This window comes from Anopheles arabiensis, chromosome X (genome assembly GCF_016920715.1).
Source record: "Anopheles arabiensis isolate DONGOLA chromosome X, AaraD3, whole genome shotgun sequence".
Taxonomy (NCBI): Eukaryota; Metazoa; Arthropoda; class Insecta; order Diptera; family Culicidae; genus Anopheles; species Anopheles arabiensis.
The window spans coordinates 23,509,284-23,581,372 of NC_053519.1; the positions used below are offsets into that span (position 1 = coordinate 23,509,284).

At 38.2% G+C, this 72,089-nt stretch overlaps 2 protein-coding genes and 1 long non-coding RNA gene across 4 annotated transcripts in view; 1 reads left to right on the forward strand and 2 right to left on the reverse strand.

Annotated features, from left to right (window-relative positions):
* Positions 1-40,951: 40,951 nt before the first annotated feature.
* On the reverse strand, positions 40,952-42,031 carry LOC120906225 (uncharacterized transmembrane protein DDB_G0289901-like). The gene has a single exon (XM_040317739.1). The coding sequence runs from the start codon at positions 42,029-42,031 to the stop codon at positions 40,952-40,954; it is 1,080 nt and encodes a 359-aa protein (XP_040173673.1).
* Positions 42,032-49,992: 7,961 nt separating this feature from the next.
* LOC120905770 (cytochrome P450 4g15) lies at positions 49,993-60,447 on the reverse strand. Of its 2 annotated transcripts, none has more exons than XM_040316875.1 (6): positions 60,317-60,447; positions 59,653-60,235; positions 58,557-58,754; positions 57,794-57,976; positions 50,808-51,725; positions 49,993-50,707 (listed from the first exon to the last, which is right to left on the reverse strand). In XM_040316875.1, the coding sequence occupies exons 2-6, from the start codon at positions 59,870-59,872 to the stop codon at positions 50,529-50,531; spliced, it is 1,698 nt and encodes a 565-aa protein (XP_040172809.1). In that variant the 5' UTR covers positions 59,873-60,235; positions 60,317-60,447; the 3' UTR covers positions 49,993-50,528. The 2 variants fall into 2 exon arrangements, with proteins under 2 accessions (XP_040172809.1, XP_040172810.1); XM_040316876.1 differs by having other exon boundaries at positions 59,653-60,223; positions 60,317-60,418.
* A 2,618-nt stretch (positions 60,448-63,065) lies between these two features.
* LOC120906729 overlaps positions 63,066-72,089 on the forward strand; it is a 12,423-nt gene continuing 3,399 nt past the window's right edge. The window contains exon 1 of the long non-coding RNA XR_005740147.1: positions 63,066-63,139. This is a non-coding gene — a long non-coding RNA (uncharacterized LOC120906729). The remainder of the gene's footprint in view (positions 63,140-72,089) is intronic.

The window sequence follows — 72,089 nt, forward strand, 5'->3', positions numbered from 1 at the left end:
TCTAAATTTTCTCCCGTAAAGATAATTGTGAAATTTCTTCACTCCGAATACAACAGCTAGCGCTTCTCTTTGGACTTGAGCGTAATTCTTTTGGGCTTCTGATAGTGACGCTGACGCAAACATAATTGGCTTTTCCTCGTTATTAATAACATGCGACAAAATTGCACCTATTCCATATGGACTTGCATCGACTTGCAAAACTAACGGTTTTTCGGGGTCATATGTAACTATCATTCTGTTTTCACATAGCAATATTTTCGACTTTTCAAACGCTTCTTGACATGATTTAGTCCATTCAAACTTTTTCGCTTTTCGCAACAATTGATAAAAAGGGTATAATGTGGTTGATCCATTTGGAAGGAATCTATGGTAATCATTCAGTAATCCCAAGTATGCTTGAAGTTGACTTATGTTACTCGGTACTGGTGCTTTTACAATAGCTTCTACTTTGGATTCAATTGGGTGTATTCCATTACTCGTTATAGTGTGACCCAAATATTCTATACGTGACACATAAAAAACTGACTTATTCGCATTAATCTTTACGTTATGACTGTTCAATTTTTCCATTACTTCATATCAATTCGTTTAGCATTCTTCCGCATTTTTCCCTTCGACAATAATATCATCTATATATGCCAATCCTTTCGTATTCCTTAATATTTGATCTATTATACTTTGAAAGATCGCTGGGGCTGTATGGATTCCAAATGGCATACGTGTTTAAATGAACAATCCTTTGGATGTATTAATCGTGCATATTTGTTTCGCAGACTCGGACAATTTGACTTGCAAATATGCACCTGATAAATCGATTTTACAAAATAATTTCCAATCAGAAATTTTAGCAAATATATCCTCAATTTTTGGAAGTGGATAATGTTCCATCGACAAATACTTATTCAGCGTTGCTTTTCCATCTAGACATAGCCTAACAGAACCATTTTCTTTTTCCACTATTACCACAGGACTCGCCCATTCGGAATACTTTGTTGGCACTAACACACCTTCTTCGACCATTTTGTTCAACTCTTCTTCGACTTTCCTTTGTAATGTGAAGGGAACGGAATAGGCTTTATGAAAAATTGGACAATAATCCTCTTTCAATACTAAATTTGCCTCAAATCCCTTAATTAACTCATTTGACACATTAATAGTACACGGAAATTTTTTCTGTAACTCAGCCAGCACATTTGATTCTACACTTTTTAACTCGAATGCTTTTCTCCAATCCGGGAAAAAACATCTAACCAATTTCTTCCTAGCAGTGGCGTAGCACTTCTTTCCGATCGAATTATTATTAGTTCTAATTCAAATAATTTAGCGCACCTCGCTATTTCCACTTTTACACACATTTTTCCCATTGGCTTTATCGCTTGCCCTGACGCTGAGAAAAAGGATTCCTCGGTTGGTAGTATTTGTACATCGTTGAACATTTTAGTATATGTTTCTTCCGAAATTACACTAACACACGCACCGCAATCTATCTCAAACTCTAATTGCTTACTATTACAAGCAAGACGGACCATCTGAGGATTTTGACCTTTATCGCAATCTACTTTCCGTAGCTGACCTCTACTAGCGTTACTCATATGTTTTTTTGCAAACCGACACTTAGACGAAACGTGTCCCATTTTTCCACACACGTAACACTTCCACGCTTTTGCTGGACAAGTTGCAGGATTGTGCGCACGACCACAACGATGACACTCCGCACTTGTCTTTTGCTCCTGGCTGCTTCGACGATACACATACTCTCGTTCCAACTGCTTGCTCTGCTGCTGTACAGGCGTTTTACGCACGCTCGCTACCGCATGCATCTCTTTCTCCACCATCGCTGCGTTCTGCTGATGCGCCGCTTCCCACGAACGCGCTATATCACACGCATCCGCAAATTTCACTCTCGATTCTCTCAGCAACCGCGTCCGTAGCTCATGGTCTCGGATTCCAGCAACAAACTGATCCCTTAGCGCATCCGGTAAAAACGATCCATAATCGCACGATTGCGCTTTCGCTTTAAGGCTGATAATGTAGTCGTTTATCGACTGATCCGATGACTGTTTCAGCTTGCGAAACTGGTAGCGCTCCGACACGATATTCTCCACTGGTGTGAAATATTCACTTAAGGCATTAACTAAATCCTTATACGACTTTTCTCGTGGATCATCCGGTGAACAAATCTTTACTGCGGCTGAATACAATGACGCTCCCGCCATTGTCACCATGATCGGCACTTTCTTCTCTTCGGACACATCGTTGACCAAGAAAAACATTTCAAGCCGACTAGTGTACTCCTTAAAACATTCTCCCAAGACGTAGGGCTCAATGTTTCCCATAGTATTCATTTTTAACACTTCGACTTTTACTACGGGCTTGTTTAAAACAGGCTTGACTTTATCCTCGTCACCAATTTGTGACATCTATACGTACAGTATCGGACAGAAGTGTTTCTCGGACTAGTGTTTTCAACGCAGCATGCACCCGTTGGGACAGGTTTATGTGTGGTTTGTGTGTTTGTGTGTGTGTATGTGTGTGTGTTCATGTGTTTGTGTGTGTGTGTGTGTGTGTGTGTGTGTGTGTGTGTGTGTGTGTGTGTGTGTGTGTGTGTGTGTGTGTGTGTGTGTGTGTGTGTGTGTGTGTGTGTGTGTGTGTGTGTGTGTGTGTGTGTGTGTGTGTGTGTGTGTGTGTGTGTGTGTGTGTGTGTGTGTGTGTGTGTGTGTGTGTGTGTGTGTGTGTGTGTGTGTGTGTGTGTGTATTGGTGTGTGTGTGTTTGTTTCACAAGTAGGTCGTTTCGGATAGTTTTGTTAGTAGTTTTTTGTGTTTTGGGTTTGGTTTTTGATGTAACAAGCAGGACCACTGCCCTCGCGATCAGTGTTTTTTCGATATAATAACAATTTTACGGTCTTCTTCCGCCGTGGTCTTCTGCAGACGTCCGGTTGACTTGCGCGTTTCGGTTGTCCAAGCGCGTTCCGGTTGTCTAAGCACGTTTCGGTTGTCCGAAGTTTGCCACAAAAGTGCTCGATCGTTCCATTACGAACTCGATCGTTTTGCGCTTAATGTCAGCAGCCGCCATTCGCTTTATCATATGGCGCTGATAATCGGTACAATGTTTACCTCGACCCATTGTTACTAACATTGCTTGCTTGGACCGTCAAGAAAGGGGTGGTTAAAAACTTGGACACGCTTGATCCCGTGCTCTGCCTGCATTCTACTTCTATACGCGATGAATTACATCGTTGTCGAGCAGCGAAAACATCGCATGGATAAAAACTATCAACGAGTACGCGAGTAAGCGTCTTCCCTTCAAAATCCAGAACAGAATACTGCCGCGCTCATGAAACAAAACGCCCATTGAAAAGAACACCTGCGCACCAGCTCAATGCACGCACCAAGTTTTCCATGCGCACACAAGGTTCAACGCAGAGATGCACGCATGCCTTTCAATGGCGTGCACTGGCGAAACACCTGTGAGGGAATGCCGAGTTCATTGCTATTGAGCGCGTGTCCATTTCGCACCGGTGTCGCATGCACATTCATGAAACAGCACACCTGCGTTTTCGACCGAGGAACAAGCGCTGCAGTCGATGCAAACTTTAGTTTTTATCCAAGTGTAAACGCACGATGTTTCACATGATAACAAACATTATGAGAATACTTTAAACGCAATATGACATCATGGCAAACTACGTTTTTTAGACACAACCCGCGCATTTGCAAATACACATAAAAAAGCACACTCTCTTTCTGCTACTACTACTACTACTACTACTACTACTACCACTACTACTACTACTACTACTACTACTACTACTACTACTACTACTACTACACACACACACATACACACACACACACACAAACACAAACAAACACACAAACCACACATAAACCTGTCCCAACGGGTGCATGCTGCGTTGAAAACACCAGGGTTCTATCTTTCTGTCCGATACTGCACACCTGCGCTACGCGCTATGATACAGGTGCTGAGTAAGAAAACGGTCGCAAGCGAGCCATCGATGTTACTCCACGCGCGGAGTCAGGTTCCAACGGGAACTCCACTGGAAACAGGTTCCCACACCAGGTGTGGTGTCGTATGTTCAGACGGACCGAGGCAATATGATCATCATAAACGTGGATGACAACGTGACTGGCAAACCTGGCAGCACCGAAAACAACAGCCTAGCTTAATAGCACCGAATGCAGAAGTTAGCTTTAGTCTTAGTTTAGCAGTTCGCAAATAAAGATCCCCAGTAATATTTTTTTTAAACTTACTCCGGGCTATCGTAAACATAATTATATATTTCCTCTCCAGTATGGCTTCATGCTCAAAATATCCACCGTTACAAACCTCATGGGTCTATTATCTGTTATATATCCTGCTCTTTCATCCTCAAGCCAAATTTACGCCATATATACCGATATGAAAGCAGCTTTTGATAGCATACCAATTAATCTCCTGTTAGCTAAGCTTAAGAAACTTGGCTTCGGAGGTTACCTTTTAGATTGGCTCGGATCTTACTTTTCTGGCCGTTCCTACAAAGTACGTGTCTGCGATAGTTTCACCGAAACATTCGTAAGTCTCTCTGGCGTACCTCAAAGAAGCATGTTAAGTCTTTTGTTTTTTTTTTGTGCTGTTTGTCAACGATTGTGTATCTGTGTTCCCTCAAAATAACTGTCTCCTCTACGCCGATGATGTAAAAATCTTTTTACCTGTTGCCTCATCTCATGATTTTCTGATTGTTATGGCCTCAATGGTCTCCGTTTATTCAAAAATTCTCTGTCATACAGTTTGGTAATTTTGTATCGTTTGGTCGTTCATCCTACAAAGTCCTCTGGAACTATTACATTTGTGGCTCTCAACTTGCTCGCGTCTCATCCTTGAAAGTTCTCGGTGTATGGTTGGACGAAAAATTGCTGTTTTATGTACATGTCGAATTCGTCCTAAAAAAGCCAACAAAGCTCTTGGATTAATCCTTCGTTTAGCACCCGAGATAAGAGATCCAATGTGCCTTAAGTCCTTGTACTGCTGTTGGATCCGTCCCACTCTTGAATACGCTGCATTCGTATGGTCTTCACCCGGTATCACTGCCATGGCAAGGCTAGAGAAAGTCTAGCGCAAATTTACCAGCATTGCCATTCGTCGCTTCCTTCCTGTCGTCTATTCTTCCATATCATGTTCGTTGTCGCCTGCTGAGTTTGGAACCTATCCAAGTCAGACATTCTATCATCCAGTCCCTTTTTGTTGCCAATCTTCTCTCCTCTGATCTTGATTCCCCATCTCTCTTGTCGCGTTTACCCCTTTATGTTCCGTCTCAATCCTTACGCCCCAGAGCTCTCCTCTACCTTGAATTTCGCCGAACCCGTTATGGCTGTTTCGAAAGCAACTTATTTTTACCGGTAGTCTATAGTAAATTAAATGACACGTTTTATAAAATTTGGTTGTGACAATAAGCTATAAAGAACGTGTCTTTTTTATTCCGATAACTATAGAAAAAGGGCGATGGCGTACCTCACACCTGTACTTATACCCTTCGCACTATAACCGTCTTTGCTTCGGCTTCGTGTCGCGATCGCGCGAGTCGACCTGCGAGTCGATGTTGGCCCATGCAGCAGAAAGCGTTAGGGCATTATTACACTATAATATTCTCCCCATCAGTGATAGAATCTCGTTTCACTCATGTTCCCGCGATGCTTTCTATACCTCTTTATCCTATCCCTCACAATCCTTTGCTGAGATTACAGACGCTCCAAAATTCCATTTGCGGTTTGTACTGTAGCTCGTCGTACTTGTCCGTCCCCAGAAATTTTTACTGCCAACACACGTCCCTTTGGCCAGCTGTTGCGTGGCAAGTTGGCGTCCACGATAAGGACGATGTCCCCTTCCTTTATTGGCCGGACTGGTTGAAACCACTTCGAGCGGCGCGTTAGAGTAGGTAGATAGTCTGCGACCCATCTCTTCCAGAAGACGTCAGCGTTACGTTGCGCCGTCCTCCACATTGATGATACTGCTGCTGGTGAATCTTCGAAAGGGGCGAGGGGCTTCGTACCGTCAGAGCTGCCCAGAAGAAGGTAGTTCGGCATTATGGGCATATCTATCTCATCGTTGAGGGGAACGTATGTTAACGGCCTTGAGTTAACAATCATCTCCACTTCGGATAACGTAGATTGCAGCACTTCATCCGATGGGAGCCGTGGAAGGTTGAACTCGTTCAAGACTCGTTTAACGGATCGCACAAGCCGTTCCCAACATCCGCCAAAGTGAGGAGCAGCGGGAGGATTAAACGTCCACCTAAAAGTTGAACTGGAGAACTGAAGTATTAGTTCGTCTACGTTTACCTTCGATATATCCTCCTTCAGCTCCCTTGATGCTCCGACGAAATTTGTTCCACGATCACTGATGATTTCCCTTGGTGAACCACGTCTCGCCACGAATCGACGTATCGCCAGGATGCAAGAGGACGTGTTAAGCGAATGCGCTACCTCTAGGTGAATGGCACGGGTTGTCAAGCACGTGAAGATAGCTCCCCATCGCTTTTCCGTCCGACGTCCCACTACCACGTACATTGGTCCGAAATAATCCAGGCCCGTATACGTAAAGGCCCGTTGTCCGACCGCTGTACGACATTTAGGTATGCTTCCCATCATCGGTGGATTCGGCGCAGCTTTGGAGTTTTTGCAATGCTGACAAGAATTCCTAACCCTGTTGTACTCCGCCAACACTCGCGGGATGTAGTATCTTGCGCGAACCTCGTTGACGACCGTGCGGTGGTTACAGTGACGGTATTTCACATGATATGCGTGCAGGATTAGTTCGGTAACGTGATGTCGTCTTGGCAAGATAATAGGCCTGCGTAACGCTTCGTTTGCTAGTGAGCATTTATCCAAACGCCCTCGCATCCTAATTAAACCATGCTCGTCCAGTTCTGGTGACAATTTATAAAGGGAGCTATCTTTCTTCAGCGGTCTCCGTAGCCCTTCTTCTAGTTCAGTTCGTTGGTTGAGCGACTTCATTTCGTCTGGGAACGCTTCTAGTTGAACTTGCATGATTATGAAGCATTCAGATGCAGCTAGCTCTTCCTGCGACAACGGCCCCCGTGTAGGCGGTAATCCAGATATCCGGTGTCGAGCGTTGTTGATGAATCGTACCACATACCCTATCGATCGTACGAGTCTCGTTCACCTGGAAAATCTAGCAAACGTTATTGTAGGTTGTGTGACAACGTGATGAAGTACACAACGCCGTAGTTCTTCCGATATGCCTGTCGATACGGGATTTTCTGCTGGCCACTCATCCTCGGATTTCCATATGAAGCTGGGTCCACGAAACCATGTACTAGATGGACTCATATCGGGAATTTTCTGCCACTTCGTTCCTTCGTCTGCAACGTTTGTTTTGGTGGAAAGACATCTCCATTCGTTGACGTCCGTCTTTTCCAGAAGCTCGCTTACCCGAAAAGCTACAAACGGGTTGTACTTCCGATGGTCTGATTTTAGCCAGCTTATCACATTTCTCGAGTCCGTCCAGAACACCCTTTGTCCGATCTTTAGCCGATGTGAAGCTGCAATGCTCGTGGCTAGTCGGGCGCCAATCACAGCGGCTTGAAGCTCTAGCCGAGGAATCGACAGGAACTTCAGCGGAGCGACGCGCGTTTTCGATCCGATCAAGGCGCACTCGATCACGTTGTCCTCCTCGAAACGGAAATATGCCACAGCTGCCATCCCGTATTCACTGGCATCGCAGAAAACATGCAATTGTATGTTTGGAGTTGCGGCGGACGTTGTCAGGCGATAGCAGCGTGGAACCATGACGGACTGAATTGTTGGTAAAACGTGGATCCATTTTCGCCATATCTCCGCACAACCTACATCGATCGGTTGATCCCAGCTGTAGCCTGAGCGCCAGATCTCCTGCAGTAAAATCTTTATAAACATTAAGAAGTTTCCAATGAGGCCAAGAGGATCATATATTAGCATTACGCAATACTTCGCGTTTCGTTGGAATTCTCGCACCGAACAAGAGGCTTTCATCATGTTTAATGTTGAGGCGGAATGTAAAGGCGTCCTTAGTGGTTTCCCACCACATGCCTAAAACCTTTTCTGCTGAAGATGACTCTAGATCCATGCCTTTACTTTATTCGTTGTTAACTCCCCACCGTAGCTGCTCTAAAACTTCCTTCGAATTCGAAACCCAGTTCCTAATCTCGAACCCTCCCTGTGCATGGATATACCGAACATCCTTAGCCAGCTGTGCTGCTTCTTCACTTGTGTCTACGCTGGCAAGCATGTCGTCCACGTAATGCTCGTGCTTTATGCACTCAGCTGCTCGCGGGAACTGCTGGCTAAACCTGTCAGCATTAATATTTTTAACATAATGAGCAGTACCTGGTGAGCACGTTGCGCCGAACGTCATGACTGTTACTGCATACGTGGAGGGTTCTGCATGCTGCGTTTCGTCTTCGCCCCAGAAGAATAGTTGGCTGCGCTGGTCTTCAATTTTCTTATTCACTTCAAAAAACATCTCACGGATGTTGCCTGCCACAGCTACACGATACTCTCGGAATTTATACAAGACGCCAATCAATCCTGAGAGCTGATCCGGTCCTGAGAGTAGAAAAGAGTTAAGGCGGATGCCATGTACTTTTGCAGCTGCATCGAACACCATGCCACAATGGGCATTTGCCGGGATGAAATTCAAAAAATCAACTTTGTAATAGCGCAATTCCAAATAATAGGTTTTAATACTAAGGGTAAAACTAAGAAAAATACCAAACATGAGCTCTTTATCTGTTCTGGTTATCTAGAAAACACCTCTCAAAGTCGAGATTTGTTAAAAAAACGCAGAAAAATCTTCACTTTTTTGGAAAACTTTAAACCTTTGTAACTTTTTCAAATATGAACCGATTTTGATAAATTTAGACATTTTATAAAGGATATTTAGTCAGCTTTATAAACACATGAAAAATTTTGAGCTGAGTTAATTTTATGCAAAAATATACGATAATAACTGAAGAAACCTCCTGAAAATTTTCATAATTTTAATTTTTGACTTGATGCCATTATAAAAGTGGCGTAGAGTGGCGTTGTCTCATATATGTCACATCATAGTGTAATATATATACTATCAATCTGTGAAGAAATATTCTGCAAAAGTTTGCGAACGCGAATTTTATTGAAGTTTTTTCACATCAACTTTTTCTAAAAACAGACACATGCGTAACTAGGCGGCTCCATAGATGCCTAGTGTAGCATATTTCGTGTATTCTACAAAAATATATTCTACGTGCTTTTGATCAACTTTCATTTCAATTACGAAGCTGTGTATCTTAGTTTCAGCTCATGTACTTATCTTATATGTAAATTTCTATTCTAACCTAACTTTATCATTAAATATAATGAAGCAAATCAGAACCAAATACCTTTTGTTCCTACTGCAGATTATAGAAGGATATAAGGAAAGTAATTCTTAAATTATACGCATAACAGGAAAACGTTATGAATGCAGTAGCATCTATTGGCATTTTAGGAGAAGAAACTCCCAAAACTCATGACAAACTAAATATAAGGATAGAGGGGAGATGCTACAAAGAATATTTTGCAAGAAAGAAAATGCATCCAGAAGGACATTATGTATAATGAGCTGTATTCCTCTGATTCGTTAACCAGTTCAATATCAGTAGCTACACGCACTAAAACAAAGACAGGGTTTAACTTTACAAATGACGTAAATACTTAGTCTGTTGCTATCGTGCAATTTTGATTTTTTCAGATAGTTGTAAAACCAAGAAGGATTTTAGTTTTATTACCCCTTCTGAAGGCAGTACAGCACTTGGAAAGGTATTGGATGAATATTCAAAGACAAACAATATGTGCTGCTTTTCATTACGAATTTGGGATGTACTTTATTTCAATGCACCTGCTCTATCTAATTATTTAAATGCCTTTATTCTTGTCTTTAGAAAAGTGAACTAGACGTCAGGAGCTTGTAATAGCATCCACCTAAGTTGTGTATGTAAATTTTTAATATTTGTACTACCTGTGAGTAAAAGTGACGAGAATTAGCTACAATTGTCCAATACAAAGCAGAAAAAATTATCTTATTCAAAATTATTATGTTTTGTTTAGATATTATTATTATTATTATTTATTTAATCTTCATTATGGAACATTACAGTATATTTTAAAATGGTTTATACTATTAGCAACAAATAATACAAGAAAAAACACACAAAATAATAAAACTAAGCAAAAATCCCTTAAAACACTATTTTATGTAGCGCCACCTGGTGGTATGGATGCGAACTACAAATAAAATGTTATTTACTATCATAATACTTGACTACAAACGATAAAAACTAACAATTTCTGCAAAAATAATTCTATCCCGCAATTTGTTCTAAACTGCCCATTGTGCATGCGGAGTTTACCCGGCTTGTTTGTATTAAAGACCGGAAATATTGGCAAGTACCAGTCCCGTGGCCCATGTTCTGCTATCTCGTTTTCTTCTAAGCGTCGAATGTATCCCTTTCTCTCATAGTCTCTCATTTTTTCCGTAATGGCTTCTGCTAATGCCGTGTCCTTTCGCATTTTCTTTTTCAGGCACTCATAACGACGGAGAGCCATTTGTTTGTTACAAGGCAACCGAATATTGTCGTATTTCCAAAGAAGCCCTGTCCTATATCTCCCGGACTCATGTTTAGTCTCTTTTGATAATATTTGAATTGCCCTGGTATCGTCAGCGGACATCAGCTTATGAGACTGACCTTCGATCCCCAGAGACTCTATAGCAAAGTGTCTCTTTACGGCTTTGGCCAGAGCATCGTCGCCGGATTCTTCGCAATCACATATGTGAAAACAGTGTTTGCTGTCACCCTTCGATAAAGAGGCGATTGAACAAGGACCATAAATCGTCCAGCCAAGTCTGGTTTTTAATGCTATAGGCTCGTCATTACTTCCCTTTTTAGTTCTTAACGGCGTTCCCAGTTTACTGTTATCCGTGCCGATGAGTATACGAGGCGCTTGGTTATAGTACGTGCTAAAGGGAACGCCCCGAAAGTGACCATAATTCGCTATGAGCTGCTTGGCGGACACTGATTGTACGGGAAGGGACAAATTGTACAGAGTGTGAGCCTTCAGTATATCATATGTCACTGCCCCTTCGTGTATGCCGGAGATACGCAGTGATACTCTTAACGATCTTGTCTCATTTCTAGTTGTGTTTCCCGTCCATTTTAGACAAAGGGGACTGGGAGTGCCTTCAATATCAAGTTCCTCTATCAACGAATGATCAATAATCGTTGATGATGATCCGTTGTCTATAAACGCGAAAGTACGGATCGTTTTATTTGGGCCATGAAGAATAACCGGCAAATACTGGAAGAGTATACCATCGCTCGTACCACAATGCGTAAAGCAATGCCCTTGATTTAATGCGATCGCTGGTATGGCCTCACCTGCTTCATGTAATAGGGGATGGTGCATTTCATCACACCCTTCTCTTCCACACTCCTTCTTAACATAGCAGCCATTTTTATGAAATTTTAAACATTTTCGGCACAACTCTTGTCACTTTACGAAAGCTCGCCTATCAGTAGGGGTTAGATCTAGGAAGCGAAAGCATTCACCAAGACTTCTGCAAGAACCACGACACATTAAGCATAGCCGTTCCGTTGTTACTTCGTTCCCGGGAGAGGTTTCATGAAGATTCATATACGCGCGTGTCCTTCTCGGCGGTTGTGATCGGCTGGTACTTTCGCGGTTAATATAGTCGGAATCAGTAGTAAGACTCACCTCTAGTTTGGCACCTGCACCTACTTCTGCAATCCACTTACCGAACTCCATCAGTGTAACTTCGGGGAGCCGCAGTGTGTACCGCCCCCATTCCAGGCGAGACGTCGGTGGGAGCTTCGCCGACAGTTCCTTCAGCAAAGCCACATTGCACTGGTAATCGCGTAGACCGGAAACACGAATGGCAGCACACATTTTCCGCACTGCTGACCCGAACGCTGCCATCGCCTCGAGCTTCTCAATTCTGGGAGCAGGCATTTTCCTCACCTTTTCGATCATGCTGTCAACGATCAGTTCCGGCCTTCCAAATTCGGTCTCGAGCACACCTAACGTTTCCTCCAAGCTATTGGGGAGCAGCAGCAGGTCTTCCACAGCCTCCAGCGCAGGTCCACGTAGCGCCCTTTGCAACCGTAGCAAATTTTCCTCTTCAGTAAAGTCACATGCAGCAGAAGATCGCTTGAAGTGCGCGTAAAATATTGGCCATTCCGTAACGGTTCCAGAAAATATCGGTAGATCGTTTCCGATAGCTTGACGTGCATTTCCATGGCTTTGGTTCAACGCTGTATTTCTGAGACCACTGTTTAAGGATGTTGACACGCGACTTGGACCACCATTTTGTACATCGGTTGACTCAAGATGGTGTCGTCTGGGATGATGATTTTCGCGATCCTTTGTAAAGGAGTTTTCCACCGCACGCCGCCACACCACGTATTCTTGTTCCTGCGCCGCTCGTTGGTCACACATCCACGTCGGATCGTAGTGCGGGGGAAAACTCCCACGGCTTCCCGTTGGTGTAAAGGGGGGGCTGACTGGATCGAGGGTACCCGATGCCGCCGCCATCGCGTTGCGCCCCAGTCGCCATACCGACACGGTCCGTATCGGCCAGCCACGCTACTGCCTTCTCCGCCTGGTTCGGTATGCACGCATCTTGTAGAGCAAATTGCCGCGTGATTTCGAGCTCACGCTCCTCAAACTCAAGCTCCTTACGTGCCTTCTCTGTTTCAAACTGGAGCCGGTCGAGCTCACGCCTTCTCATCTGGGGTCGATGACACGCCCACCTTTACTGGTGCAGCGTTCTTTGTCTCGCTGCTCCGTACTGTCGATCTCGTCGACGGTCCAGCTTGAGGCTGCTGCAGGTCAATGATCTGCTCGTGGTGGTCTTCTATTGCCGAACTGTCGCTCATCGGCGGTCCCGCTAAAGACTCCTGCTGATCAACAATCCGCTCGCGGGGGTCTTCTACTGTCGACCTGTCGTTTAACATTTTCACTTTGCACTTATTTAATGTTCGCGTCACTTCCACACCGTCTTACGCCACGCTCCGGAGATTTACTTAACGTTCCCTAATTACGCTTCACTCCCGAGACTAACCCAACGTTTTGCGGTGACTTACTAAAGCGATTAACACGAGTGATAATGTGAATATATAATGTACGGACGCGGTAGAAGATTCCCTAACACACTGGGATACACGTTCTTTATAGAATGTTGCGAAAGCAACTTATTTTTACCGGTAGTCTACAGACGTCCCCCGAGTTACGACCCCCTCGAGTTACGACGATTCGCAGATCCGACGATTTTGATTTTGACAGTTAAAAGTTGTCATTGACAAGAAATTGATTTTTTTTTGAATATCTGGGCTACACACACATTTCCAAAGATCCCACAACTACCCTATCTTGAATATCTATGTCGTGTAAACGGCTTTTGGATGGAAATTAATACATTATCGTACATTATTTTTAATAAAATATACTATTTCATAGATTCCGACTCTTCAATTTCGGTTATAAACTTTATATTCACAGATATTCGACATACGACTATTTCAACTTACGCCTTGCTTTAGGACATTTTTTCGGTCCCAAATACAGTCGTATCTCGGGGGACACCTGTATAGTAAATTAAATGACACGTTTTATAAAATTTGGTTGTGACAATAAGCTATAAAGAACGTGTCTTTTTTATTCCGATAACTATAGAAAAAGGGCGATGGCGTACCTCACACCTGTACTTATACCATTCGCACTATAACCGTCTTCGCTTCGGCTTCGTGTCGCGATCGCGCTGTAGCATAGGTTCGACACCCGACACTATTAGACTTAGCAAATTAGAATTAGATTAGAATAGCAAAGACACAATTATTAGTATAACATCCGCTATAATAATCTGCAGTAAATTCATAACATCCTAGACACAAACCGCACTAATGATAGAATGAAATAGCATGATAAGTGGCGTGATCGTATTCACCAACACACTCAAAAGAAATAGTTTTTACAAGTATAAAATTTTAGATTAAACATTATCAGAACATAAATTACTGTAATTAAATGCACACAAATATTAGACATAAAAGTGCAATATGTTCTAATCCGAACCAACTAGATAAATAGGGAAAATTTAATAGAGTTCATCCAATTGCGCAGTAGGATAATACACATGGAAGGACGATGTTACCTAATGTACGCAAAAAGTCACGTACGCATAATGCGATAGATAGAGCAGGCTAATAAATTGTAATCATGCATAACGGAGCGGATAAGCTAAATATGCCCATAAGCGCAATGTAATTATTTCGTATAAAAGGAAGCTCGCGCGTAGCTAGAAGAGAGTTGTTGTATCAGTAAAATCACGCAGTCCAGTCCGCCGCGCAAAATTTAGTTCGCAAATCAATAGAAGCCAACCACGCTATTAAGTTTAAGTAAAGTGGCAAAAATAAAGTGAGTTTATATAAAAGTGCAAATACAATCCGTCTTTAGTCAGGAACGGCACTAAGTGATGACAAGTTCACTACATGGCGACCGTGACACAGAGCCAAAGCAAAGGAATACGAACAAAACACTGAAGTAAGCATAACGAAAGGCTGCAGGTTATAAAAATCCCGTTGGCCACGGTATGTAAACACTATGGTAAAATTTATATTTTGAAAACAAAAATACCATAGCGCGAAAAACGGACGAAGGTATGTATCGCAACAATCGCGAGTGCAAATTCGTCGTAAACACTATTATGCACAATACATATACACTAAGCTCACAAACACTAAAGTATTCGGCATAGATGTACGTTTAGATCACATTACACTTATAAACACAAAAGCCGATACGCGTCGTAAAGTGAGATGCAATAATGTGCAGTGACACCAATACAAATTAGTTCCGTGATACAACAACTGTGAAAAAACTCACCCGAAACTGCATGAATATCCCGAAACATCACCAATACAGTGCTAAAAATGAAATCAAATGTGAATTAAAAGCAACGACAATTACACATGCAGTGACACATAAATACCGAACCGGAATACTAATCAGAATAGTGCACAAGAAAGTGTGAAACTAAGTGCGCTAAGTGAAACCGAACTGAACAATCCCATAATCGCAGCAGCAGCAGCACTTCCACAACGAACAACACGAGGAAAGTGTTAAGAACGATAGAACGCGAGCAACAATATGCGAGGAAGCAGTCAACGACGCCATCGCAGTATACACATCGAGCAGCTGTTAAGCTACACATCGTGCATACCGTAGGACACGCAAACGATAAGTTTCGTTAAGTCAGGTATTGTAAAATTAACACTATGGGATATAATTATGTTTACGATAGCCCGGAGTAAGTTTTAAAAAAATATTACTGGGGATCTTTATTTGCGAACTGCTAAACTAAGACTAAAGCTAACTTCTGGATTCGGTACTATTTAGCTAGGCTGGTGTTTTCGGTGCTGCCAGGTTTGCCGGTCACGTTGTCGTCCACGTTTATGATGATCATGTTGCCTCGGTCCGTCTGAACATACGACACCACACCTGGTCGTGGGAACCTGCTTCCAGTGGAGTTCCCGTTGGAACCTGACTCCGCGCGTGGAGTAACATCGATGGCTCGCTTGCGACCGTTTTCTTACTCAGCACCTGTATCATAGCGCGTAGCGCATGTGTACATAACTCCTCCCTCCTTAAACGTCGAGCGTCCTCGACTTACCGACGTTTGCAGTGGGATGATGTTGTGAATAGCTTCGGTAGACATTTTCTTCTCTGCATGCTTGGTTTTGTGTTTGTAGATGCAAAATGCAGTTATAAGAAAGCCTGTTAGAACAACAATTAATATTCCTCCTGCAATTGTATGCGTGCGTAAGCGGAGTGTTATTGTATGGAGTTGATGTATGTAACTAATATGCATTGTGTGCAGATCTTGTATACTTGGCTTGTTTAGAGTTATTTCTGTTTTGCTGCCAGTTAAGGGTAGGAAGTATTCTTCTTCGTCTAACACATCAATATGCGCAGTAAATGTGCTATTTAAGATTTTTACGGTGCAATTGCCGGTTTCAATTAGTGTGGGTACTGCTATTATTTGGCTGTTTGAACGTGAATCAATGACTGACACGCCAAAGGTGGTATCGATTAGAATGACTCCTGGTTTCATTTCTCGTATTATCGTATGCTCGGAGCTCGTGGTGGTGGTACATTTAGATGGATGATTTCTGATGATATTTGAGATACACTCGTCGTTTAGCGGTTGTGGGTTGTTGCAAATCGTGCACTCTTCGTTAACATTGAAAATGGTGTTTTTATGCTTGGTTACAAATTTTACATCCGTCTATTCTTCTATGTCTTCTACAGTTGTACAATGTTATCAATGTTCAGGATAAGATTAACTTGTTCTATTTCAGTTTTTACGATTATTCATTTGATCTGATCTGATCTTTCATCTGATTATTCCTTTGATTTTCGATTTTTTTTTAGAGTTTGTGTAATTTTGTTCACTGATTTTTCTATTTCGGAATTAATTCTAACTTGAGCGTTAATGTTGGATATAGTTTTGTTTTCTGAATGTTCTAAATTCTGAATGTTCTAAGTGTTTTCTGATCTGCGGTTTCCTGCATTTATTATGCCTCTCTTTTGTTTTCTAGGTCTTATATTTCCTCATTTTTTTTTTTATAAGCTGATAGGATTTTATAGTCTAAGGTGTCCTTAAGATGGTTGGTTAGGCTAATATTATTGGCTAAATTCTGAATATAGTTAAGGTTAGTCTCTATAAATTGTTACTGTAATAAGTTTTGAATTTGTTAAAACTATTATGAGGAAATGAATCATTCCAAATTTCATTTTTAGTTTTTTATAGTATTCAGCTGTGATTTCCGTAAGGATGCGAAAGAACTTAAATGGTATGTTAGGTTTTTCGTTTCCTTTTCAATTTTGATTTATGAATTTTTCTTCCATTTCGGTCTAAAATATTTGTAACTAGGTTATCGAAAACTTTCGTTTCACGATACCTTTCTTCGTGTTTTAAATTATTTCTTTTCCTTTCGAAGATAGTGTCATTGTCTTTGAATAGTTCTGGTTCTTCTCGTGTTTTGTTTAATTATTCTATGTATTTGGATTTTTTTTCTTTTTGTTTTGTGGCATACACTCTATAAAGTTCCTCTTTTTGTTTAATTCTTTCTTGAAGGTCCTCAGGGATAGGATCTTCGTTTTTGAAGCCGAAAAATAGTTCTTTAGGGGATATGTTTGTTTGAGAGTGTATAGAATCATTGTAAATTGAGACTGCCAAATTAATTTTTGAAGTAGTTGATAGATTTTTGTAGAATCTCGTAGTGAGATTATGTTGTGCAATTCTCTTATTGTTCTATGGACAATTTCAATTGTTCCATTTGAAGAGGATTGACCAACACTTGTATAATGGAATTCTACATTATTTTCTTCAAGAAATTGTTTGATTGTGGTGGATTTAAACGAACATTCTTGGTCCATCACAAGCAAACAAGGTCTTCCAACGTTAGCGAAGAATTGAGTTAGTGCTTTTAGTATATGTATAGCGTTTCTTGATTGTAAAGGAATCGCCATGGTTAATCTTGAGAACTTATCGCAAAGGGTTAGAAAATGTTTATCACTAATTATAAAGATGTCCATATGAACGATTTCCAAAGGTTTTTAGGAGTGGCAGTAATTTGATATTTTTGTTTATATGGGCGTCTTTCATATTTAGCTTTTTGACATATTTTGCAAATGTTAATAAATTTAGTAATTTTAGTTTTCATGTTTGGAAAATAATATTTTCTAGAAATATGTAGTTTGGTCTCAATAATTCCTCTATGGTTTGCATTATGTTGTCGTTCAATAATCAAATCCTGGTCAATTTCATCATCTACATCTTCTAAAATTGTTTTTGTCCAAAATAGTTTGATCGATTTTGCGCGAGAGAAATAGTTTTTGTAGATAATTTGTAAGTTTTGTAAGATTTTTTCACTGCAACAAATGCCAGTAACACATTTGGGAGATGCATATTCTTTGATTATGTTGATCAACATAGCTGGTCCAAAAAGGGGTGTTTTTATTGTTATTCTATGATAATTTCCGAAAAGTGTAATTGCTTCTGGAGAATCGTTATTATTTTCTTCTAGTATTATTTGATTTCTAAATTCATTTAGTGGTTTTTCAGTTGCTAGGATGAATTCGTCATCATTAGTATCTGCTGAGTGTTGCGTCATAGTGTCAGTATTGTTAGAGGCAGTATTTGCATTTAATTCGGATGTTAAAGCAGGGTTTTCCGTTATGCGGGATAGTGCATCTGCATTTCCATTAAGAGTACCTTTTTATACTTAATTTCAAATTCGAATTCTTCCAAGGCCAGTTTCCAATGAAGAAGTCTTCTATTTAAATCATTTTTCTGTCTTAGCCAAACAAGAGGTTTGTGGTCAGTTCTTATTTCAAAAACTGTTCCGAAAATGTACGGTCGGAAATGCTTGGTTGCCCAAACAATGGCGAGTAGCTCTTTTTCGGTAGCTGAATAGTTGCACTCTGTTTCGTTAAGCGTTCTAGAAGCGTAAGCGATTGGGTGTCCTTACCATCTTCGAATTTTTGTGAAAGTACAGCGCCAAGGGCGAAGTCACTTGCGTCTGTTTCTAAAATGAATTTTCTGCTAAAATCAGGATATTTTAAAATTGGATCAGTAGTGAGCATTTGTTTACAATCATTGAAACAATTTATAAATTCGTCATTATGTGTTGTTGGCACGATATAGACCACATGCGTTCTAGACAGAAGTAATGTTTGTAAACATCGATCTGTCAACAGCAGATCGACCTAACTCCCACTTTACCCGTCAGATGGCGTACTAAATACATAGAAAGGGACGACAGGGTTAGCTTGTGCGACAACTAGTTCTCCCAGAATAGGACCAATCAGGAAGCGGTTCAACTAGGGTCAAGTTCGCACAGCTGATCGAGAACAGGGCGCCATCGCTAAACGCAAAATTAGTTGCAAATTAGATCACGGAAAGAAAGCACCAATTTTAAAACTGCTTGAAATTTGCTTGAAATCTGCGTGAATAAACAACAGTTTGTAAAATTATCTTTACCGTTTGCGACTCACTTAATCGAGTGCTAACCACGTAGCAACATGTGTTATTTTAGAACCTTTCTTAAGACATTTTGTGAGGGGTTTGGTCAGTTTTGAAAAATCTTTTATGAATTTTCTGTAATAACCAAGGATTCCTAAGAAGCCTTTAATGTGGGTTGTTGTTTTTGGTATGGGCCAATGCAATATTTTTTCTATTTTGTTTGGATTGGGTTTGATGCCATCTTGCGTTACGATGTGTCCTAAGAATTCACACTCTTTTCTTAAAAATTCACATTTGTCTAATTGAACCTTTAAATTTGATTCAATTAATTTTTTCAACACTTTACTCAAATTGTCCAAATGTTGTTGGAGTGATTTACCAAAAATAATAATATCATCTAGATATACGAGACAGTTTCTTCCTACAAGGTCACCTAAAATATTATTCATGGCCCGTTGAAAAGTAGCAGGTGCGTTTTTCAAGCCAAAGGGCATTCGTATAAACTCGAAGTGTCCTTTTCTGTGCTAAAAGCTGTTTTTGGTCTGTCCTTTTATCAACTTCAATTTGATGAAAGCCGGATTTTAAATCAAGTGTAGTGAAGTACATGCTTCTACCTAACTTGTCCAAAATTTCTTCTATATTGGGAATAGGGTATCGATCATCGATCGTTTTTTCATTCAATTTTCTATAGTCAACCACGATGCGCCATTTCTCCTTTCCACTTGCATCTGATTTTTTAGGGACTATCCAGATTGGGGATGTCCATGGGGATATAGAATGTTGGATAATACCGTCAGCAATCATTTCTTCGATTTGCCTATTCACTTCTGCTTTATGAATATTGGGGTATCTATAAGTTTTTGTATGAATGGGTATGTCGTCTTTAGTTTTTATTCGATGTCTAATAGCAGTGGTGCATGAAAGTTTTTCTTTTTCTTGATGGATAATGCCTAGATTTTGTTTAAGAATTTCGAAAAGTTTATGTTTTTCTTCTTTGTTTAAATGATCGGTGCGAATTAAATTTTCGAGATTTGCTATGTAATTTTGCGGATGATCATTATATGGGTGTGTGCTCATGTGATTTATTTCGATCATTTTGTCTAATTCATATGTTTTTGCTGGTTTAGTCCAATGAAATGTTAATGTGTCGCCGTAATTCCTGGCAAGAACTTTAGCATATCCTTGTTTTGCTTTATAAACGCCTGAAGGAATTATTGCATCTTTTATTTGAATGTCTTTTGGAAGAAAATTGTTTCCTTTTGTTTGAGAAACAGGAAGCTTTATAATTTGAGAATTATTAGCATTTAATGTAATTGAAGGGGGTTCTAATGTTCTTATTTCTAAGTCGATTGTACGATCGGGTAGAATAAGTTTATGATTTTTTGTATCAATTAGTGTTTCCATATCGGTTCCGAGTATTCCGTCAAAATAATTATGACATTTGAAAAGGTAAAATTTTAATTTTTTATCTAGAATGGTTATGAATGTGCATTCTTGTGATTTGAACTTACCATTTTTATTTTTTATGGTGATTGTTTCGCATTTCATTCTTTGAGTTAGTGGAACTAATTCTGGATTTAAAAAGTTTTTGTTCGCTCCGCTGTCTACTAAAAGTTTGATGTTTGAACCATTTAATTTTGTTATGTAAAAGGGTAGTCCGTTAATTGCGTTTAACTCGGTGGGTTTAAATTTGCAGTAATTTGAAAATTTACATCTTCTTCATTATCGGTTTCTTCGTCTGAATCGGATTCTTCTGATATTGTTTTTCCGTCATCTTCTTCGGCTGTATGCGAGAAAATTTTGTTTCTCATATTGGACCGTAAGGATTGATCGACGTCCATGGGAACAATTTTTGTACGATCTGAAGATGGTTTCATGTTATTGAATGGTCTATTTTCAAGGTGTTTAGGTTGTGAAAATTTATTATCCCTTTTTACATTTTTGTCGACACTAGGATGTTTTTCGAACCCATTATTGGTGTTTGATTTGGTTCTTTCAGCGTTTTGGAATCTGCATAGAAAGGCATAAGCTTCCATTCCAAGTCTTCTGGTTGCGCGGTTTGTGCATATCCAAAATATGTTTTGCTCAGACCATTTATGAACGCAGCGAGGCATTCTTGTTCTAAAAACAGGTTAATTGCCTCCCAATGTGAAGCGTATACCGTATTCTGTCTTGCTACTGATTTCATATTGATCAAAATTTCTTTTGTTTTTCTATAGTGAAGGCTCAAAGATTCGTTTTGTTTTAGGTTCCACAATTGTGTTTGATACGTTGCGATGTTGTTTCGATCGCCATAAACGTTCTGCAAAATATCTGCGACTTCATCAAAAGTAGTAGGGTTTCCGTTCACACAAATAGTGTCACGTGCTTTGCCCTCTATCTTATTAATTACGGTCTGTTCGTAGACACTGAATATTTCTGGTGCCACATTGTTTTTGAAGAGGTCTAGAGTTTTTTAACTGTTGTTAACCAACCGATTAACTGTTTTTGTTTCCGTCGAATCCGGGAATGACCCTAATTGGATCCGGGATACGAAAATAGTCAGCACTGCGACTCGAGGTCGTTGGCTGTTGTTGTTGTTGGAAGCGTTGTAAATTATCATTTTCCGCTTGGAGTGTGTTAACGCGTTCCTCTAACAAGCGCATAGATTCAATCAATGCGTGTATATTTTGTTCCATTTTCACTGGTATTTTCTTGTCCCTAGTGAATTTCAAAGAACGAACTTTTGGGAAAGGGGTATATTTTGGCATTCAATGATAAAAATTGTTTGTTGCCTACCGCCTTTTTATTATAAGAGTGGGGGAACTTATGCTTTAGGATGTAATTCACCTTTTTTTATCCACGTGTCGGGAAATTAGGGTTTTCCGTTACCTGTCCTTTGCTTTGTCCTTCCTTTTCTTCTTCGGTCGATCGTTGTCCACGGGTTGGGTCAGCGATTGTCCTTCCTTTTCTTCCTTGGTCGCTCGTTGTCCACGGATTGGGTCAGCGATTGTCCTTCCTTTTCTTTTTTGGTCACTCGTTGTCCACGGGTTGGGTCAGCGATTGTCCTGCGTTGATTAGTTTACCCAGTAATGCTGGCTGGGGAGTCTTGCCGCTAGCTTTTGTTCGAATGTTCTCTTCCAATTCTAAATAGTTGAAACCAACCGTTCGTGCACTTGTTCTTACACTTTATGAAATAATGAAATTCACGCGATCGTCACGAGTCAACCACGGATCGGGCGATGGAGCAAAGTCCGGGCGATACACAGATTTATTTCCGTTATTTCATTGCACTGTACTTGAACACTTGTCACTGAACGTGAATTGGGCCTAGCCGACTGCGCCAATTATGTTTACAATAGCCCGGAGTAAGTTTTAAAAAAATATTACTAGGGATCTTTATTTGCGAACTGCTAAACTAAGACTAAAGCTAACTTCTGGATTCGGTACTATTTAGCTAGGCTGGTGTTTTCGGTGCTGCCAGGTTTGCCGGTCACGTTGTCGTCCACGTTTATGATGATCATGTTGCCTCGGTCCATCTGAACATACGACACCACACCTGGTCGTGGGAACCTGCTTCCAGTGGAGTTCCCGTTGGAACCTGACTCCGCGCGTGGAGTAACATCGATGGCTCGCTTGCGACCGTTTTCTTACTCAGCACCTGTATCATAGCGCGTAGCGCATGTGTACATAACTATATATATATGAATATTCAGTAAAAAAAAAAAATATATATATATATATATATATATATATATATATATATATATATATATATATATATATATATATATATATATATATATATATATATATATATATAAATTTATAAAAAAAAAAGTAAATAAAAAAATAATAATAAAAAAATAGGAACAATTATAGTTTTTGCGAAATAATTTTATTGGACTTAAACGTTAATTAATTATGTTATTTATTATGATTGTCGTTATTATTTAATGGATCGAATGTAATGAGTAAGTAAAAGGATAAATTATTCCAGTTAAGGTTAATACAACATAAATTAGAGTATTTACCAAAGAATTTTAGAGTTTGTACTGTAAGTAAATATAAAATTTTGGCTTGAGAACTATTAACATCCATACAATCGGATTTGATAGAGCTCGGAGAAGCCATAAGTGAAGAGTATTTAAACAAAATTAACAGTGAAACCAACGAATGCTTTTCAGCGATTGAGTTTCGCATAAACAATTACCAAATGACAAACGATTCCCAAACAGAAAAAATGGCGCATTTCGATATCAAAATTGCAACATCTCTTGTTCAAACATATGATGGATCAAAAGAGAATCTTGACATTTTCATAGATTCTGTAAACTTACTTAAAGAGATTACTCCAAATGATCAAAAGGTAATGCTGGTAAAATTTATCAAAACACGAATAACAGGGAAAGCCAGAATAGGATTACCACGAGATCTGGACAACATCGATGAAATTCTAGAAAATATAAAAGTAAGATGTGAAGAAAAAACAAATCCCGAAAAAGTCATCAACCAATTAAAAACTATCCAAGCAAGACAAACCACTAAAATTTGTGAAGAGGTCGAAATCTTAACTAGCAAATTAAAAGGACTTTATCTAGAACAAAAATTCCCGAAGAAGTAGCAAACAAAATGGCTGTTAAAGTTGGAGTTGACACACTTAAAGAAAAAATTTCCAACTCTGAAACAAAAATCCTACTTAAAGTCGGACAATACCCAACAATTACAGCAGCTACACAAAAGGTATTAGAAAATGAAATCGAAAACAATAATTCAAATCAAGTTTAAGCCTTTAATAGAAACCAAAATTTTTCCACAAATAATTTCAAAAGATTTCCTAACAGCAAAACAAATAATTATAATAGATATAACTCGAACCCAAACTTCCAAAACAGAACTAACAGGAGGTATTATGAAAGTCCAAATTCAAATAGAACGAACCCAAATACATATACCCCAAATAGAAAAAGAGATAGACATTTCTATAGGAACCCTACACAATATAATCAATTTGGAAGACAAAATACACAGCCCAATAACTTCTCAAATCAACAAGCTCGTAGAATATTTACTACTGAAGCTGAAGAAGAAGAGGAACAGAATAATTTTTTAGGCCAAGCCCGGCAGGAATAGAACAGCTGCCGGTAATGACATTGAATTTATCTGCCAATAATTCAACTACAATTAAAGTAGAAAAAGCTGCAAATAAGTATAGTTCATTATTTATAGACACAGGAGCAGCAGTTTCATTATTTAAAATAGGAAAAATTAGATCTCAGCATGAGATAGATAGCAATAACAAAGTTAGACTTACAGGAATTACTAATAACTCTTTAATTACCTATGGTACAATTAGTTCAAATTTAATATTTAACAACGCAACAGTAAGTCATAAATTTCACTTGATTCCAGATATTATAGAAATAGAAGCCGATGGAATTTTAGGAAGAGATTTCTTTACAAAATATAAATGTAAGATAGATTATGAATATTATTTGTTAAATTTTGATATCAATGGAATCTCAATATCTCATCCTATAGAAGACAATTCACTCTTAATTCCAGCAAGAAGTGAAATTATTCATAAAATAGATTTAAAGAATTTAAAAAAAGATTCAGTAGTTCATGCACAGGAAATAACAACAGGAATATTTTGCGCTTATACAATAGTTTCCAAGAATAATCCATGTATAAAATTTATTAATACTACTGAAAAAGATACTATTATTAACACGAAATTTTTCAAACCTACAATAGAGCCAATTAATAACTTTGAAATTTATAAAGTAGCAGAAACTAAAACAAATATGCATAGAGTTAAAGAAATATTAAGCAAAATCAATTTAAAAAATTATCCAGATATTATTAGTCAAGAAATAAGTAAACTAGTAAATAAATTTTATGATTTATTTTGTTTAAATGAAGACCCAATTACAACTAATAATTTTTATAAGCAAACAATTACTCATAAAGACAATATTCCTACATATATACCCAACTATAAACAAATCCATTCGCAAAGCAAAGAAATAGATCAGCAAGTAAAAAAGATGTTAGAAAATAATATAATAGAAAACTCCGTTTCCCCTTACAATTCACCAATTCTGCTTGTCCCCAAGAAAACAGGAAACGATAAGAAATGGAGATTAGTAGTCGATTTTAGGCAATTGAACAAAAAGATATTACCAGATAAGTTTCCACTTCCGAGAATAGACACAATATTAGACCAATTAGGAAATGCAAAATATTTCAGAAATATTTCACAAGACTGCCTTTTGGACTAAACATAAGTCCTAACAGTTTTCAGCGTATGATGGCAATAGCAATGACTGGCCTCACACCTGAAATAGCATTCATTTATATAGATGATATTATAGTAATAGGAAGCTCAATGAAAAATCATATAGAAAATCTTACACAAGTATTTAATAGATTACGATACTACAATCTTAAATTGAACCCAGAGAAGTGCAAATTCTTTAAATCAGATGTTACATATCTTGGACACAAAATAACGGACCAGGGAATATACCCTGATGAAACCAAATTCGAAACAATAAGAAAGTTTCCTATACCAACTAACGCAGACGAAGTTAGAAGATTCGTAGCTTTCTGTAATTACTACAGAAAGTTTATACAAAACTTTGCAAAAATTGCAAAGCCACTAAATGATTTATTAAAGAAAGGCACACTTTTTGAATGGAAAAAGGAACAACAAACAGCATTTGATTCATTAAAGGAGCATCTGCTATCTCCAACCATTCTTAAATACCCAGACTTTAGCAAAGATTTTATTATAACTACAGACGCATCAAACTTTGCGTGCGGAGCAGTTCTCTCCCAAATCACAAATGGGCAAGATTTTCCTATTGCATTCGCAAGTAAAACTTTTACTAAAGGCGAAAAGAATAAGAGTATAATAGAAAAAGAATTAGTAGCTATACACTGGGCAGTAAATCATTTTAAACCATATGTTTATGGACGGAAATTTACAATCAGAACAGACCATAGACCACTGGTTTATCTCTTTGGAATGAAAAATCCAACGTCAAAATTAACCAGAATTAGACTAGATCTGGAAGAATTTGATTTCACAATACAATTCGTAGCTGGAAAAAGTAATGTTGCAGCAGACGCATTATCACGAATCGTGTACAATTCAGATGAGTTGAAAGAATTGATCCCAAAAACTAAAGAGGAGGATATTAAAAGCATTAAAAACAATTCAATTATGGTAGTTAACACAAGAGCAATGGTAAAGGCGCAAAAGAAAGTAAAGGATACACCAACAGCTGGAAGAAATAAAGAAGAAGTAACTAATCAAGTATTTTGAAAGACAGATAGACCGTCAGAAGTTAATAAGATTTTGAAAATTAAGTCAGAAGTTAAAAGAAATGGAATATAAATCAAAGTATGTAGTCACAACTATAATAAGCAACTTGGAAAAAGGGTTATCCATCTTAACAATTCTAAAGGCCAAAATGGAAGTCAAGAAATAGAACTTGCTCTTCTAGATATATGCCAAATTGCTAAGAAATTTAACCGAGACAAGTTAGCAATATCAGTTGAGGACAAATTATTCGAATATTACTCTCAATTAACCATAAAGGAAATAGTAGACACAGCAATTTTCGGTTACGAGATAATTTTGTTTGATCCACCTAAATGGATATCAAGTGAGAAAGAAAAGTTGAAAATAATGGAAGAATATCATGCCATACCCACAGGAGGTCATATAGGGCAATACAGATTATATTTAAAAATTCGTGAAAAATTTAAATGGAATAATATGAAGCAAGATATAATAAGTTACGTGCAGAAATGTGAAATATGCAAAGTCAGCAAAGTAAATAAGCACACAAAAGAAAAATCTATAATCACATCAACTCCAGCAAAACCATTTACCATCATATCAATTGACACAGTTGGTCCATTACCCAAAACAATAAATAACAACAGATATGCAATTACGATTCAATGCGACCTATCAAAATATATAGTGATCATTCCAATTGAAAACAAAGAAGCAAACACGATTGCGAGAGCATTGGTTGAACATTTTATCTTGACTTATGGAAGCTTTTTGGAGCTTAGATCAGACCAAGGATTGGAATATAACAATGAGGTGTTAGGTAAAATAGCCCAAATTTTAAAAATAAAACAAACATTTTCAACGCCATATCATCCACAAACAATTGGAGCTCTAGAACGTAATCATAGAAGCTTAAATGAATACCTTAGAGCATTTACTAATGAACATCACGATGATTGGGATGATTGGATAAAATTTTATGAGTTTGTTTATAATACAACACCACATACAGAAACAAAATATTAGTTTTCGGTAGAACAGCAAATCTACCACAAGAAATTTATAAACATACAATCGATCCAGTTTATAATATAGAACAATATTACAATGAAATGAAATTTAAACTACAAAAGTCCAATGAGATTGCACGTAAGAACATAATTATAGAAAAAGAAAAAAGAGAAAAAGAATTAAATCAGCATATAAATCCCATAGATGTAAGCATAGGAGACTTGGTATACTTAAAAAATGAAAATAGAAAAAAATTAGATCCATTGTACTTAGGTCCATTTATAATTACGAATATTAAAGATCCAAATTGTACAATCAAGAATAAGCATACGCAAAAGACTACAACAGTACATAAGAACAGATTAATCAAGAACTAAATGAATAACGCAATTCTTTCGCTCATTCACTCAATCTTACGTTATTCACAAAAACGGGGGAGGTATAGCATAGGTTCGACGCCCGACACTATTAGACTTAGCAAATTAGAATTAGATTAGAATAGCAAAGACACAATTATTAGTATAACATCCGCTATAATAATCTGCAGTAAATTCATTACATCCTAGACACAAACCGCACTAAGGCTAGAATGAAACAGCTAATGATAGAATGAAATAGCATGATAAGTGGCGTGATCGTATTCACCAACACACTCAAAAGAAATAGTTTTTACAAGTATAAAATTTTAGATTAAACATTATCAGAACATAAATTACTGTAATTAAATGCACACAAATATTAGACATAAAAGTGCAATATGTTCTAATCCGAACCAACTAGATAAATAGGGAAAATTTAATAGAGTTCATCCAATTGCGCAGTAGGATAATACACATGGAAGGACGATGTTACCTAATGTACGCAAAAGTCACGTACGCATAATGCGATAGATAGAGCAGGATAATAAATTGTAATCATGCATAACGGAGCGGATAAGCTAAATATGCCCATAAGCGCAATGTAATTATTTCGTATAAAAGGAAGCTCGCGCGTAGCTAGAAGAGAGTTGTTGTATCAGTAAAATCACGCAGTCCAGTCCGCCGCGCAAAATTTAGTTCGCAAATCAATAGAAGCCAACCACGCTATTAAGTTTAAGTAAAGTGGCAAAAATAAAGTGAGTTTATATAAAAGTGCAAATACAATCCGTTTTTAGTCAGGAACGGCACTAAGTGATGACAAGTTCACTACAGCGCGAGTCGACCTGCGAGTCGATGTTGGCCCATGCAGCAGAAAGCGTTAGGGCATTATTACACTATAATGGCCAAAATGACTTACTCCTACGAGCGTTAGCTACCTTCAATGACCACTCCGACCTCTTTGACTACCATATCCCATCCTCCCGTTTCCGCTCCCTCCTTCGCAACACTATCACCCTTCCCACTTCATAATTCGTTAACCCGTACATTCCTTCCTCTCCTTAGTTTTAAAGCAACATAGCGATGATGATGATGATGATGATGATGATGAGTCCCACCTCTTACCCCGATATAGTATTAAGAGGAACGATTGTATCTTATCGATAATTGTGTTGTTGTAAATTAGTAATTAAGCAAATAATCAAATCATAAGGCAAGTAAATATTTCAAGAACGTGGTGGCTACAAAACTTCTTTCTTCTCCTCTTTATGAAGCAGACATGGTCGGTCTCAATACATGGTTTCTGCTTTCGTTTCTCTTGTATAGCCGGTTCAACCTACAACCAACTAATGGCGATAGAGAACCACTTTCAAAACTATCTCACAGCGTACTTTTTCCTTATTCCGTTACTGTACAATTTATGACGATTCACGTTTCGGGTTGCATTGGACCAGACCACTACACCCCCGGAAAGTTATCAAATTATATATATTATTTTTCACGCGCGTGTCTCAATGCTATATCGACTCATTCTTTTCCTTTATTTTTGTTTTTGTGTTAACTTGTTTATTTATTTTAACTTTTTTTAAATTTAATTTTAAAAAGATATATAGAAAGAGATAAAAGCAAAAAAAAAGCTAAAATCATCATCATCATCAAAGCTGGTGATGACAAGGGAGGTTTACACAACAAGTGACTAAAACATTTATTTATCAATTTATATTTCATTAACGCTTTCGCGGATTTCGTCTTTTCTAAATTAATCTACTTCCTTACTATTGTCACGACAGTCATACTTCATACAATAGTGGCCTTGATGTGAGTTGCACACAGTCTCTTAAATTGGGGTATAGTCTCTGCATTACAAACCACTCTGGGCATCATATTAAAAGTTTGTATGCCTTTGAAAAACAAAGAGTTCATTGCTGATGCTGTCTCAACCTTAGGAACTCTCGGATCTGCTGCTCTTCTTGTGTTGTAGTCGTGCACATTTAATCCTCGAATAACCCGATCACAAAGATATTGAGGCAAGTGACTGTTCAGGAGTTTATAAACAAAAATCATTGTTTGGTACATTACCCGCTGTTTCACCGACATCCATTTTAGGGTATCCAGCATAATCAATGACGACGTATACCATCCGCATCCTAGAATAGCTCGCATTGCTCTGTTTTGCAGTTTTTGCATTCTTGTCATTTGTCCTGCATTAGCCATAAAAAGAATTGACGGACAAAAATCCAGATGTGGAGCCATAAGAGACTTGTAAAGCTGTATCTTTGCAAAAACACTTAAGTCTTTTTTTAGTCGACAAATAATCCCGCATTTTTTCGCCATTTTCTTAATGATATTATCAATATGGCTTTTAAATTTCAGTTTTTCATCTATTGTGACTCCAAGATATTTTATTTCTTTAACTCTCTCTATGGCCTCGTCATCAATATTGATCTGTAAGTTAAAGAGGGTCTTGGTACGGGACAGCTCTAACATTTTAGTTTTTTTTGCATTTAATTTCAATTTTTTGTACTTCAACCATTGATCTAGCGAGGCCAGATCCTCATTCAGCTTCGTTGTTGCTTCTTTTACAGAGCTACAAGAGAGAAAGACCACCGTGTCGTCAGCAAAGAGATTAATATCACAAAATTTTAATACATTTTTCATGTCACTTATATACATAATAAACAAAATAGGACCAAGCACACTTCCTTGGGAGACTCCCAATGAGTTTTCAAGAGATTCCGATATTGTGATTTTAAAACGAGTTCTCTGAGTTCTCCCTTCTGAATAATTTTTAAACCAATCAAGTTCTTGTCCCATAATACCGAAGTTTTTTAAGGCATTGATTAACAAAGGTCTCGATATTGTTTCAAAGGCTCTTTTCAAATCTAAAAAGACAGCTAATGTTATATGTTTTTTGTTTAAATTGGTTTTCCACTTCTCAAGTACAAGGTTCAGAGCTGTTTCACAGGAATGAGATTCTCTATATCCTGATTGTTCTGGAACTAATAATTTATTTTCCTTTAAGTATTGAACCAATTGCTCCTTCACCACGAGTTCTAAAATTTTTTCTAGGGTGTTTAGCATATTTATCGGTCTGAACTCTTCTGCAATGATTGTACCATTAATCTTAGGGATGAGAATCACTATTGATTCTTTCCAAGTATTTGGAAATTGTCCCGTAATCAAATAATCGTTAATAATGTTAAGTAACGTGTCCCCTGTGACACTGAGACAATCTCGTATCACTTTACCATTTATATCATCAAGTCCAGAAGCTCCTTTCAATTTGAAACAGATTCTTTGGAGTGTTTGAATATCAATCGGTTGAAAGTGAAATCGTTTTCTTGTTTGCTCCATATTTTTAATTTGCTCTGGTTCATTGCATTGAGGAATGCTTTTATGTATGTCCATAACACTATTGACAAAGTGTTCATTAAACAACCGGGCAATTTCTGATTCATCTTCGATTATCTTGTCATTAAATTGCACCCTACCTGTTTCATTGGAACCTGTTTGCAACCAACTTTTTAACAACTTCCACAATTGTTTGCTTCCATTTTTTATTCATTTATTTTTCGCTCAAAATAATTTCTTTTCGTCATTCTGAGCTCACGTAGGTAGCAATTTCTACGGGTTTTATAAGATAACCAGTCTAACTCTGAATTGGTTTTTAAAAATGTGAAGTAGCGTTTGTCCAAGCGCTGCTTTTTACATTGTAAATCCCCGGTGTACCACTTATGATAATTGTTATTATTTACTACAGCAACATCAATGAGTTTAGCAATACTATTTTTTTATTTTTTAAGCCTTAGTTAATTAATTAAATAAATAATACGAGCAAAAATGTCTCCAGCATTTATTGAACCAAAAACATCGCTTTCCGACATTTTCGATCGCTTTTGGCGGAAAGCCCGCTGTGCAAAGCGACGGAAGAAATCATGCCGTTCGGAAAATTTTATCATGCCTTCCTTTTCCCTCAAACGGCAAATTTGTCAAGCAGCTTGTCGAGCTTCCCGTCCCTGGCTCCGCCTCATGCCCCTCGCCTGAGCGCGCTGCCGAAGGTTTGGATGTGTTGGTGCATCAGACGGCCAATCGCTGTCAGCCGTCGTCCGTGCTTTTTCCCTCCATAGCGCCATCTCTTTCTCGCGTGTGGTCAATGCTCGCGAGCTGTTGTGGCGCCTAAAAATGCCGTTAACAAACATTGCGGCGATGAAGTTGCATTTTCACAAGTCAAACAAAAAAATGGCAATGATTTCAAACACTGCAATATAAAAATGACTAAGGAATCGCTAGTTTACGCAGGAGGGTTTGCTGTGCAACGCGCTGAGCCCTAATTCACATTGACACGTTCAGCCCGGCGCTGATTTTCATCAACTTTCCGTTCCGCATCAAGCATCAAGAACGCAAGTTGATTGTGAAACCAGCATCCTGGAAAGTTTACTGGTAGTCCCTGGTACATGTCATCGTGCTGAACGTGTTAAGCAGTAAGCATAGCACTAAGATTTTGCTTTCGCCTGTTGTGGATTACATAGATATGTTAAGCATCCTGCGCATGGTTGTGAGTGTGCGTGTGTATGCAAAACTGTCGCCGAATGTATGCTCTTCCGGAATGTTATGATCCATAGGTCAAAGAAAGGAAGGTGTTCATGAAAGGCGGAAAGACGAATTGAGGCCCCTGTAAATGGTAACTGATGACCGGGAGGAGGCGGTACTGGCACTGGTACTGGTGTGTGTGTTATTGCGCGGTGCCTTACAAATGTTACTGCGTGGCAGTGATGGGTTACCGGTATCGCATCCACGGCTCGGAATCGCATCCACGGCTCGGAATCGCATCCACGGCTCGGAATCGCTTCCGAGCATTGCTACTCCGGCTCCGATTCCGAAAAATTCAAACCATCGATTCCGTCCGGTGCCGTCGGAGCCGTCTGGAACCGTTGGAGCTGTCCGGAATCGTTGGAGCCGTCGGAGCCTTCCGGAGCCGTCGGAGCCGTTGGAGGCGTCGGAGCCGTTGGAGCCGTGATTTCATTTTTCAAAACAGCTTACGAGTAAAATAAGAGTCTTCTTCATTTATTGCTCTGAATTTTTTTGGTATTTTTTAAAAACAATAAAAAAAAGTTTTTGTGCAAGCTAGGTCCACAATCCCTCATTGGGAATCGGGCGTCATTTAGTCAATCCGTTAGAACTACAATCGGATGGATGTTGGTATCGGTGTTGCCTTGAGTGCCAAAGAAAAACAAGAAGATTTTTCGCCGCCGTACATAACTAGTGAAATAAATTTCGTCACTCGAAGCTGGTACTCACCGCGTTTGTTTCTCAACTGTATAGATAGAGCATTTGAGTTAAGGGAGGTTTTATGGAGTGTGTGTTGGTCGCAAGGATGTTTGAAAGTGTAGCCCATGAGGGAGAAAAAAGAAGAGTAAAGCGTAACTTGCTTCCATTTGGTATCAACCAACATTGCGTCTTTTGATATCGAATTAAGTCAACAAATTTAAGCATTGGTCTTTTGTACATTTAGTTTTAATTTATTTTAATGGCGTAACTATCGATGGGACTGTAGCAAGGTTTCCGTTGATTCTCAAATGAAGTAGTTCGTCTAGTTTTGTCGAGTTTTCGACATATGGCTATCCATATAAAGTTACATCTCTGCAGGCACAATGTATTGTTAAGCCATTATTTTTATGTGATTCTCTTTGTATTTGATAACTTCATCATTATTAACAATTTGCATTTTATTAAATAGCTGCGTGTTTTTTAGTGTCTTTTATTAATACTGGTTCTTCTTCAAATGAATTTTCTGTTTCAATGCACATATATTACAAACATACCGAAAATACTAGTCATATCATTATACCATGTTGTTTTTACATACAGTGGCCGGCAAAAAAAAGTGCCCACTACTTACAATTTAACATTTTTTTACCTTTTTCGTGAAAAATGAAGTAATTATACTGCTTTATTTTTTGAAACATTGTTCGTGGCATGCTTACGAATGTGTAGTATCATAGCATAACGAAAAAGAGAAGTTTGCTAAAATATTTTTTTCCAAAATTTAACAAAATCACTGTGCCAAATTAAGTAAGTAGTAAATAAAGTAGTTATTCATTTCACAGAAAATATTTTTCTGAACAAATATAACACCAAATTTATAATTTATAAGCAATCCTCTCGCATTCTTTACATGTTTGAGGATCTTTGGCGTGTTTTTTCAAAACCCATTTTTTAAAAGATGTATCCTAAAGTATTGATGAAGGATGTTAAAATAGGTATCAGCCATAATAGTACTTTCGATTCACACCAGTTTTTTCGTTACTCCTAAAGATAAACACCCCCTAGCTATCACATTGCCCTATTGCCGGTCTATATAGTACAGTCGTCAACTCGTACGATTTAACAACATGCCCGTCATGGGTTCGATCCCCAAATAGACCGTGCCGCCATACGTAGGACTGACTATCCTGCTATTAGGGGAAACAAATTAGTCACTGAAAGCCAAGCCCACAAGTGGGTACAGGCAGGCCTTGACCGACAACGGTTGTTGAGCCATAGAAAAAAAAAGCTATCACATTGTCATTTTCTCAATTTACTGTCCATTAGATGTGGCGTCCTTCAAGCTCCTCGCCCGATCTACAGCAAGGCTAACAAAGCCAATAGGCTTCGATATGATCAATAACATGAAGGTATATCGTGAGATTGTTGAAAAACTGGTATTTGGACAGATGAGTCCTAATAAGAACTGATGTTCAAAAATATCCAGACGCGATCCAACAAACTGATTTGTATGAAGGGTGCAATGTGATGACCAGGGAGGGGATTTCTATACGAGAAGTGGGGAGCATGGTTTGAATCGACGGTATAATAAGAGCTAATACCTATATAAGCATCCTGTGTGAATTTATCTGTTTTCTGTGAAAAATACGGATTTAGTAAATAAATTAACGTTGCAACAGGAGACTCAAGTTATACATGAAAAATGTTTTGATTTTTGTTCAATCGAATCGAATAAAACTTCTTTAATGACTCTCACTTAGTCTTAATTTTAATCCTATCGAGATTTCGTGTGCAAATTTTGATGCAAGTGTTAGGAAAGGAAAGGATTAGGACAAACAAAATATGTTAACCGTCATGTGTAAAACCGCCTACCCGGGTAAGTCTCGCATCTTTATTCCAAAATAACTTTGGATTTAAATGCCTCAGAAAAGATATTTTCTACCCATGTGCAAAATATAAAAATATCAAAAATGTTTAAATATTTTTTTAAATTATTTAAGTTTATATACCCTTCACATGTAAAATCGCCTACCCGTGTAGGCCATACATTTTGTATGGAAGAATTATGTTTTTCGTGGTTAAAAGTGTAATGAATTACTTGTTAGATTTGAATGAAAATTGTCTTATAGGATCACAATAATGTATTAAAACACATCGTTGTAAAATTAGAATTTTACAAATCTTATCAATATTTTTTTAAATCAAAAATGTGCTGTAACTCCAACAACCCAACCGGCCTTGCCGCATGTTTTGAGAGGATGCTTATGTCTTTTTCTTTTCTTTCAAATGTTGTATTACAGTGTAACAATACTTTGAAAATAACACTGAAAACATCTCTTTTAAAATGATACCAACCACTACAAGCAAACGAAATAGAATTGGCTGAAAGTTAACACACACATTAATGGGTTTTATGGAGCGTACCAATGGCTCCGAAGTTGGCTCGGCACCCACGGCTCCAGAGCCGGTTCCACACCAACAGCTCCGGAGCCGGATCCGCACCAACAGCTCCGGAGCCGGGTCCGCATCAACAGCCCCGGAGCCGGCGACGAATCAATGGCTCCGAAGCCGGCGGTGAATCAACGGCTCCGGACCAACGGCTCTGGACTAACGTTTCAATAGGGACGGCATTGTATGATAGCCTAAAAAATGAATCTATCTTCTCGCAAGTGTAGAAGCTAACACCCGATTTGATTGTGTGATTGTTGAACAATGTTCAACACTTATCGATTTTTTTATAGATTCCTTTCAACATTATATACTCATCTAATTATGGATCTTCCCGATTGAAACTTTATTGAAAATGATTTTTGTTGTGCAATCTGTAAAACCGGCTCCGGAGCCGTTAGTGTGGAGTCGTTGGTGCGAAGTCGGTTCCGGCGCAGCTGGAGTGGAGTCAGCTTTGGAGCCGTGGGTGCGGAGCCGGCTCCATTGGGTTGGAGTGGAGGAGGTTCCGAAGTTGTCTGGAGCCGGTCGGAGCCGGTTTTTAATAAAACATGATGAGCATATTTTATCTTTTGAACTGAACTTTTGAACTTTTTTGTGAACTTTTGATAGAAACGTAAGTAAAACTTAGAAAAAGACTAATCATCCACTTAAAACATGCGGCCTGGCCAGTTATGGTGGTGGAGTTAGAACATATTTTTGATTGAAAAAATCTTGATAGGAGTTTTAAAATTCTAATTTTACTACGATATGTTATTAAATATTATTATGAACCTTTAAGACAGTTTTTATTCAAATTTTAGAAGAAATTCAAAAGATATACTCTTTTAATCACGAAAAACATCATTGTTCCATACAAAATGTATGGGCTACCCGGGTAGACGGTTGTACGATTACGTAAAATGTTTTGGTCGTAAGCAAGACGGTTAAAGCTCTGTAATACTCGTAGGAAGAACCAATGCCAAATATGTGCAAATAAAAACAAAATAAATTATGTCAAAAATCCTCGAACATGTCAATAATTCCAGAGGATTGCATCTTAATTATGATGATGATTGATGTTATATTTGTTCCGAAAATAGTTTTTATAAAATGAATAAAGTGGGCACTTTATTTTGGCACAGTAGTTTTATTCAACTTTGGAAAAAAAAACTCTTGAAGCAAACATTGCATTTTTGTCATACTATGGTACTACTCGTTCTTAAACATGCCACGAATAATGTTTCAAAATATAAAGCAGTACAATTACTTCATTTTTCACGGAAAAGAGTAAAAAATGTTTCATTGTAAGTAGTGGGCATTTTATTTTGTCCTATTGCCGGTCTATATAGTACAGTCGTCAACTCGTACGATTTAACAACATGCCCGTCATGGGTTCGATCCCCAAATAGACCGTGCCGCCATACGTAGGACTGACTATCCTGCTATTAGGGGAAACAAATTAGTCACTGAAAGCCAAGCCCACAAGTGGGTACAGGCAGGCCTTGACCGACAACGGTTGTTGAGCCATAGAAAAAAAAGCTATCACATTGTCATTTTCTCAATTTACTGTCCATTAGATGTGGCGTCCTTCAAGCTCCTCGCCCGATCTACAGCAAGGCTAACAAAGCCAATAGGCTTCGATATGATCAATAACATGAAGGTATATCGTGAGATTGTTGAAAAACTGGTATTTGGACAGATGAGTCCTAATAAGAACTGATGTTCAAAAATATCCAGACGCGATCCAACAAACTGATTTGTATGAAGGGTGCAATGTGATGACCAGGGAGGGGATTTCTATACGAGAAGTGGGGAGCATGGTTTGAATCGACGGTATAATAAGAGCTAATACCTATATAAGCATCCTGTGTGAATTTATCTGTTTTCTGTGAAAAATACGGATTTAGTAAATAAATTAACGTTGCAACAGGAGACTCAAGTTATACATGAAAAATGTTTTGATTTTTGTTCAATCGAATCGAATAAAACTTCTTTAATGACTCTCACTTAGTCTTAATTTTAATCCTATCGAGATTTCGTGTGCAAATTTTGATGCAAGTGTTAGGAAAGGAAAGGATTAGGACAAACAAAATATGTTAACCGTCATGTGTAAAACCGCCTACCCGGGTAAGTCTCGCATCTTTATTCCAAAATAACTTTGGATTTAAATGCCTCAGAAAAGATATTTTCTACCCATGTGCAAAATATAAAAATATCAAAAATGTTTAAATATTTTTTTTAAATTATTTAAGTTTATATACCCTTCACATGTAAAATCGCCTACCCGTGTAGGCCATACATTTTGTATGGAAGAATTATGTTTTTCGTGGTTAAAAGTGTAATGAATTACTTGTTAGATTTGAATGAAAATTGTCTTATAGGATCACAATAATGTATTAAAACACATCGTTGTAAAATTAGAATTTTACAAATCTTATCAATATTTTTTTAAATCAAAAATGTGCTGTAACTCCAACAACCCAACCGGCCTTGCCGCATGTTTTGAGAGGATGCTTATGTCTTTTTCTTTTCTTTCAAATGTTGTATTACAGTGTAACAATACTTTGAAAATAACACTGAAAACATCTCTTTTAAAATGATACCAACCACTACAAGCAAACGAAATAGAATTGGCTGAAAGTTAACACACACATTAATGGGTTTTATGGAGCGTACCAATGGCTCCGAAGTTGGCTCGGCACCCACGGCTCCAGAGCCGGTTCCACACTAACAGCTCCGGAGCCGGATCCGCACCAACAGCTCCGGAGCCGGGTCCGCATCAACAGCCCCGGAGCCGGCGACGAATCAATGGCTCCGAAGCCGGCGGTGAATCAACGGCTCCGGACCAACGGCTCTGGACTAACGTTTCAATAGGGACGGCATTGTATGATAGCCTAAAAAATGAATCTATCTTCTCGCAAGTGTAGAAGCTAACACCCGATTTGATTGTGTGATTGTTGAACAATGTTCAACACTTATCGATTTTTTTTATAGATTCCTTTCAACATTATATACTCATCTAATTATGGATCTTCCCGATTGAAACTTTATTGAAAATGATTTTTGTTGTGTAATCTGTAAAACCGGCTCCGGAGCCGTGAGTGTGGAGTCGTTGGTGCGAAGTCGGTTCCGGCGCAGCTGGAGTGGAGTCAGCTTTGGAGCCGTGGGTGCGGAGCCGGCTCCATTGGGTTGGAGTGGAGGAGGTTCCGAAGTTGTCTGGAGCCGGTCGGAGCCGGTTTTTAATAAAACATGATGAGCATATTTTATCTTTTGAACTGAACTTTTGAACTTTTTTGTGAACTTTTGATAGAAACGTAAGTAAAACTTAGAAAAAGACTAATCATCCACTTAAAACATGCGGCCTGGCCAGTTATGGTGGTGGAGTTAGAACATATTTTTGATTGAAAAAATCTTGATAGGAGTTTTAAAATTCTAATTTTACTACGATATGTTATTAAATATTATTATGAACCTTTAAGACAGTTTTTATTCAAATTTTAGAAGAAATTCAAAAGATATACTCTTTTAATCACGAAAAACATCATTGTTCCATACAAAATGTATGGGCTACCCGGGTAGACGGTTGTACGATTACGTAAAATGTTTTGGTCGTAAGCAAGACGGTTAAAGCTCTGTAATACTCGTAGAAAGAACCAATGCCAAATATGTGCAAATAAAAACAAAATAAATTATGTCAAAAATCCTCGAACATGTCAATAATTCCAGAGGATTGTATCTTAATTATGATGATGATTGATGTTATATTTGTTCCGAAAATAGTTTTTATAAAATGAATAAAGTTGGCACTTTATTTTGGCACAGTGATTTTATTCAACTTTGGAAAAAAAAAAACTCTTGAAGCAAACATTGCATTTTTGTCATACTATGGTACTACTCGTTCTTAAACATGCCACGAACAATGTTTCAAAATATAAAGCATTACAATTACTTCATTTTTCACGGAAAAGAGTAAAAAATGTTAAATTGTAGTAGTGGGCATTTTATATTGTCGGGCTCTATATAAATTTGTGTCCACATGATAGCGCACATGTGCTCGCAAAATGCAAAAATATCAAAATGAGTGACACTTTGTTCTAGAAACGCAATCTTCATTCAGAATACTGGTAGAATTATTTTGAGTACCACAAATATATGACATATGATAATGGTATCAATGAAAACATATTTTTTGCATAGTTTGAAACTCTTTTTAAATCATACTCCTACTAACAAAATCCAAATGCTTTCTCGTTTTGCCCAACAGACCTGCAAACCTGACAGATCGAGAAAGCATGTTGGTTTTGTTGCTATAAATATTTTAGGAAAATACCTTCTCATTTTTTCCAGTCAAATAATTATAAATTCCAGATAATCGATGAAATTTATGCTGCAACAAAAATATATTGGAAACGATTAAAATTTTACAACATTTTTATACAGTCACTGTTGGGCCAATATAATAGCGTTTAAATCAAAATTATCGTTTTTATGCTAAATATTTACACGTTTAGAAATGCTACTGTAACTTTTATTGATTTAAAGAATGGACCCATATCCTTTATTGACTTTGATAAAACTAGGTTGTATCATGCATTATTCTATACAAAATACTACGAACTGCGTGCATATGCGTTACGCGCTCTCCCATCGACACGCATTTGAAAATATATTTGTGTTGTTGTAGCTCACGTTTCTTAATATTTGATAGACATATTCTCAATGCCTTGCTTTAATAGGCAATTAATCCTAATGGTTAAATTTAGCATTTATTCACACATTTGTTTCATGAAATTAGATCTACAGGCTTTTAAAAAGACTTTTACGAATCAAACTGTATGGACATAAACAGGATAATTGTACCAATTTTTATTTACAAGAAGCGATTAATAATAATTAATCGCTTCATAATTAATAACAATTAGATGCCCTCAAACGATAAGATTTTTGACCACAAATCTGTTCCCACATCACTGCCGAAACATATGTTATGTAGAAAGATTCCTTGCAACATTTTCATGCTGGCCTGTTGCAATTGGATGATTTTGCTACTCGCTTCCTTCTTCACGAACCTTGCTCAATTTCCCCATCCACGACAAAAAATATTGCTAGATGGATGATTTTTAGGCAGAAATTGAAATTATCGTCTGAGAGCATCCGTAAAAAGTTTTACATATTGATTATCATTGTGCCACTAATTGGCCATTCACCACGTCTCTTTTTCGTGGCAGCAAGCATATACGGCTGATTCATATATTAAATGTATATTTGATTTACAGGACTAACATTGCATTTGCATTTCAAACCTGTACATTTTGAATAACGTATTTCTTATAACTAGTCTGATCAACCTTATATAATTGAGGAATTGGATAAGCACTAGGTTGAGGATCAAGATGAAATAGGAGTAAATGATGGTGGGGATGGTAATGTTTTCTCGGATATAAAATTGGTGGTTATACCGGGCACTCTCGCGATAGTTCTGTTTCAGTATGGTCGCCAGACAGAATTCCCATTGTCGGTGGTCTGTCCTACCTGGCTAGTATTATCGGAGTGGCTATTCAATCGCCCACCGACAACTCCAGCACCACTCAGTACTCGATGAGTTGATTCATCGAGAGCTCCACGGGCCATTGCACTGCAATTTCCAATGAGCGACAATTCAGGATTAGTAATGACCGCTACACCACCACTCTGATTTCCATGGCCGTGTCCACCAATTAGGTTTGCTCCTGTCTGATGATGATGGTAATGATGTCGATGAGACACGGCCGCTGCCGCAACAGCCGCAGCTTGGGTAGTACCAGCCGTAAGATGGTCCATAACACTCTGAAGTTCGCCAGCATGCATAGCAGCAGCTGCTGCTGTTGCCGCGGCGGCTGATGCACTGTTTTGTACCGGACTACCTCCAGTAGCAACGGCAACAGCAGCTGCCACTGCTCCGTGCGTGGACTGGATATGATGGTGATGATTTACTGCATGTCCGAATCCTCCCACCGATTGGTTTGCAGCTGTGTATAGCTGTGAGTATAGTAGACTTGCTGGGAGGACGGGGTAGAGTGGTGATCCATTACAACTGCTGGTCCCATTCGAACCGACAAAGTTGGGTGTTGAGGATGCATTGGATCCTCCATTGCTTTGGCTCATTACAATGTTTGAGAAATTTTGATGTAGTCCATTGCTATTACCACCTCCCCCACCATTGCTTCCTCCACCATTAGCACCACCATTTACACCGCTGCTGTCACCAGCACCGGTGGTAGTTGTGGGACCGCTGCTGGGACCAAGGTTGGGTGTGTTGGAAGTAAGTAAGTCATCTTGCACAGGAGATTCAGCTTGCGACGAGTCACTTAAACTACGAGGTTCACTTTGATTGCTGGTTAGTCCGTAGGCGTCGACGTGATTGTTAGTACTCGTTGACTGTGCGTATCGGGGTACTATAAGACTATTCGACAAGTGAGCGGGAATTTGTGGAGTTAAGCTGTTTCCGCTACTACCGCTACCACCAGTGTTGTTCGAGTTATTGGTAACGCCTCCTCCACCTGAGATTATATTTGTTTGCACCATGTGGCTTGTGGCTTGTTGTGTTGCCCCAACCAGGCTGCTTAGGTGTTGGTCCAGGTCGGTAGCCGTTGAGTCCGGTAACACTATTAAAAAAAATCAGATAAGTAAATCCCATCATAAGACGTATTGAAAAATATTTCAAGCATGTCATGCAGCGTTCTGAAGTCGAGTCGATCGGACGTGTTTGACCTAGCTATCGTGGTCTAATAGAGAGTAGAAATGGGCACACACGTAACTGTGATAGTGTGAGTAGATTAGTCGTCGTAGTGGCAAGCTATGCTCGCGATCGCAAATAAGAGAACAATGCGTGTCCAGTGATAGTAGTAGATGTACGTCTATCGCGATACCTAACCGGAGCAAGAAAACCGGATTGAAAGAATCAAACCGCGAACAACCTTCATGCTCATCGTCGTCCAGCACGTACAGCTTAGTGGCGGAATATGAAGTAAGCACAAATGATCAAAATGAAATGTCCACTAAAGAGATGAACGTCGACGGGTTCCAACCTGGGTTGAAAAAACGTAGCGTGTGGAAGGTGCAGAAGATCTTTAAAAAGAAACCAAGGCCGATTCCTCCTTTAGTTTCCAACGCAGGTACCGCCGAACAAAAAGCAAACGCTATTTCGCTCCGATTTGCAAGTGCTTTATCTCTTGGTGATCATATTGACAGTCCTACGGAATCGGAAGTAGGCAGCAGTATGGATCATCTACAAGAAATATTACGAACAGCCGTGAAGATGTCGCCTGTAACGGTGAGTGACATTGCCCTTGAATGTGAAATGTACCCTTAAAGGGATAATAATTTTTAAGGCACCAGGGTTCGAGGGGCTTTTTAACATCGTGCTAAAACATCTCAAAGGCAAAGCTCTCACACTAGTAAATAACATTCGTACTAGATGCTAAAATTTCCTACCAGCGGAGCAATTTGGATTCCGACGTTGTCACTCCACCATTCACCAGCTGCTACGGTTTCACAATCCGCTACAGCATAACAAACGAGCGTCAAAATCCACAGCCATTGTTGTCCTCGGTGTTGAACAGGCCTTAGACGATGTGTGACACAATGGCTTCCTGCATAAAATGTTGTGGTTTGGGATCCCACTCCATCTCGTAAAGCTAATGCAGAGCTACATTAGTGGAAGATCGTATCAAGTCTTACTTGGTTCGACCAATTCGGTTCACCAAAGACATCCCGGCTGGCGTTCCGCAAGGCAGTATCTGCTGTATACATCGTATATAGCTGACCTGCCAAAGCTGCCAAGATCCTGTCAACTCTATATATATGCTGACGACATTGCACTGACAGTTGAACGGAGGGATTTACCACAACTTCGCAATATCACCCAGCGTTGCCTGGATACCATCCATAAGTGGATGACAACCTGGAAAGTTACACTCAATTAAGGGAAAAATTCAAGCCATGATTGTCCCACATAGGTAGAAAGAAAGACTGTTAAATCTTAGCATAACTATAAATATGGACGGTATCCCACTTACAAGGGAGAACGAACTTAAGTATATAGGATTATCTATTTATTTAAAAAACCCTTTTTAGATCTTACCTTATTAATATTGTTAAGAAATATTATACAGTAACACAGAATCTGTACAGTCTAATAAATATAAAGTATAATCTTTCGATTAAAAATAAAATACTGATTTATAAACAAATATTTGTCCCATCAGCTACTTACATAGTATGTATATGGGAAAATTGTGCCATTATGCATCATGTACAGGAGATTAAAAGAGAGTACAAGTAACATTAAACAATGTACTTAGAACGGTAACTGTTGCGTACGACCTCATTGTGAAGTAAAAGCATATATGCGGATGTAGCGAAGTAAAACACTTCAAGTTAAAACAAAGCTCAAGCAAAACACGGCTCAAGCAATAGCACGCGCTTCAGAAACGCAACAAACATATACAGGTAGCCAATCGTTCTCACGGTTCAAACGAGGAAGTAACTTTACGCAGTTCATAAACCATAGGTACATGTCGCATTAAGTATAATTAAAAATTGTTATCAAAATAGTCATAGTTGCACCTATATGCGGTCAGCAACTAAATAGCATATAAGAGATGAGAACCTAAATAAAGGAAGCGCATTCGAACACAAAACCTCAGAATCGCTCGTTTCTTAATAGTCGGAGGCACTCTCCGGTCGACGAAGGAAAAATATACCCGACTCGGAAATTATTTTGAGTTTGACATTTGATGTGTAAAAGTAGTATAAGAACTGTCAAGTTAAGAAAATCAATTGAAGCGAATATAATTAAAGCGAATGCGTACATCGTGTATGGCGTACATCGAGGTGTATGGCTTTTGAAATGGTTTTTAAAATTCGAATAAAGCTATTTTGCATTTGACATTCAATGTGTCAAATTTGTACAATTTGCTCAAAGAACTTTTAAATTTATAACATACCATATACCAAAATCACGTACATCGAATATGGCGTATATCGGGGAATATCTGTACCCATATATCAGCGCTAAAAAGCTATCGCGATTGCGAGGCCTCATGCGAGCTCGCAAACAGCTCGAATTTGCTTGAGGGGTTTTAACACCAGTGTAAGCTGCACTTAACACCGAGTGTCAAAATGCTGTATACACCCGCTGTGCAAAGCGACGGAAGAAATCATGGCGTACGGAGAATTTTATCATGCCTTCTTTTTCCCTCCAACGGCAAATTTCCCGCTGTGCAAATTCGAGCAGTTTCTTGCGTAGGATATGTACCAAAATCTGCGCTAGCCAGTGCAGGTCATTTTGGGGGTCATAAAATTTAAAATTATTGGCGCCCATTTTTTCGTCCGCTTCTTCTCCCACCCTCATTCTGCCTTGCCTTACTTGCGCTTCTGCCCGTGCCTTCCGCCGCCAGCTGATTGGCTGTTGCGGTGTATGCGTTGATACTCATATGTGCATTGCGGTTATGTATTGTTATTGGTGGGTGTTAGCATTTATTAATTTGTGTGTGACCTTGAGACGCTGTGGGAGAAGCTGGATTGGGATTCAAAGTATTATCGGTGTATTGATGGTTTATTTTATTTCGTGCCGCTGCTGATGAGACCATTCGATGCCCGTGGCAATCGAGGTTGACGAAGCCTATTTAAAACAAGCGTAGGAGAACGTCTAACACTAATCTAATATTTTTTAATTTGAATATGTTAGATGCTTCAACGACCTTCTAAGCACCATGTAGCACAGTGTATAGTGGCAATAATTGTTTTTAATGTGCCGAAATCTGTCTCGAGTTTTCAGGTCTCGATACACACACGCACACACACACACACACACACACACACACACACACACACACACACACACACACACACACACACACAGCGCGGGGAAAGTGATCGTTCACTCTATCATGCCGCGATTCCCCACCCCGCCCGGCGCTAGGGATGAGGATGCGCTACATGATAGCTGAACCAGCCTTTCTTTCGATAAGGTATCCGTACTCGCTCGTGCGGGAAAGGGGGGGAGGGGGCTTGGTGGAGGGTGCGTGCTCGCGTGCGCGACTTCGGGGGTGCGTACTCGCGAGCGCGCTTTCGTGGGTGCGTGCTGGAGTGCGCGCTTTCGTGCGTGCGTGATCGTACGAGTGTGTGTGTGTGCGTGCGTGAGTGCGTGCGTGCTGGCGTGCGCGCGTTCATGCATATGTGCGTGCGTCTGTGTGTGTGTGTGTGTGTGTGTGTGTGTGTGTGTGTGTGTGTGTGTGTGTGTGTGTGTGTGTGGGTGTGTGTGTGTGGGTGTGTGTGTGTGTGTGTGTGTGTGTGTGTGTGTGTGTGTGTGTGTGTGTGTGTGTGTGTGTGTGTGTGTGTGTGTGTGTGTGTGTGTGTGTGTGTGTGTGTGTGTGTGTGTGTGTGTGTGTGTGTGTGTGTGTGTGTGTGTGTGTGTGGGTGTGGGTGTGTGTGTGTGGGTGTGGGTGTGTGTGTTTGCATGTGTATTGGTGTGTGTGTTTGTTTCACAAGTATATCGTTTCGGATAGATTTGTTAGTGGTTTGTTTGTGTTTTGGGTTAGTTTTTTGTTGTAATTAGCAGGACCACCGCCCTTGCGAGCAGTGATCCCTATTCAAAAATTCAATAAGCTCAGTTCTTCATCTTATTGCCGTCGCCAACAATGACATTAATCATGCGTTGACGCATCGACATCACCAGTTTCTGGATCGTTTTTGGTGGAATTTTTCTCCACACCTTTTGCATGTGATCGAAGAGGTGATCCAGATCTTCCGCTTTGTTTTTACCCAGCCTCTTCTTGAATATTGCCCAGAGGTTCTCAATGGGATTGAGATCCGGGCTAAGGGCAGGCTACTTCATTGTTTTGACATTATTGTCAGCAAGCCAAGTTTGAACAGTCCCGGAAGTATGCTTAGAATCGTTGTCTTGCATAAAAATCCAAGACCGAGGAAGGTTTTTCCTAGCGTGTGATAGCAAATGAGTATCAAGAATATCTCGATACCCAAACCGATTCAAATTACCGTGGATTCGAACCAACGGACCCATCCCATAGTAGGAGAAGCATCCCCACACCATGAGACTACCACCGCCATGCTTGAAAGTTTTGAAGCAGTACTTCGGATCAAGAGCACAATTAACAGGGCGCCGAACCAACCTGCGTCCGTCCGACCCCTGTCGATTGAATTTCGACTCGTCTGACCACAAAACCCTGCGCCAATCCTCCTCATCGAAGAACATGTGCTCAATTGCAAATAACACCCGTGCGTTTTTATGCGCAGGTGTTAAATTGGGCACTTTGCGTGGCACTCGCACGAGTAGCCCGGCACTGACCAATCTTCGCTGAACTGTTCTCGGCGTCACCGCCAATTTCAGTCTGCCTCGGATCTCTGGTGCCGAGCTAAACGGATGTTTCTTCGATATGTTAACAATCTTACGGTCTTCCTCCGCCGTGGTCTTCCGAGGACGTCCGGGTGACTTGCGCGTTTCGGTTGTCCGAAGCGCGTTTGCCACAAAGGTGCGCGATCGTTCCATCACGAACTCGATCGTTCTGCGCTTAATTCCAGCAGCCGCCATTCGCTTAATGATATGGCGCTGATAATCGGTACAATGTTTACCTCGACCCATTGTTACTAAAATTGCTTGCTAAGACCGTCAAGAACACACTGGTTAAAAACTTGGACACGACTGATGCCGTGCTCTGCCTGCATTCTGCTTTTATACGCGATGAATCACATCGTTGTCGAGCAGCAAAAAAAGCGTATGGATAAAAACAATCAATGAGTAAGCGAGCGAGCATCTACCCATTCAAAACCAGAACAGGTTACTGCCGCGCTCATGAAACAAAACACCCATTGAAAAGAACACCTGCGCGCTTGCTCAATGCACACACAAAGTTTCCCATGCGCACACAACGTTCAACGCAGAGATGCACGCATGCCTTTCAATGGCGTGCACTGGCGAAACACCTGTGAGGTAATGCCGAGTTCAATGCTATTGTGCGCGTTTCCATTTCGCACCGGTGTCGCATTCACATTCATGAAACAGCACACCTGCGTTCTCGTCCGAGTAACAAGCGCTGCTGTCGATGCAAACATTAGCTTTAATCCAAGTGTGAACGCACGCTGTTTTACATGATAACACACATTATCAGAATACTTTAAACGCAATATGACATCATGGCAAGCTTTGTTTTTCAGACACAAACCCGCGCACTTGCAAATACACATTAAAAAGCACACTCTCTTTCTACTACTACACACACACACACACACACACACAAACACAAGTAACGTGACAAAACAAGTGCACGGTGCGTTGAAAAAAAGGTTCCTATCTTTCTGTCCGATACTGTACGTCCCGACACTCATTTTCCTACCGTACTAGATGGTTGCTACAGTTATTCACCGCGGCTTTGTAGTACCGGGCTCAAGAAATGTGTTGCCATCTCTATAATTTCATGTGAGCGCCGTACGTTCCCGCTACGAACGGATTCAATAATACCAGCCTCAATCAACTTTATGGTCCCCAAAACAAATCCACTTTTATTTTATGCATTCTACACTTCTTCTCTAGTCAAGCACCGACACCAGAATCTCCTTCATCTTTTTGCGGCCATTGCCCGTTTGCTCCTTCGAGCATCTACTTTGTCCTCTCTCCATTCTCATGCTCTGCTTTCTCTCACCTTCTCTCCTACTTCACGGTTCAGGTACTTTAGTCGAATACGGCCGCCTTTATCAGCTGCCATTGATGGTCTCTATCGTGGCGACCACGGTCGGTACATTGAGTATTGGCTGTGTTAAGCAACGATAGCTGTGTTAAGCAACGAACAATTTCCATCAAGGGAGCCGAGAACTCTGAGGACAGAGATGTATCGATGGTGTCAGAACTGTAAACGCACCTTAAGCTAACAACGAGCAGTTTAGGCAGGAGGATGATAGATCGGAGAGATAGAATTAGAGCATTAGAGAAGCGATCATACGCGAAGACGGTCGTTGATCGGAAGTAAGTGAATAAAGTACCGTTATAGTATATCAAATTTCCTTTCCAATAACATATTATACGTCCACCTACTACAAATATTCACACCTAAACTCATTATCCGCAATAAAAATAGGAGCAAAATTGGAAAAAAATCGTAGTTTGGGGAGATTTTTCAACATTACGAAGTTGAATTGATATACTTGTTGCATAATAGTGTGTTCTTAACTAACTATTTGGCTATGCAATAAACATGATAATTTTGTAATTATATATTTTTTTTCCTTTCGACCGCCTTTAACCCGTTGTGCGTTTCGGAGAGAATCGCCGTCAAGAAGCCCGATTATTAAACACAAACGGAAATGTCACAAGACAAGTGCGTCAACACAAACGGAAACTAGGTATGCATTTTGAAACCGTTCTTGTGACAGACAAGTTTCGTTAAAAATTTTCTTTCGTTAAAGCTGTGTCGATGTGTCAAAATGTTCAAAATAAAAAAAAAAAACGTAAACAAGTTTATTTAAGACAGGATCGTTTATCAAGCTAACAATCCTTGTTTAAAACATCGAAATGATTTTATCCCACTTCGTGAGTGATAGCAGTAGTGAAGAAGAAACAACGGTAGATCTAGCAAAACAGCGCCGACTGCTTCGAAGTGTTTTCGACCCGTTACAGATTTATAACCAAGTGTGAGTTAAGCATACGGATCATTTATGTAAACCGTGTTATACATGTTGCATTTCGTGGTTGTTAATTTCAGATTTAAGAAAAAAATTCGTGTGTCGAAGGAAATTTTCCTTTGAATTCTTGCGGAGATCGAGCCCTCCGAGTATTTGTTATTACTAAAAGTGTATGCAGTATTAGATGTGATAATTACATGTGCCTATGCTGTTGGTTGTTGAAACAGTCACTCACTAAAGAAGTTGCTGGAATCCAATGCTGTTGAACGCAAACCGGGTGCGTGAGTCCTTCATCTTTCGACTACCATCGAAGAACAACACAGGAAGGAAATAACAGCAGCTACTTAACCCAAAACAGCAGCACGTTACCAGTATCTCCAGCTTATCGCCATTTGTATCGATATGACAGTACACATATTTTTGTTTAAAATGATAAAATTTGATTATTTCTGAAATAAAATACTTATATTTGTCGTGAAAGCAACAGCAACAACTCTGTTGTTGTGTTTTTTCGGTCAAACAATCTGAGATTGGCGCCTTTCCGTGACAAAAAGCTGACGGAAAGCAGTTTGACAATTTTGGATTTCCGTTTGTGTTTCATAATACATATCTTGGCAGTATGCTTGTGAGTTTGTGTTTCGTCAATTTTTTTTCCAACACACAACACAAACGGATGTCATAATACAAATCTTCCGAGTTTGACAACTTGTCTTTACAATTTGTGTTTAATAATCGGGCCTAAGGTAGGAGAAAACCACCGACGCCGCGTAATCATTGCGAAGGTGATGACTGGTGTTCGATGTCGAAGAAAACAATGAAATCCGAGACAATTGTTGTTTACATACAAATAATGTTTATGACAAATAACTTTATTGATCTTTTGGTGTTTTTTCGGAGTGAAAATGAAAATGCAGCATAAAGAGTAAAAATCGTAGATGGAGTGAATGGTACAAAAAAGTAACAAAGGCCTGAAATAAATGAAGAGACCTGTCCTACGCATATCATTCAATCTTATATTTTAAATAATTATCACTGACGATCCATTTTGTTTTATTGATAGAATATAATGTTTGCTTTATAAACATTATTATATTCGATTTTTTTCGAACCTTCACAAAAAGTTATCCCCAACCTTTATTGACATCCGAGTATCCCTATTTTATTTATTGTTTGAACACAATCACAATTTTATTCATGCGAATGTATTCCCATTTAAAATGTGAAAAAGAAATAATATATTAACTCAATGCTTTTCCAGTGAACAAAAATAAAAAATGTTACTTGTAATAATAACTTTCAATGAGTTATCATATCATAAACAAATGTCTACATAGTAAAGTATAAAATAACAATGAAGTTTGCATGCTCTGTAAACGTCCAATCCTCATAATGTCTTCGATTTGCGTTGACGTGGTTCAAGCCGGATCTGAAATCCTTCCTCGCGCTTCAAAATGATGTCGGCCTGCAGCTTGAATTCTTCCTCTTTTAGATCGGAATAAACGCGAAAATTGCGCAGGATAGTGGACAAAATTATCTTTAGCTTTAACATAGCATATTTACGTCCTGAAAAAGGGAAGTAATGTAACTATTAGTATCTTTCACTGCGAATTGTTTACACAAGAATTTAATTTAATAAACTTGTATTTAACTTTTTTTCTCTTACCAACGCAACTTCTTGGACCTGCAGAAAATGGGACGAATGCATAATAATGGCGATTTGCTTGCTTTTCGGGAAGGAAATTATCAGGGTTAAAAACGTCAGGGTTAGGGTAGATCGATTCCAAGCGGTGAAGTTTAAAGGTGGCTACTGTGATGGTAGCTCCGGCAGGAACTACGATATCACTCGAAGCTAATTTTAGATCTTGCTTTAGCGAACGAGCAATTATAGGTACTGGCGGATACATGCGTAGAGTTTCCATAAGGCACCGTTCTAGATATTTCATTTCTAGTGTATCCTGGAATGTGGCTGGACGGTCTGATTCTCCGAAAATTTCGTCCAATTCTTGGATAACTTTATCCTGAATTTGTTGATGCACACCCATCATCGAAAGGAAGAAGCTACTACCAGCTGCCGTAGTATCATGGCCTTCGAACATAATCGTATCCACTTGGTTTTTTATCTCCTCGTCCGAAATAAGTGCACCATTTTCTGCGCTTTCAAGTAAAAGGTCCAAGAAAGCCAATCGTTTTTTTTCGCCTACATCGTTCTCTTCTACGTCCAAATCATCTTTCAGGTTGGATGATTGACCAAATGAGAGGCCTTCCACTGTGTTTGTCTTGGTGCTATCACTCTTGGATTTCTCAATATTGACTGTGTTGATTGAAGTTGTAGCCAAAGAGCCACGTGTACCGGTATCAAAGGCTGCCTTCTTGTTGCGAATAACCTTTTTTGTCAAACTATGAATGGTATTGAGCAATTTAACTTGTTTTTTAGCGTACTGAGTAAGGTTGAAAAATAGATCTGGGTACAACCACATTTTACGATGGCGCAGATGCAGAATATCGCACATTTTCATCACGGCCATTGCGTAGTCATATCCAGATTGATCTTGTGTCTTTTTGGATACTCCCATTGCAGTTTCTGTGAAAGCATATTTACAAAAGAAAATATAACAAAGTATGAAAAAATAATTGGAAGATATAGTAAACAAGGGGAAATTATGAGCAACTTATGAATTGAAATGAATAGCCTCTCCGGCTGGTATATCACCAACCAAGCAAAACATGTAGAGCATTAACTAGCTATTTCATTATGTGGAAAGATAACTTGAATCCCTTATTAAATATTGTTAAACTGTTTGTATGAAAATATGAGTTTGTCATATGATTGCACCACACAAGCGCCTCTTATAACCAACGCAGCTGATGGCAACACAATGCGGCCCGGGTGTGAAATAGTGTATTCGAGAAATATACGGCAGATTAAACAGTGCATTCTATGAATTCAGGTATCATTAACGTTTTTAAATAATATGCTGGAGTTTTGGTATCGTTTAACAATAATTAGGGACAGTGTCCCAAAGTCTTGAGATAAAGTATGTTAAACCCGTATTTATGGATAGAATGCATAGAATTTGACAGTAAGGCGAAATTAATTTTCATTTTTATTGCACAATATTGATCAATTATATAAATAACTACTACTATCGAACATAAATCACAATACTGGCTGTGAAAATGAATCCATGGATGTATGTATACGCAGAAGATCATATTTCATTGCTATCATTGCAAACATGTAAGGAAGTTGTGGGCCATACGGCCAACGGAACATTTCAAACAACTCTTGTAGTACTAGTGATGGGTAAAGTTGGCAAAAATCCTGATCCAACTCCGATCCGACTCCGATAATTTCGGAACCGACTCCGAAAGGTAGTTCCGTAGCCAGCATTAATCCGAGCCGTTCAGAATCGTCCGGAATCGCCAGGAGCCGTCCGACTCCGATTTCGGTCGACTCCGGCTGCCTCTGATTCCAAGCGACTCCGATTCCAAACGACTCCGGCTGGCTCCGGACGACTTCGAGCGACTCCGCACGACTTCGAACGATGCCGGATGACTCCGGACAACTCCGGACGACTCCGGGCCGAACGATTGGTACGGATTTTGCCGGAGTTGGAATCCAACTAACGAAAGCCCGCCTCGGATCAGATCCGTGAGTACGCTCCAAAGAGCACATCACTACACTGAACAAGGTCGACTTGTTAGTTGTTTGTCTATAACATGTCAATTGTTGATAAACCGGTCAACTTAGTTTCAACGTAAAGATTTATGCAACTCCATCTATCATATCTAGATTTTCCAGGTCTTGCTCTAAGATCCTTTATCTTATGATACAATTTTTCGATTAGAATATTTTCTGTTCTTCTTGGCGTAACATTCTGCGTGGACATGCCGGCCTATACAGGCTTTCCAGACCTATTCAATAACACACATCTAGATAGTCAAGTACTCGCTACGGGACAACGGTCTATTCTAGGCTCGAACCCATATCGAACTTTACCACGGGACAGCCCCTTCAGAATATCAAATATTGAAATTGATACAACAAAACTGCACAAGGGTAACACATATTTAAGTGGCTGATAAAGTTTTTTTAAATAAAAGATTAATACGTAATATATATCCCGCACACAAACTCACCTCCTATACAGATAAATAAAAGCTGACCATAAAAAAAAATATATAGATATAGTTTCACTCGTCATAAATTCAGTAACAACAGAACATTCTGGATTTTTTCTGTGATATTTTTGACATGTATTATTATTTTCACTGAAATAAGCAAAATAAATGAGATTTTTTCAAGTAATTTATCAAACAATGAAAAAAACTTCGCATATCTAGCCGATTGAAAAATCGACTTCAAATCAAGCAATCAAGTTCACGATGTGGGTTGATGTATTATGTATTATTATTTTCACTGAAATAAGCAAAATAAATGAGATTTTTTCAAGTAATTTATCAAACAATGAAAAAAACTTCGCATATCTAGCCGATTGAAAAATCGACTTCAAATCAAGCAATCAAGTTCACGATGTGGGTCGTTATACATTACTTTAGTCAATATTTTCCTCATTCTTATATATTAGATTATGCAAAAATTCAATATTATAGCAGTAATTCTCGTTATTCATATGAAAAAACTCCGATACATTTATATTATATAAAGTTTTTGAGATTTCTTTGACTACCGCCTACTATAGGATACTATTGTACTATAGGAGCACAATACAACGCACCATACCACCATCTTAGATACAATAAAGCAGTCGCAAAAATATGTATTTTTTCTTAATTTTTTTGCGTTTAATGGTTTTGATTTGTTTGTTTGAAAAATGGTTTTGAATGCAAAGATAAAACACATTCCAATTGCATCCAAAACATTTCAGATTGAAACTGCGCTAGATATAGCATTTCCAGCAGTAATGGTCAATACTTTTTAACTTCTTCTTCTTCTTCTTCTTCACAGCACAACAACCGCTGTCGGCCAAGGCCTGCCTGTACCCACTAGTGAAGTGGGCTTGGCTTTCAGTGACTTATTGTTATCATAGCAGGATAGTCAGTCCTACGTATGGGGGCACAGTATATTCCGGACTTGAACCCATGACGGGCATGTTGTTACGTCGTACGAGTTGACGACTGTACCACCAGACCGGCCCAAACATGATTTTTTCCGTTAAAATTCGTACCGCTCATGAAGCAAAGTTTTCAATGTAACCTTTTGTGAAATGCTCAAACAATCTTACGGTTCTACAATAGTAGAATCTTCCGATTGGTAATTATACTTTCCAAATGTGATTCACATGTTATGTAACGTGAGTAGCAAAGTATGTATTCTAACGGGATCAAAATGATGTTTGGTTGCATTTGGTTTGGATGCAAATTGCGATAATAATTAGCGCATAATAAGGTTTATTTTTTGCTTGAAATCTAAACCTGGTAATTTAACGCAATACACTCAGTTTTCTGGATCAGTTTTCAGTGCAAACAGCATTATTCAAAACATGCAAGATGCTTTTTAACAGCTGTAATTATTTGTGGCTGTTGAAAAAAACTTCACTCGATTATTAAATAATGCCGTTTGCATTAGAAACTGACCCGTAAAACAGTATAAAATAAATGTAAAGAAATAGTTTAATTAGTTTAGATCTCATACAAAAATAAGAAATAAAAGCTGTGAAGGTTACCAAACAGTTACGTTATTTGTTGAAGGGGTCTCTTTCAACGTTACTTTTTGGGACAATAGGAGGAAAAGGGTAAAAATGCAATTTTAGCGTTACATAATTGATTGACCAAACCTCTTGCTGCTACTATGCATTTGTGCAGTTTTATTTTATTAAAATAATTTTAATTTTAACTAATAATTTATTTTTTTAATATTTTTTTTCAATTTTAATGTTAATAAAGTTAATGGTAATATTTGATACAGAAAAAGAGTGGCGTGTTTGTTTAGCTACTTATTGGTATGCGCACTTGTTACTTCTGTCATTAAACGGTCTTTTCCAAGGACATTCATTTTGAGTCATTTAAGGATATGAAGCAATCATTTAAAACAAAAAATATATTAAGAAACCTAGTAAAAAATATTGGGTCGTTTATTTTTTTTATTTCTTACAAAATATTATGATAAAACATCTAATTTTTCAAAATACTACTACTACTACTACTACTTTTGGCTCAACAACCGTTGTCCTGCCTGTATCACTACTTGTGGGCTTGGCTTTCAATGACTTATTGATATCCCCCCACAGCAGGATAATCAGTCCTACGTATGACGGCACGGTCCATTTGGGGCTTGAACCCATGACGGGCATGTTGTTAAGTAGTACGAGTTATAATATAATTTCAATACAATATAAGTTATAAAATCTTCAACCGCTCCTTCTTATGGTACCCGTCGTTACTTCTCTCTTTTTTATTCTCGCTCAATTTCCTTCTTAACCATTCTGATACTCTTAGCAATGTCAGTGTAGTCCAAAAAAATAAAAGAAAAATAGAGGATAGAACAGTATCAGACAGTATAAAACCAATATTTTATAAAGCGAACTTCATTTAAAATATTGGATATCTCGTTTGTTTTTACTTCGATTCGCCTAGCGGAACAGTTTTAGTTGGCGAAATGTAATGAATTTATTTTTCTTTTTGGATTTATAAACATTAATTAGAAGAACGTTGGGAAGTATCAGGTGTAAAGATTGAGACAAGATAAGAATTTGATGATTTAGAAACAAAATATAATTATTCACTTTGAAGTTGATTGATTAATAATCTTAGTTGAATGTAAACATCCAAAATTATCTTGAACAATTCCCTTGTTTGGATGACAGTTTCTAACATGGTTCCAAAATCAACAAGCTTTAGCAAAAGTTATCTAAGAATCATTATTTTAGAATCATTCCCCAGTTCACATTGAGTTTAAATCAAGTATCAAAGAAGAATAAGATGAGTTGATTTACAAAGAAGATAAGATGAGTTGATGAGCTAAGGTTAAAATCAAATGCAGTTCTCTATTTTTTTTTAATCACCTGGAGTGCCACAGGAATCATATACGATAGTCAATGAAGGCAATGGCTATCATTTATAGAAATCAAAACAGGAATAATCAATTTCAATTTACATTTTCTACGCAAATAAAATGCGTATGTGCATCATACGAGATTAGAAGTTCTAAATAACGCTAAACAAGCAAATTTTATTAGTGAGTTTTGGAAAAAATATTTTTATTACTTAATTTATCTTTCTATTTGATGATTTTGAACAATAGCATGGAATCGAAAAGCCATAGTAATATAAAAATTCTTTAGATAAGTATATAGCATACATAGCATATAAGCAATATTAATGTTCACTTCATTTGAATAAAAGTTTTTTACATAATCACCAACGTCTTTTAAGTATCTGAAGAAAAAAATATTTGTGAAACACACACATGTGAAAGTTGACGTCTTCTCGTTTTGATTTTGAAAATGTATCTCAAAACAAGATAATGAACAGAAAGAAATCGAAAAATTTAATATTTTTTTTCAATTTTGTTTTTTAAATATTTTTCATGTGTAATGGTTTAATTATACTAAAAATACATAAAGAATAAGTATTTGGCTTCCAAGAAAAAAAATGGCCTTGAAATAGTTCAAATACAAAATTATGTAAAATTCTAAGAGAAAATTAGAAATCATTGAGCGCATAGCCTAATTTGAATTTCGATTAAATTGTTTTTGTGTTTTGTCACAATCCGCTTAAATATGAGAAAATAGATTTTTTGTTTTGATACTATATGTTCGATTTATCTATTGGCATGCTACAAACCTCTAGTTCGAGGAGGAAGCTGTGTTTGTGTAATAGCGATTAGTTGAGAGTTGCAGTGCACAAAACTGGTTTTCTGATACTTCAAACGATTATTATGCAATTGCAGTCGAGAGAAAAATAACGTGCACCGTATCTTGTCATTTGGTGACGGGAATAAACTATAAGTAATTCAGCTGTGAGTCCAATGAGTTTTGTAGAAAAAAGTATGAAAAGTAATTTCAATATATAATGGGTTGAAACATCACAAAAATTGATTATATTATTGTGCAACTTTTTATAAGCAAGCTTTTAGCATTAATATTTTAATAAACTATTGTAGTAATAGAAGGAAGCGTTAACATAACATGAAATTAATAAGTGTTCGTGACTATTTTATCTATGTTTCTAAATGTTAGGGTTAAATTTAAAGGTTTAAATATTGATAATAAGTATTGAAGTATTAAGTATTGAAGCCTGTGTGGCAAACAAATATGACAATTGAATAAAAATACAAAAAATATGCATTGTACATTGTATACAAACATTTTTTCGCAAGAGACTTCAGTTATTCTTGCATTTTTATGGTTTTCATTCAAATTAAAATCAAAACAAAAGATGTATGCATATAAATATATATGCTTATTCACTGCAGTGTTTGGAGAATTGAAATGTTAGGGATAAAAACATTGCGTTAGACGTTGTAACACAGATAAAATTAAAATGCCTATGAAAAAATATGTGCTGTCTGTTTGAGTTATTTCAATCAATTATTTCATTATAATAAAACGAAGATCTTTATAAATATAGATAAAACATATTTAAATGGTAAAATGATTCGCATTTTTTACTAGTAGTTTTACTTACCTAGAAGAATTTCTACTGTGCATTCGCTCATATAGTCGTGACAGTCAAAGACTTTCCCATTCTCTTTCTGCATCTTCTTTACTACAAGACGAGAGTTTTCATTGAATAAATCAATAAAGCTCTTAAGTACGTTCAGATGGAAAGTAGGGGCAATCAGTTTGCGATGTTGACGCCATTTGTGTCCTATTGAAGAACAATTTAAGGTAATCATTTTATAAATCATAGGAGAAACACGAGATGAATAAAATATTACATTACTACCGAGGATTGTTTAAAATATTCCATATGTGAGGTATAACACAAGTTGTATTTAATAAATAGTAAATTAAGACTACTACCGATTATTTTTTTTAAATTTAAAATAATTTTCTTAGTGTATGCCTTATGATGAAAAAGGAGTAAACAGCTTATTTATAGCGTAAATAATTATTGCTGAGTGGAAAATTATCTGAACGGTTTTACATGTTTACCACTGTTTCGTAAAAAAAGTTAAATCGTGCTTGGTAGCGTTTTGTGGATAAGCTCAGCGTTTCGAGAAATTCCGGATTCAATGGCTCTGACGATTAGGATAATGGCCGCTTCCGGTCTGTTGATGCATATTATCTACCGTACCGTATCGGCGAATAGCGAGCCGATTCGTTTACCGGTTATATATGCAAATCTAGTCATCGTGTTTCGTGCCAATTGGTTTTTTGCTTTTCGTGGGCAGCAGCTTGTCAAGTGTCCAGTGCAGACGTAGACACAGCTTTATTAACATACTTACCGGTGCTTATAAGAAGTCCGTTGCCCAGCCAGGGCTTAAAGAAGCGGTATTCAGGGGATTTGTCAATGTAAACATGGCTGCTAAGAAGCAATTCTATATCGCGTGGATCCACTAGAAAGACGATTAGCTTCGGTCCTATCCATATTTTAATCACTTCGTTATATTCCTTGCCCTTCTCGATAATTGTGCGGAACACGGCTTGAAGTGATAGTCAAGAAAAAAACATTAGTCAGAAAACTTGAGCTATGCTAAAAAGTTTGAAGAATGATGTTAATTTGAAATGTTTTTGTGAGCGATTGTTTTGTAATACAAAAAAAAAATGTAAACCTAAATCTAACTCATTTGTAACCCTTCAGGTCGAGGAATAATAGTGAGTAGGTCATAAACTTGCAACATATCTAACAACGCTTTAGAATTAAAAGTTGCAAATTTTCGCTCTTTACATTTTTGTGCTGCACAATTGTAAGCCATAACACTATTCGACCTATAAGAGCAACTGTTCATTTAAATCACTTCATAAAACGTGGGTCAATAACCCCCATTCCCTGATTAGAGCTGATTAAGGTTACTGGCCATAACAAACGAGGGAAACGTTTCCGCTATGGAAGAATAACGAACATAAGGCAAATGAAATGCATGATACCAAACAGAGGAGGGATTTAGATAGCCAGTATAGATGAATGTGATTTAAATTTGTGCCCTTAAATATCTAATGAAGAGCCTTCAGCATATCTAATGAAAATTATAAATTATGCTGTATACAAATATTAACTTGAATATATATATATATATATATATATATATATATATATATATATATATATATATATATATATATATATATATATATATATATATATATATATATATATATATATATATATATATATGTATATATATAGGATTGAGCTCAAGACGGACATGGCATTGAGTTGTTTTACAATTATATTAATCTAATATTTACAAAACAGTACGTCTTCCATATTATTTTCATGATTGAATCATATTTTTAACATGCACAAAAAACGAAATGCTTCTTTATTCACCACACAGGTATGATCTGCAAGGACAAAGGTATGATCTACAAACTACTTACAGTGCGAACTGCCAACAAGGTCTAAGGCGTTTCCAATCAAAGGGAGTCCTTTCGGTCCAGGTATCCGTTCAGCTAGTTCTAGCATGTGGCGTCGTGATAAACGCCAATAGAAAAACCACAGCAATAATGCAGGAGTAAGCAGGAAGTAGAACATGTTGATTGGTGAAATAATGTTGGCACTACTATTGAGGCCATCTGTATGCGCAATAGTTGCTGACATGTTGTTTCGTTAACACCAGTAAAGGTTTGATCGATGTATGGAAAAAGACAAAATCTTTTTCTGCGTGTTATGTTATTTTGCTCAAAGTCTCTGACCACCACTTCTCAAACAAATATTTGGCTTTCAAATTCTTAATCAATCACTTTATTCTAGCACTTCTAACACAATCGTTTAAAACACTTGAGGTGTCACTTAACATATAGTATAACGCAATATACACAGTTCCTACTGATTTTTTAACTCTTCTCTAGCGAAATTATTTGCTAGACATTTCAATCAACTAAAATGGACTGTTAACAATATCTTCACAAAGTTAACAGTCCCACTGCACGTGAACTGGCTCTCGATCACCTACCAAAAGAACTATCGAATTAAAGAATGTCAAAGAAATTAGAACAATATTTTTCAGTTAATGAAACAAAATGTAGTAAAGACACTACCAACCGTAAGCTGTTGTCACTCAGCTCAAACTACTGCAACTGACTGAAGAATGGTGTTTTAAATTTGTTTTTATAGTCAGCGTAATTTTCTTGGCTAAACCAAGTGCTTACGATCGACACCGGAGGGGACCCAGCAACCATGACAGCGGCTGGTTTTCCGGTTAGATGTACGTTCATATACGCACTCAAATTCTGTTACAAACACATACTCATGGTAGAGGTACTGATCGCATGCTCTTCGAATGAAGTCCATTCAATGGAGCATGATGGTGAACTTCCCTTTCTATACATACGTACAAATGCGACACATACACTTATGCATGCCATCAACTAGTATTAGACATCAGTCTCCAACCTGAACCAAATCCCTTCCTTCTACGCTACGAGCCCCTCATTGCTTTGATACTAAATCGTGTAGGTCTATTAGGTCATCTCTCTTGGCAACCATTTACTTTTTACTCCATTTTCTTGAACAAATTTTTGTCTAATGTCTAAGTATTTAAAAAGTTTTAGTAAGAGCAAAGTCAAGTTTGCTTGAGTTTATCAGCTCGTTCAACCAATTGAGTAAAGTAATTACTCCTGTAATTACAAGTAATCTAGTAATATTTTTTAAGTATTGAATGTAGTTTTGTATTATGAAAACATTAAAAATAATGATCTACCAATTACTGTGTCTTTGATTATACTGGTACAACACCATCAGTACCTGTATAATCAAAGACACAGTAATTTAAAGAAATAAACCAGTATGGGAGATGAAAATTTAAACATCATAATATTAAATTACGTTAGTTTTCCTCCTATTAAGTTATAAAAAACGTGAAACGTGTTAAATTTGATCATATAGTTTACACAAATAAAATTGATCGCAATTAATAAATAGAAACCATAGCACATTTATTATGGACATTGAATATACGTTGGTAAAAAGAGATAAATTCTAACACGAATAGATTCCCTTTAAAAATGATAGAGTATCGGTTGCGTGGTATAGATAAGCCCAGAAAGACTGAATGAGTCGGCTTTATCGTGTTGATCGTTACGTCAACAAATACGAATAAGAAGAGGAAAGAGTTATGCCTGCTTTCTAGCTAATGGAAAAGACGTAGTAAAAGTACTAAAATGATGACATGTACTTCGTTAAGTTGAATCAACCAAGATGCTGTTAACATAGGTTCTATAATGTAGACATCTTACAATTCAGAAACAATTGAGTCGTTTAACTTAGTTAAGTATCATGCACATGACGGAAATGGATAAAAAGTAGATGTTCTGTTTGAAAAATAAACAATATATATATATATATATATATATATATATATATATATATATATATATATATATATATATATATATATATATATATATATATATATATATATATATATATATATATATATATATATATTAAACATCACTTATCCTCCCTTTCTGACACAACAAACTTATTGAATCATGTGCGTAAGAATGTTTATTTTTAATTTGCATTAGATGTGATGCTTTTGATAACTGATGGAGTAACTAGAAGTTACTTACAACTAGTTACTATATATATATATATATATATATATATATATATATATATATATATATATATATATATATATATATATACATATATATATATATATATATATATATATATATATATATATATATATACATATATATATATATATATATATATATATATATATATATATATATATATATATATATATATATATATACATATATATATATATATATATATATATATATATATATATATATATATATATATATATATATATGTGTGTGTGTGTATATATTGATATGTTTTTTTTGATGGATATACAGGGATGTTAACCAGATGTGTCAATTTCATTTTTTCGGTAGACCACATGTTACGCCTACGCAAAGAGTCTGTTGCGGGCCGCAACTTTAAAATCGACGTTGAAGGCAAATATGGACTGGATTTAGCATTACTTCATAGCGTCGCGGGCCGCACACAGAATCTTCATGACTACTTGCGGCCCGCGGCCCGTTACATTGACATACCTAGTATAAACGATACTCGGGGATAGTTGCAGAATTGCGTTCGTGCACCATAAGTTTAGAATTGAAAAGTGTTTTTGCTAACGACGTTACGCCGCACGATCAATTTATAGGCCAGTGGAGAAATTTTTCAGTTTTAGAAATTAATAAATTCCCTTTGAAGTGCTCATATTTGGTCCTGAAAGCAAGCCTTCCACATTTCAATATATAAAATATATATATGTATAAATATAAATATATATATATATATATATATATATATATATATATATATATATATATATATATATATATGTATATATGCATATATATATATATACATATATATATATATATATAGTTATATATATATATATATATATATATATATATATATATATATATATATATATATATATATATATATGTATATATATATATATATATATATATATATATATATATATATATATATATATATATATATATATATATATATATATATATATATATATATCAAACCGACCCAACAATAACAGTTATACCTTTGCATATTATTTCCGGTATAGATCATTCTTCACGCTCCAAATGTATTATTTATCACAATTACAAATATCTTGCTCCTGCACTGCTCTTGAATAATATAAAATTACTTTCATTGAATTCGAACAATACAACCACGTCAACAGATATTACTAATAAAAACTTTTATATTTCATGTTTTCATTGTTATTCCCTTAACAGGAAATCTACTGTTATTTCATGTAACAAACTGTTCGTGGAATGCATAAAATTCCTTAACAGCCAGACGGTATGTATCCTCAATCGTAATTGTTCTTGGCTTCCGGGACAGAAAATAAGCTCATTAATCATTACGTATAATCTTAAACATCACTTATCCTCCCTTTCTGACACAACAAACTTATTGAATCATGTGCGTAAGAATGTTTATTTTTAATTTGCATTAGATGTGATGCTTTTGATAACTGATGGAGTAACTAGAAGTTACTTACAACATCGCGACCAGAAATTATTTCTTACAACTATTTCACATCTAGTCTTCCTAGATACCAATCAATGGTCCATAGAAACTTATAGTTTGAAATGAAATGAAACGCCCAGTTTATCGTTCCATAATCTCTTTGAACCTTTGCTGGAGACCATTAAACAATATTTATATAGAATAGATTTTATTTTAGATTCTATGTGTGTTTTAGATTCTATAACAAATATCGTAATTGTTTACTTTAGTTATAGTTAGTTACACGTAAATGCTAAAGGATATTTTTACTTCAGCTGGTTACAGAAAAAGCAAATATGTAAATTAACTTCATGTGCACTATAGGTCTTGAGGAAAAAAAACGAAACAACTCGTGTGCACATAGTCAGGAGTGAATAATGTCAGTTGGTAATTGTTTTCCTTTCGGCGTTGCCAAGTAGCTATTTGAATAATTTAATTATATAACTTCATTTTATTATGCGGTTTACGTCGTGCTAACATTGGGATTATAGGTTAGGGCAGGTGTCGCAAACTTGCTTAAAAATTAACTAAATTTAACACAAATGTAGGTATGGTTTATAAGTAAGAAGAGCCGCCGCTCAAAATGTGAATCAAGCAAAGAGTGGTGGATTTTGTTGAAACCCCGTTTACATTTATTATCACTTCCGCTAAATACTGTTAAATGTTACATACATTTGAATTGTTAAACTGAGAAATATTTACCACAAGCTTTCTATAACTAATTTATTTGATTCAATAACATTCGAATAATTGAAGTTCAACAGTTCAAATTAATAATAAGTATAAAATAGTTTGAAATCATAAATATTTAAAACATTGTAAACTTGTATGTGAGTGAAACCATTGGTTAGGTATATGGTTGGACAATATGTTCAAAACCCTAAATGTCTAGACAAGCGTAAAATTAAAGTAACACCACCATGTTTTTTTATGTTTTTATGTTTGCGGTTTTACCTTACCGATGAAGATTTGTTTCGCCCAGGATGTTAAAATAACCTGTTCAACGCCTTTCAAACACATTATTTTAATATATTGATGGTGTTTTACGACTATCACTTATACCCCATCATGAATTGCTTACGTTGGTATTGTATGATTTAAATTGTTGCCGAATTTGATAAACAACTATTTTAATTAACAGAAATGGTAGTCATACACGATTTTGATAAGCTATTGTTAAGTGGTATACAGTCTATGTAATGATACGTCACTTATCTGTCATAGAAACATTGTTTTTTATTGGAGTTTTGTATGCAAGGCAGTAGTTTTTTTTACATTTTTCGTTACTCTGCCGTCTCAAGTATCTGTTTAAAAGATCTTTGAACCGTCTATATGGTCGTAATATACTTGTACTGTATACAGTTTTGCACGAAAGTCTCAAAAGTCTGTATAGGCCGGCATGTTCGCGTAGGACGTTACGCCAAATAAAAGAAGAAGAAGTATACAGTTTTGCACTGAACATTATTTTCGTACGCCTGATGCTGTGTACAGTCCAATATTTGTAATCTAACGAAAAAAATGGTATCCAATTGTTATTTTTTTGAATAACTAATCAAAATTATAGAAAATTATTAATCAGAACTGAATCATAAACTAAACGAAACAAAATGAAATCAAGTAAAAGATATTTTTACGCGGTGGTTTTATTCTTGTTTCGCACCTATTCCAGGAATATTTCAGAGTTATTGAAAAAATACCATCAACGTATTATAAGTAATGTATTTAAAGAGGTGGAGTTTATTTAACCATCCTGGACTAATAAAATTCTAATCGATATGGTGGTGCCAAAAAAACATGAAAGAGCTATTTTAATTTTATGCAGTGTATAACAAAAAAAAAACAAATAAAAAAAATAGTTAACATAATATTGTGACATTCATACTGAAAAAATATTTTTATTGTAAAGGTCGCCTTAGACATTGCGTTAAAGTGAACGTGAAATGTTGTACATTCGCTACATTTCATTGAATATTAATCGGAATATTGCTACCACCAAAATACATGAAATTCAATTTTTCATCTATTGAGACTATTAGACATCCTTATCATTCCCAGCTAACCGCTATTGTTCAGCGTGAACAATGCATAAAATTCTTAGTGGAGCGAAATGTATCTCGAATTCTTGAAGCGCTTCAAGCGATCGGGCAAAAATTCCTAAATTTCCTCGTTTCCCTCTCTAAATGTTATATCTTCTCAGAAAAATATTTCACCGTGAAAAATGCCAACGACTAAAAGCCATATGGTTCAACAATAATTTCGCCAGTCAATTAGTCAGTAAGCGTAATGAAACCACAGATGGATTTTTTTCAAATTTCAAATATGATCATTTTGTTGGACGCGAGATAATCTTAGGGACGTAAGGATCAAAGAGCCAAAGACACAGATTCATGTGTTTTTTAACAGCTTAGCGTGAATTAACCTCTTTTTTTACAGTTCTTTATTTAACATTTGTACGATTGCGAAGGTATGTACCAAGGACTGTGTGGGAAAGAGGTCAAGTATTAGCAAAAATCGGTTTGAACATCTTTGATGCTTTTTGGCAGCAGACAGCCCTGGAAAACTTATCAAACTCTAAAGCCATTATTATTAAAAGAGACATCAATTTTTGTTTTTTGAAACATTCAATAACCAATTTTCAATTTTCTTGTGACTACTACACCTATTTATTATTTTTATCACAATTAAGATTTGAATCGAAAAGGGCTCTTAGGTGTCAAACTGACTGTGACGAACTTTTCGCTACTTGTCAAATAGTTCTACATTACTTGACTTCGTTCCTACACAGTCCTTAGTATGTACATATAAGTCATTTGAAACTTTATACCTACACATAACATTTCAGATTCTGTTTGTCTTCTTCTTCTTCTTCTTCTTTGGCTCAAAAACCGTTGTCGGTCAAGGCCTTCCTGTACCACTTGTGGGCTTGGCTTTCAGTGACTAATTGATTTCCCCCCATAGCAGGATAGTCAGTCCTACGTATGGTGGCACGGTCCATTTGGGGATTGAACCCATGACGGGCATGTTGTTAAGTCGTACGAGTTGACGACTGTACTACGAGATCGGCTACTGTTTGTCTACAACTCGGCTATCCTGAGTATTTATTTGCCCTCAATTAAATTCAATCTTCAATGAATGTTGCCGTCAAGTTTCGTTGTACTCAATTCCTTCGGAAAGTTCTATCCATTTTCTTAACTTACTAGATTCTAAAGCACCATCGTATGGAATTTGGGTTACCTGATAACCTTCTATATCTTTAATAACACAGCGATCGTTAGGTAAAATCTTGTGTACAATTGCTGGTTCTTTAAATTTTGGAATTACTAATTACCATATTACTAATTTAGTCAGTCCTTATTTAGGCTCATAAACTACCTTACGAATACACGATCAAACTTTACAAGCGGTCGTCACCGGGGCCTTTGTAGCGATCTAAGAGAACATCGATGAAGTGAAGTGGGTGGTAGGAGGAAGAAAATAACAGGCTAGGATTTTTTTTAAATGGAGTTTACTTTACTTTATTTATTTTCATTGTTTACTATTTGTTACATTTGTAACCGTGCCGACGAACCACGTGATTATACGAGTTAGGTAAACAAACGGCTGTCAGGGTAGTGTTGGGGTTAGGATCTTGAGCGCCAAAGTGACAGTCGACATTCTCGAAGATCGGGGAAAAAGGGCAATGCTCGCGATGTAGCGATGGCCCGACGGCCATCGCGGGAAAAAAGTTATAAGAGGAACGCGCGTAGGTCACGTTAGCTCTCTACGTTTTATACCGTGCAAGGAATACCGCGTTTTTAAAACCCCCGCTTAAAGCTTGTGAAGTTTTGTGAATAATCTAATTGTAAAATAGCACAAGTACAATCGCGTCGTTATTGAAACGGTATTTACGGTTGTCGAGGAGCCGACAAGTTGCGTTCGCAACATTTTTAAAAAAACGCGTATAGTTCGTGAATACGTCGCGTAATCAAATTGCCAACGGTAAGGCATCGTTACAGTGTTGCGTGTGCAAAGTGAAGCTTGCAGAATGTCCCGTACACCGATCCCGCATCAAGGAGAGCCTCTTCGCGAAGGACTGGAGCCGCTTCCCTCCTCCGTGAAAAGGCCAAGTATCATCCTTGGATACGGCAGGAACAGCACAGACCCAGTGGCCAACTCTACAATTAGGCCATTGGAAGCTGGACGGGCATCATCGAGGCAATCCTCGAGGGCGTCAGCTACGCAAAACGAGACCCTGGACGAGTTGGTTACGAGAGCTCGCGAAGCCAAGCGCGAGCTGAGATCAATCGAACGCGAAATAGCTGACGTTATGGTAGAAACGACGTCATCGATTGCCGTGAAGGAAAAGGACATAGATCAGTGGTTACGTGATACTGATCGTGTGGGGGAAGTGGATCAGCGTCAGCCTGAGACTCGTACTCAAGCCCCCGCTAACAGGCCGATGCGTCCACAAAACCACTTTCTCCCGCCTTACGCTGTTGAAGTGCCGCCCGTGCATTCACCCGTAAGGATTCCCGAAGCGAGGTCTACTGCGATCGAGGATGAATTGAAAAGAATCGATAAACAGTGTGAACAACAGCTGCTTGAAGAGAGACTGCTTGCCGTTGAACGATGCGAGCAACGTCGAATGGCCGAGAAGAAACGGTTGCTGGAGGGATCAATACGCCCTTCTACGAGCATTCCGAGACAGCATGAAGAACCGTATAGGTCATCAGTTAGTTTTGTTCCCGTGCATCCTGTAGAAACGACGCATCGATCCATGCATTATAACACGACTGTTTTTCCGTCGTTTAACCAAAGCCAAATCTCGGCGCGGAAGTGCACGAGTAAGGAGCTCCCAGCATTCGCAGGCGACCCCAAAGAGTGGATGGCATTCATATCGAATTATGAGCACTCTACCGCGATATGTGGCTACACGAATGGCGAGAACATGTTGCGGCTACAAACATGCTTGAAGGGGAAAGCGCGAGAAGCAGTTGGCAACTGCTTACTGAAGGAGATGTTATGGCCGTCCGGAGATAGTGGTGAACACATTGATGGCCAACATCAGACGCATGCCGCCCCCGAAGGATGACAATTTCGAAGCGCTGGTGAATTATGGTGTAGCAGTACGGAACTTCTGTGCATCGATTACGAGTTCCGGTCTGCACAGCTACTTCGATGGAGGACCACTTCTGGAGGAGCTCGTCGACAAGCTGCCGACTTATGTGAGACTAAACTGGTATTACTACCAGAACAGCTGCACACGCGTCACGATGGCGACATTCAACGAATGGATGAAGGAGTTAGTCCGCGCTGCCAGCCGGGGAGTGAAACATACTAGCAGTCGTAAGGAGGTGAAACATGACGGTAGCACTCGTCAGAACGACCGTTAGTACGCTCACCAAAATATTCATTCCACAGAACCGGCCGTAAATACAGCACCCAAACCATCGATGACTGAGTGCGATATCAAGCGTTGTGTTGCGTGTCAGGAGAGTTGCGCAAATCTGTCCGACTGCAGTAAGCTTTGTGCTATGAGTGTCAACGCTCGTTGTACCCTTATTAAGCGAGCGGGCCTTTGCCGAACATGTCTTCGTAAATATTCCGGTTCTTGTACCATCGATACATTGTGTACGGTAAATAAATGTGAGCGCCGACATCATCGGTTGTTACACTCGCCGAGCAACAATCCGGTACCCAGCATCCGTCAGGAAGGATGTCCTGACAACGCTAAGTGCAACGTACACTCTGGATCTTCGGCCACCTTCATGGAGCACGATTTATTGAAAGAGTTGGGCATCAGCAGCAAACCTCACCCCTTGTGCATTTCGTAGACCGGGAATCAGAGCCGGGTTGAGGATGAGTCTGTTGAGATATCCGTGAAAATATCTGGTGTAGGGGCCCCAGGTGTGTACAATATGCGTGCCGTACACACAGTGCGTACTCTGGGGTTGAGTAAGCAGTGAGTATCACCGTTGCAGTTAGCCGTCAAATACGATCATCTCAAAGGGATACCATTACCATCGTATGATAATGCTTCCGCCAGAATACTGATTGGAATTGATAACTGTTTCTTGAGCCAAACACTGAAAACCGTTGAGAGAATGGCGGACGAGCCAGCCGCATCGAAAACACGACTCGGTTGGGTGGTATATGGTCCGTATAAATTCACATCGACAGAGGTTAATACGAAGAGGGTTAAGTCCATGAGCGTGCATATTTGTCCCTGCAATGAAAAAAAAGATAGTGAGATGGATCTAGCGTAGAGGAAATACTTCTCTTTTGAGTCGCTTGGAGTCTATCATCCGACGAAACAGCGGCGTTCCGATGATGAAGTACGCGCGCTTAACATTCTTGGATCCAGAGTACGGTTGATAGATGGACGGTATGAGGCCGGTCTCTTATGGAAGTATGAAACCATTACGTTACCGGATAGCCGAGCAATTGCATTGAAGCGTCATGACTGTCTGGAGAGGAAGCTACGCCGTGACCCGGACCTGGCTCAGGCAATGCATACAAAGATCACAGAATATGAAGAGAGAGGGTATATACGAAAGCTTACCCCTACTGAACAAAATATTAAAGAACCAAACGATTGGTATTTGCCTATTTTTCCCGTCATCAATCCAAATAAGCCGGGAAAGGTTCGAGTTGTGTTTGATGCTGCTGCGAAAGTGAATGGAGTCAGCCTAAACTCTGTTTTACTTACTGGACCGGACAAGCTCGTGGGACTCTTAACCGTACTGTACAAATTCTGCGAGAATAAAATTGCGGTGACCGGAGACATACGCGAAATGTTTTTTCAGGTCCGTATGAACGAACGAGACCAGCGCAGCCAGATGTTTTTCTGGAACGATGGCAAGATCGGCAGCACCCCATAGCAGTACGTACTAAGTGTGATGACGTTTGGCGCCGCATGTTCGCCAAGCACTGCACACTACGTGAAGAATATAAACGCCGATCGCTTTTTAAAAGAATACCCTCGAGCAGTTGAATGTATCAAATACGAGCACTATGTGGATGACATGCTCGCCAGCGTGGAGTCTGAAGAAGAAGCCATTAGACTAGCACGTGATGTTCGTTTTGTGCATTCACAGGGCGGGTTCGAGATCCGCAACTGGCTGTCTAATTTCACACGGGTGAAGACGGTGATGAACGGGAATGATACCGAGAGCTTTGAAAGGCCAATCGAAATGGAAATGGCAACGGAAAAGGTGCTTGGTATGTGGTGGAACACGGAGACGGATACGTTTACCTTTAAAATCTCTGCACGATACGATCCACAATCATTGCTCGACGGAAGAGCACCCACGAAAAGGGAAATATTGCGCATCCTCATGTCAATATACGACCCCATGGGATTAATCGGCCATCTGTTAATGTATTTAATGATACTACTGCAAGAAGTTTGGCGCGCTAAGGTAACATGGGACGAAGAAGTCACGGGCACTCTACTTGATAAGTGGCGTGTCTGGCTATCGGTATTACCTAGCATACATGCAGTTAACATCCCTAGATGTTACCGACAAGTCACAATGGATAAAGGCTCAAGCATAGAACTGCATGTTTTCTGTGATTCCAGCGAAAACGGGATGGCTGCTGTAGCCTATTTTAGGTTTGAAGAAAATGGAGTGATAGAGTGCGCGTTGGTGGGCTCGAAGACAAAGGTTGCCCCGTTAACATTTACGTCCATACCGCGGTTGGAGCTACAGGCTGCAGTATTAGGCGCACGCCTGGCAAACGCAATAAAAGCCTCACATCGTCTACACATTGCGCGAGAAGTATTTTGGACCGATTCCAAGACTGTAATGTGCTGGAGAAATGCAGACCATCGACGATATAGTCAATTTGTTGTGGTACGGGTAAGCGAACTCGTCGAAACGACCAAAGCTGCTGATTGGATTTGGATATCCACCAAGGCCAATGTAGCTGATGAGGGTACGAAATGGCAGAAATTACCCGATCTCAGCCCACATAGTAGATGGTACCGTGGACTCGGCTTTCTGTGGAAACCATCCAGCGAGTGGCCGGATACGACGGTGCAGCTACGCGAAACGGAAGAAGAAGTGCGTCGCCATCTACTGCACCACGCGTTTAACGAACCGGTAGTAAATTTCACTCGTTTTTCTAAGTGGAAGAGACTCCTAAGAGCGGTTGCGTACGTTTACCGCTTTATACACAACTCCCGCTCAGGAACATCCAGAGAAGGCAGGCGAACGGGAGCACTAACGCAAGAAGAATTGCAAGGTGCAGAACATGCAATTTACCGGCGAGTCCAACGTGATGAATATGCGGATGACATTCGATCGTTGTACGACCGTGAGCTGCAAAAACATCCATGGAGCCAGCCACTTAAAAAATCGAGCCCACTGTACAAACTAAGTCCGTTTGTCGATAAATACGGAGTTCTTCGAATAAAGGGAAGGAACGATCAATGCGTGTGGGTTGGCTATGACGCTAAAAGACCCATTATCATCCCAAGTTCACACTATGTGACCGATCTGTTGATCAGTTGGTACCACGAAAGATACCGACACGCGAATCACCAAACTGCAATAAACGAGATAAGGCTGAAGTACCATCTCTCGCGACTAAAAGCAGCTTACAGCCGAGTGAGACGCAGCTGCCAGTACTGCAAGGTTCGTCGTGCTAAACCTCAGAATCCTGCGATGGGAAACCTCCCGTATCAACGATTGGCGGCCTATCAACAACCTTTCTCCTACACTGGCATTGACTATTTTGGACCAATGATAGTCGCGGT

Excerpts from the sequence above, each read along its gene's own strand:
- LOC120906225 (XM_040317739.1), bottom strand. The coding sequence starts at position 42,031 with ATGGTGCAAACAAATATAATCTCAGGTGGAGGAGGCGTTACCAATAAC.
- LOC120905770 (XM_040316875.1), bottom strand. The coding sequence starts at position 59,872 with ATGTCAGCAACTATTGCGCATACAGATGGCCTCAATAGTAGTGCCAAC. Across the intron at positions 51,726-57,793 it reads CACAGTAGAAATTCTTCTAG|AAACTGCAATGGGAGTATCC; the intron begins GTAAGTAAAACT and ends ATGCTTTCACAG. Across the intron at positions 50,708-50,807 it reads AGGTCCAAGAAGTTGCGTTG|GACGTAAATATGCTATGTTA; the intron begins GTAAGAGAAAAA and ends TCCCTTTTTCAG.